The sequence below is a fragment of the Desmodus rotundus genome, chromosome 9 (genome assembly GCF_022682495.2).
Source record: "Desmodus rotundus isolate HL8 chromosome 9, HLdesRot8A.1, whole genome shotgun sequence".
NCBI lineage: Eukaryota > Metazoa > Chordata > Mammalia > Chiroptera > Phyllostomidae > Desmodus > Desmodus rotundus.
This window is the reverse complement of record NC_071395.1, coordinates 101535062-101596470: the sequence shown is the minus strand read 5'-3', so window position 1 is coordinate 101596470 and position 61409 is coordinate 101535062. Positions and strand designations below refer to the sequence as shown.

At 49.3% G+C, this 61409-nt stretch overlaps 2 protein-coding genes across 4 annotated transcripts; both read right to left on the bottom strand.

Annotated features, from left to right (window-relative positions):
* Positions 1 to 5467: 5467 nt before the first annotated feature.
* On the bottom strand, positions 5468 to 14621 carry SLC35B1 (solute carrier family 35 member B1). Of its 2 annotated transcripts, none has more exons than XM_045182504.2 (9): positions 14433 to 14621; positions 13350 to 13453; positions 12610 to 12740; positions 12286 to 12316; positions 11556 to 11713; positions 10458 to 10584; positions 9400 to 9506; positions 9107 to 9260; positions 5468 to 5706 (listed from the first exon to the last, which is right to left on the bottom strand). In XM_045182504.2, exons 1-9 carry the CDS (start codon positions 14549 to 14551, stop codon positions 5654 to 5656), a joined length of 984 nt encoding a protein of 327 aa, XP_045038439.2. In that variant the 5' UTR covers positions 14552 to 14621; the 3' UTR covers positions 5468 to 5653. The 2 variants fall into 2 exon arrangements, with proteins under 2 accessions (XP_045038439.2, XP_024429022.2); XM_024573254.4 differs by lacking the exon at positions 14433 to 14621 and adding an exon at positions 14098 to 14328.
* Positions 14622 to 16579: 1958 nt separating this feature from the next.
* On the bottom strand, positions 16580 to 57927 carry FAM117A (family with sequence similarity 117 member A). Of its 2 annotated transcripts, none has more exons than XM_053910921.1 (8): positions 57686 to 57927; positions 33439 to 33608; positions 25459 to 25554; positions 23814 to 23924; positions 23221 to 23355; positions 21983 to 22184; positions 20632 to 20782; positions 16580 to 17842 (listed from the first exon to the last, which is right to left on the bottom strand). In XM_053910921.1, the coding sequence occupies exons 1-8, from the start codon at positions 57879 to 57881 to the stop codon at positions 17542 to 17544; spliced, it is 1362 nt and encodes a 453-aa protein (XP_053766896.1). In that variant the 5' UTR covers positions 57882 to 57927; the 3' UTR covers positions 16580 to 17541. The 2 variants fall into 2 exon arrangements, with proteins under 2 accessions (XP_053766896.1, XP_053766897.1); XM_053910922.2 differs by lacking the exon at positions 57686 to 57927 and adding an exon at positions 39783 to 39868.
* Between the last annotated feature and the right edge of the window lie 3482 nt (positions 57928 to 61409).

Below are 61409 nucleotides of genomic sequence, written 5' to 3'. Positions count from 1 at the left end.
CATGGTGCCATGCATAAGGGCTGTAGTCTGCCACCTTCTCCACAGGAGGTCCAGCCTGGGACACGGTTGGTCTCAATACACACTCGTGAGATGTGTTGAACGAATGGAGCCACTAGGAGCACCAGGTGGGAAAGGGAATTTCAAGCAGAGGGAACTGTGGGCACAAAGCCATGACAGTACAGAGCGTGCAGGGAAACTGCAGACAGTTCGTGATGAATGGGGGTGTCGGGAAGTATGAGGTGAGTGGGATCACATAGGGCGGAAGCGGCAGCCGTGGACCAGGGAAAATAAACTCCACTGCGACCCTGAAGCGCTTTTGATGCCACATTAAGTTACCCCAGGAACCTTGGATGTGACTTAAGGAGTGAAGTAGTGCCAGGGTCAGATTCTGGTTTCACGGAGGTCACTCTGGCACAGTGGTGGAGGGGAAAAGTGAGCACCAGAGAGACAGAAGCAGCAAATACAATTCAATTCAATGCTCCCTGTTACCTTTCAGATGCCCCTGAGACTCCACAGGGATCTAGTTAAAGAAAATGGTGCCCCCTGCTGACTAAGTCTGGGCTTGCGCCTCCCCTGGGCCCTGAAGAAAAATCCCTGGAAGCCCTGTGCACAGAATTGCAAATGATGATGTATCCCAGAGTGCCTTCCTTGTCCTAGGAATGTGTGTGGTAATGACTAATGCCACAAACAGTCCTGTCAGATAAATACAGAAAGCTGGCTACATTTGAATTTCAGATAAACAACCCATAATTGTTTGGTATATCTCAAGTAATGCAGGAATAATTTTTAGATTAAGTATGTCTACAATTATGAGTTGTTTATCTGAAATTCACATTTAGCTGGGCATTATTTTTATTCACTAAATCTGACAGTCCCAGACCAAGTGCGTGGAGGAGCTGGGAGACGGGCAGGAGACACTGGGTGGGCCACTGTCCTCCGGTGCCTCTGCCATCCCGGCGCCACCGCGCGGCCCAGGCAGAGCCGGAGACGAGGAGTTCTCGCGCTCTGCAGCGGTGCCCAGTTACACGACTCGGTTTGGGGAATCACTTTTAATGCAATGAGTCCCACCAGTGCAAGCCCCTGCACAGTGTGTGTGGTCCCCTTTGAGAATCTGAAGAGAGCTATGGCTTCCCTTTGACAGAAAAATGACACGTGTGAGCACTTATGGTATCACACACACACCTTTACATAAAATTTCAGGGAGTTCCCAGCCTTCCTGTAAGAGTGACACCTTCCTTCTAGGGATGGGGTCTGACCGTGGCAGTTCTGGATTCTGAGGAGGAGGAAATGGTGCTTAGTCAGAACCTAAGCTGACACACGGTGCTTCTAGCAGCTCTGGCCACCCACGCACTGTGACAAAACACAGAAGTGGGAAAGAAGAAAGAGTCCGTTTCTCCCCGGGGAAATGCCTCAAACCTTTTCCCTCTTCCACCTCTCCCAGAAGGAACAAGGAGTCAGGTGTATTCGGACAAAGCCCAGCAGACCTCGTGGACTTGCTCAGCCAAGGGGGAGGCGCTGAGTGAGATCAGCCCTCATTACAAGACCCTCTTGGTTCCCTTTCCCATCCTTCTTGCCATGGCAGGCACAGCCCCTAGTTCCCAGTCTGAAGGCTGTGTCTGTCAGAAATCAGCTTTCACCAGCAGGTGGAAGCTTCCAGAATAAGTTCCGGACACTCTGAGCTGGGTGGGCAAAGCCATGGCCTGGACATTCTGGGAGATCTTGGAGTAGGGGAGCGCGGTCCTAACTGGGAAGCCCCTTGGCGTCCAGGGTCTGCTCCCAGCCCTGTAGAGGGAAGGTAGGAATGGCCCAGGTCAGAGGGTGTGGTTTTCACTTTCAGAATGTTCTAGATGATGAAAAACCTCATTGCAGGTTGCTTTCATCTTTGTCAGCATGCTTATGTGACATCCCAGCTCTTGAGGACTGCACTGTGGAATACGCCCCCAAACTGACCTAGCTGTCTCAAATGGGCAATCATGATGAAATACCCAACTGTAGGATGTTTTATGTTGAACGTTTTCTGCAATTAAAAAAATTAACTAACCTCATTTTTCTGGATGGTGGTATGATTTTCGACTTTAATTTCTTTAGAAGGGTCCTTTATTCCAAAATGGATAGCTTTCCCTAAAACTCTTAGAGTTAAAATGTCCTTTTATAAGTCATTAATGGTGATATTAGATTCTTTTTAATGTCCTCACCTGAAAAAAAAAAGCCAGCACACCTCTGTCAGCCCCCCACATTATCTGGATTTCTCCTAGAACAGGAGATGCAAACAGCTGGGCGCACACACCTCGCTGACCTGACCTGCGGGAAGCGGAGACTGGCTTTGGGGCCCTGCTCTCCCGAAGTCAAGCGACCTTCAGCAGGGGCACTTCAGGCTCCCTGTTCCAAACACGGGAGACTTGTTTCTGGCCCAGCTCCCCCCAGGAGTGCTGTAAAGACAAAATGTCATGGACCGAAAAGCTATGGGAAAGGAGGAGCTCAACGAATACATTAGATTGCTGCTCCTAAAGACAGCTGGTGTGTTCTCGGAGGGCAGGGCCAAATGATCCCGCAGAGACTGGGGACAATTTCTTTGCCAGGGCATCTGGGGAAAGTGACCAGCGCCAGTCATGAAATGTGCAAACTGTCCCACTGACAGGTGGAGCTGGGCTGCAGAGAGAGTGGCCCCCTGGGGAGATTTGCCCCCCTCCCTCAAAATGGCCCAGGTCCCAGACACAACTACAGCTCCGGGAACTCTGAGTTCTAGCTAATCTCAGGGCCATACCCAGGGACTGCCTGCAGGTCATTCAACCTTCCCTAACTTGTTTTTTCATTTCTGGGAGGTGCAGATGCTTGCTCAGTCTTCACGAGGGCGTCGCAGGGCTGTGGGGAAACACATCGTGCATTCCTAAACATCTCCCTTCCAGATTAGCCGCAGTGTTTAATTCCTGCCTCATTAAGTCCTTTGAAAAATAGTGTATCATTTTCCTGTCTTCTCATGTTTAATTCCAGAACAGCTTTCTCCACGGTTTTACTCCAAATCACATTTGTGGGCACTCCCCTTGCCCTAGGCCAAGGGGTGTACTGAGCATGGAAAAGCCACTTCACCTGGAGCCTGGGCACAGACAGCTGGGGAGGTGGGCCTGATGGTTTGACCAAAGCAGACTTAAGGACAGTCCACCCCAAACCAAGAACAGTGTTTGGAAAAGCCCATGCTGGTTCCCTCCCTTTTACACATAGCTGAGAATTAACTTCACGTGAAAGTCCTTTGATCTTTAGAAACCGGAGGCATCAGGCCGCCCAGGGTTAGGGATCAACAATACTTTGGTTTGAACTTGCCTGGAATTTCACATTTACCAGCCCTATTATAACCTAACAGAGTGCCACCCAACTGAGCCTCACCTAGTGCGCTCAGTTCCGGTGACCCTGTGAGGGAGCACGCCATCCCAGACGCACTGGCAGCTCACACGACACTTTCAAATATCTTCCAATCGAGCTGGAAGATGTCTCACTGCAGAGCCACTCTTCTGCCCAAGCTCTCACTTGGAAGGCCTGGAGGCAGCAGCTCGGGGAGGAGCCAGGCAGTTTAAAACCCCATTCCCCACTTGGCGGCGGAGCCAAAGCTCACTTCCTCCTTTCATCTTCCCACTCTCTCCAGCTCAAGCCTCACCTTGCCCAGGCGCCTTCCTTGTTACCCCTGAACATCTGAGATTCGATGCTTTATTTACCTATCTCCCTACTAGACTATGAACCCCCTGAAGGCTAAGTACTGGTGCGACTCAACTTTGAACTCCCAGCATACTCACAGAGGTGGCGCACAGAACGGACAGGGGACTAAATGAACATACCAGAACCGGACTTCTTGCCCATTGTTGGTAGGACGTGCTTGCTTTAGTATCAGGTTGAGGGCCTTGCTGAGTTGTTGGAAATTCTGCCTTGCTCTCGGTGACTAGGGTTAGACATATCTGAGACAGCCAGTTGGCAACGGCACGGGGCAGAGGGACAGGACTGGTCTGGTATCTGGGAAAATGTCTCTTGTTAAGACAACAGGCCCAGATGTGGATTGCTTGTAGGCCCCTGGCCCTGGTAACATGCTACCTAACCAGCCCACAGGAGATCAATCCAATAGAGAAGGAGCTAATTGATGCAACTTTCAGGATGAAAAACACACAGCAGGGAAAGGGATGAAGGAAGGAAGCTCAGCCAGATGTACGGAAAACCTCTTTTCTCAAGGAGTTCAAAATGAGGGGGGCCTGGAGGGCCAGAGCTGTGGTGACATCTGGGCCCCTGGAGAGGGAGATGAGTGCAAATGAGGTAGGGCTTGAAAGGCTGGGCGGGGGGTGGCAAGGCCGGGCTCAGGAAGAAGGCTGGGCTCCCATCTGGAGAGCCCAGGGGCCGGAGCTGCTAAACAGATGGAGTGAAAGTTGCAGCTGGTGGAAATGCACTTTCATGTGTAAAGTGCGGTCCCTGGAGGATTGCGATTTCCAACTCTGAAGGCAGCAGTGGGCAGGTGGCTGTGTGCCATGCTCCGCCTCCTCTCCCTGTGGCCACCCAGAACACTCGACAGCAGCTCTGTGCCAGGACTCAGCCACCCTGCCTTCCGCCAGCATCCCTTTTCAACAGAAGCTGGCATGGTGACACCCTGCCACAGCCAGGATGGCAGAGGACTGCAATGCTTTGGCAGCTGAAGGGGGCAGGGAGATAGGAAGGATTAATCCAGCCTCCCCAGGAGGAGACCAGGTGGACCGAGAACAGACAGAGATGGAGAGGGAATGCAACGTCCCAAAGCTGTCCATGACATACATATCGGGTCTCCGCTTTTGGGTGAGCTTTGGGGGAAGAGGAGGCAGTGGAAAAATGTGGGCACACAGCAGACTCTGAGGCTCTGGGCTCAGTTTACCCCAACCTCAAGAGCAGTTTCTTGACTTGGCTGGTGGCTCGGTTAGTTGGAGCATCGTCCCATATGCCAAAAGGTTCTAAGTTCAAGCCCTGAGGTCGGTACCGGTCTGGGAGCATATAGGAGGCAAATGATTGACGTTTCTCTCACCAACCGCGCCCCCCCTCCCGCCCCCTTCCTCTCTCTCTCTAAAATCAGTAAATATATCCTTGGGTGAGGATATAAAAACGTTTTTTTAAAGAGAAGTTTCTTGAGGGGAGAATATATATAATTTTTTAAGAGAAATATTTGCCCACCAGAGCTCTAAGAGAGAAAGTGATTTTTTACATTCGATGGCTCGAACACAGCCACCTGTCCTGGCATATTTAGACCCTTACCTGGGGGAATGGAGGACACAAGCACGACTATACAATTTGTTCAAGTCCCTCCCTGTAAGAGTCAGGCTCTTGAAGGAACTAGCCACCCAGCCAGGCCAACCACACCGAGAGGCAGCAGCTTGGGCAGTGAGCGTCCAGCTATGCCGAGTCCCCCTCTCTCTATATTTGCGTTAGGCTGCGCTCCAGGTCATCGAGAACAGAAAACTGCCAACTCTGTCTTGTTAAAATTCAAGTACTTTTTTTTTTAGAATATGTGATTTTTTTTTTTTTCCTTTAAAAGCAGAAACAAAAACAGACTGGAGCCCAGTCCTTTATCCCCGTTGTGTCCATTTTTCCAAGAGATATCACTATTTGAGATAATAACTTAAATATTCCTGCAGTGGAGGTAGTCTCTCTCTTCCTAGTGGGATGTCTTCTTGGCTCCTTTCCCAAATTTGGCATCAAGACCAAGACCTACAGAAAAGAAGAAAATGGGCTGAGCATTATGAGGAAAAATAAAACCTAATAATGATTTGGGGGGAAAAGAAAAGGTCAGCCAAGGTTCTCCAAAACTGGGGCTTTAAGTAAAACTAGTTTCCAAACATGGGTTTTATAAAGCTCCCTCAGAGAAAGAGAGTGGCATCAAATCAATCACCAAGATACCAGTAACTATATACACATATAAATACAGCAAGACTAAAAGAAACATAAGAGTCAAAATTTCTAAGCTTGTCCTCTCAGCTCGTCCATAGCATAAGCAGGGAGTAAGTATAATGGTTTTACCCTGTTCGGTGTCTGGGGAAACCCGAGTCACTGGAAGGAAATCACTAAAATGAAATGCTCATTAAGAAGGTTGGATCAAGGGAGAACCAAGATGGCAACGTAGGTAGACACACTGCGCCTCCTCGCACAACCAGAACTGACAGAGAATCTAACGGCAAGGAAGTCCGACACCAAGGAAATAAAAAATAAACATTCATCCAGACCGGTAGGAGGGGCAGAGACGGGCACGGGGGTGGAGAGGACTCGCATTGCCATGGCGGGCCCGAGACTGGCGGAGTGTGGGACGAACGGGGCAGGCAGTCTGACCACTAGCAGACCCTGCGGCCCCACATTCGCGCGGATAAACCAGACAAACAGCGGGGAGAGAAGCAGACCATGCTACCCAGGGCTCCAGCGCGGGGAAATAAAGCCTCAAACCTCTGATTGAAAACGCCCGTGGGGGTTGGGGCGGCAGCAGGAGAGACTCCCAGCCTCACAGGAGAGGTTGTTGGAGAGACCCACAGGGGCCTAGAGTGTGCGCAGGCCCACCCACTCAGGAACCAGCACCAGAGGGGCCCAGTTTGATTGTGGGTATCGGAGTGAAAGATTGAAATTCGGGGGAGAGTGAAGCGGGCGCCATTGCTCCCTCTCGGCCCCTCCCCCACATACAGCGTCACAGCGCAGCCACCAGCGTTACCCCGCCCCGGTGAACACCTAAGCCTCTGCCCCTTTAAGTAACAGAAGCACCAAGACAAAAAAAAAAAAAAAGGCCCAAACGACAGAACACTTCAAAGTTCCAGAAAAAATACAACTAAGTAAGGAAGAGATAGCCAACCTATCGGATGCACAGTTCAAAACACTGGTTATCAAGACGCTCACAGAATTGGCTGAATTTGTTCGAAAACCAGATGAAAAAATGAAGCCTACGCTAAGAGAAACAAAGGAAAATGTACAGGGAACCAATAGTGATGCGAAGGAAACTGGGACTCAAATCAATGGTGTGGACCAGAAGGAAGAAAGAAACATCCAACCAGAAAAGAAGGAAGAAACAAGAATTCGGAAAAATGAGGAGAGGCTTAGGAACCTCCAGGACATCTTGAAACGTTCCAACATCCAAATTATAGGGGTGCCAGAAGGAGAATAGGAAGAACAAAAAATTGAAAACTTATCTGAACAAATAATGAAGGAGAACTCCCCTCATCTGGCAAAGGAAATAGACTTCCAGGAAGTCCAGGAAGCTCAGAGAGTCCCAAAGAAGCTGGATCCAAGGAGGAACACACCAAGGCACATCATCATTACATTAGCCAAGATGAAACAGAAGGAGAGAATCTTAGAAGCAGCGAGAGAAAAGGAGACAGTTACCTACAAAGGAGTTCCCATAAGACTGTCAGCTGATTTCTCAAAAGAGATCTTACAGGCAAGAAGGGACTGGAAAGAAGCATTCCAAGTCATGAAAGGCAAGGGCCTACATTCAAGATTACTGTTATCCAGCAAAGCTATCATTTAGAATGGAAGGGAAGATAAAGTGCTTCTCAGATAAGGTCAAGTTAAAGAAGTTCATCATCACCAAGCCCTTATTATATGAAATGTTAAAGGGAGTTACCTAAGAAAAAGAAGATCAAAAATAGGAACAGTAAAAATGACAGCAAACTCACAGTTATTAACGACCACACCTAAAACAAAAACGAGAGCAAACTAGGCAAACAACTAGAACAGGAACAGAACCATAGAGATGGAGATCACATGGAGGGTTATCAACAGGGGAGTGGGAGGGAGAGAGGGGGAGAAAGGTACAGAGAATAAGTAGCATAGATGATAGGTGGAAAATAGACAGGGGGAGGGTAAGAATAGTGTAGGAAATGTAGAAGCCAAAGAACTTATAAGTATGACCCATGGACATGAACTATAGGGGGGGGAATGTGGGAGGGAGGGGGTGGGCAGGATGGAGTGGGGTGGGGGGGGAATGGGACAACTGTAATAGCATAATCAATAAATATATTAAAAAAAAAAAAGAAGGTTGGATCAGACGTAATGCTTCCTTTTCTCTTTTAAAGCAAGTGTCCTCATGACACAGGAATTCTACTTCTGGGTATTCTCCAAAGAAAATGAGAACACTAATTCAAAAAACTGTGTTACTGCAAGATTATTTACAGTAACCAAAAACATGGAAGCAACCAAGTGTCTGTCCATCGGTAGATGAATCGATAAAGTAGATGTGGTATGTATACACACACATACACACATTTACATATGTAATACAATAGACTATCACTTAGTAATAAAAAAGAATGAAATCAAATCTTGCCATTTGCAACAACACGGATGGACCGAGACGGTGTTATACTAAGTGAAATAAGTCAGAGAAAGACAAATACGCCCTGGCTGGTGTGGCTCAGTGGACTGAGTGCTGGCCTGGGAACCAAAGGGTTGCCAGTTCGATTTCCAGTCAGGGCACACGCCCGGGATGCCGGCCACGTCCCCAATAGGGGGTGTGTGAGAGGCAACCACACACTGATGTTTCTCTCCCTCTCTTTCTCCTTCCCTTCCCCTCTAAAAATAAGTAAAATCCTAAAAAAAAAAAAAAAAAGACAAATACTGTAGGATTTCACTTATACTTGAAATCTTAAAAAACCAAAACAAACATAACAAAACAAAAATAGACTCATAGAACCAAAGAATAAATAGAGGGTTGTCAAAGGGGAAGGGGGATGGGGAGATGGGTGAAAAAGGTGAAGAGGAATAAAAGGTACCATCTCCCAATGATAAAACAGACAAGCCACAGAGGTGTAGTGAACAGCATAGGAAATATAGACAGTGACACTGAAATAACTTGGCACGGTGACAGATGGTTACTACACTTAGTGTTGCGATCACTGTGGTGATCACATTATCAGGCATAAAAATGTCACATCACTACGCTGTCTACCTGAAATGAATATACTATTATATGCCAACTATACTGTCATTAAAAAATTTTGCTTTAAGTTTTCCCTAAAATAACTAAATAAACTTCATACACGTACAAGTAAATTCTAGGGGAGGAAAGAATAAAGCCCTGCCACTGTCTCTCTGTGTGGCCCAGAGACGCCTGTGCGCAGCGGATGGAACTCACCCAAGAACACGAGCACAGTGCCCACCCACTGCATGGGGCTGATCGGGTTGGCAAAGAGGATCACGGAGGCCAGAATGGTGAAGAACTTTCGAGTCGTGGTGATGATAGAGCAGGTCAGCGGACCGAAATACACAACTGTCATGAAGATGAAGCTCTAGAGGGAGACAGGGAAAGGTGGGGTCAGGCGGGGTCTTGCGTAATTGCCGCAAGGTCTCAAGTCTGTAACAGGACATCGGGGCTAATCCTGCCACCCCTCTTCTCCCAGCCAAGCCGCCCCCTCTCAAGGCACTCACCTGACCCAGGGCACTGGCTAGGCCGAAGAGCAGGATGTTATACATGATGGCAGGGTACCTTTCAGCAAAGCTCAAGAACTCCCAGACCTCCCCAGTGAACAGGATTCCTAGGAAGAAATGTCCCAAGAGGAACGGTGCATCCTGGGAGTCTACACCCTTGCAGACACCCAGACAGCCTGCTAAAGTAACCTGAAAGAGGGTGAGACGTGGGGAATGTAGGGAGTGAGCTTTTATTATCCCATCTGGAGTCCTTTTCCTATTTTTCTCATTAGAGAAATTAAAGTCTCTCCCAAGAAAGGTTTGAACGTTAATTAGTTACTTCTGCCAACAGTGCCTGAAAGTAGACATCCTCGGATGTTGTGGAGACGCTGCTCCACACCACCCCAGCTCAAGGCAGCCAAGCACCGCTCACCTCCAGCCATCAGCAGCCTCCTCCGTTGATTCTAGTGAGCTATATGAAAAATACTTCCTACATGTGCCCAGGTTTAGAAAAGGTTATGAGGTACTGATCTAAAAGCAAATGCATTCACTTTTTAAAATATTTTATTTATTTATTTTCAGAGAAAGGGAGGAAGAGAAACATCAATGTGTGGTTGCTTCTCTGATGCCCCAGCTGGGGACCTGGCCCACAACCCAGGCATGTGTACTGACTGGGAATTGAATGGGAGACCCTCTGACTCCCAGCCCGGTGCTCAATCCACTGAGCCACACCAGCCAGGGCCAAATGCATTCACTTTTGAGCTATATTCAATATATACCACATACCAGTGTCTCACCTCCCCTAGAGGAGGGTGAGTTCCCAAGGTACCCCTTTGTTCTACTGCCATGTGTCCTCCCACGTTGCCCCAGACCGTGCCAGGAACAAGTAGCTAGCACAGCCTGCCAATGAAGGTTTCTCCAGGACAATTCTCGGGAGCTTGGACATAAGGGCATCTTAGAGTCAGGCAGGACTTTGGTCCGGGCCAAGTTAGCAACTGGCATCTGAGCCAGAGATTAACTGGACGAGGGCAGTCTGCCCTCTGGTGACACATGGAAAGAACAGCAGCAGTGCTTCTTACCAGCTCCGAGCAGCAGCGTCGACCAGAGGTTAATGTTCAGCATCATGTGGTTGGAGCCTGTCTGGTAAAGCGCCCGCATGTGGTCCTGGGAAACACCTGTCAGTCCGTCCAGGGTCAGAGATAACAACTGGGGAAAAAAAGGGTGCGACTTGCAGTGAGAAGGCCAACAGCGCTCCTCCCCAGCCCAGGACCCGGGGCGCTCATCTTCCTGAGGCTCCTCAGAACGCTGCTGCCTTAGGACAGAGCCATCAGAACAAGATGTCGCCGTATGGCCATGGGCGGGGGATGGGGAGAAACCATGCAGGCTCCCTGGTCCCCCAGGCACTAGGATGACAGGCTATCTGGGCCACATGGTTGTAACATCATCAGAACGGGGCAGGAAGCCTACCGCTTTCCAACACAATGCCATGGAGCCTGGTGTGCAGGGCCCTACAGCAGGCTGGGGGAGCCACATACATTCTTCCGTTAAAGCTAGAGAGAGAAAACCTATTCCCAGCAGTTTGGCCTCCTGGCATGGAGGAGAGACTGGATTCTGTGACCACACTGCCTGGACTGGAATCCTGCGCAGTGTTAACCACTGACTGCCACTTAACAGTCAGGGGCAAGTGACATAACCTCTGTGTTCAGTTTCTTCATCTATAAAACGCAGATAGCACTATCTATGTTATACGGTTATTGTTATAAAAATTAATCAGTATGTAAAGCACTTGGAACAGTGCCTAAATACGTAGTTAGCAAGAGCTACTATATTATTATTTATCTCCAACTCTGGCTTCCAGGTTTCTCAGAAAGCCACAGTGGGAGACACACTACTCCTTCACTCTGTTCTCAGACTTCTGGGGTGTTACACCAGCATTCAGACACAAGCCTCAGGGTTGTCCCTTCAACAGGAGAGCTGAGCTGCAACGCAACATTTCAAGCTTCCCACTATGGTCTTAGCAGAGCCAGGGACCATGTAGCAAGAGACAAAGACCAGAAATGGGGGCAAGGAAAAACACAGCCTCCCTCAAGACGTGTAACTAGCCTTTTCCTGCCACGGCGGGTTGTTCCTTGGTGAAGATTACTGGAAAAGGCTGCCTCCCCACCAGGAGCTCGTACCAGGAGCAGCTCTCCATAGCCAATTGTGTGTTCTTCCATCCCAACTACTTTCTTGGGTTTGTACATGAAAAGGGCCACTCCGGCCACAATAAGCAACACACACAGGTACTTGGCCATTGGGTACTTCTTCTTCAAGAGGGTCACTCCAAGGAGCATGACTACAGGGAAGAAAGAGAGTGAAAAATTCAGGTACCCACAGGCATTGCTAAACCCTCTACCTAGGAGCCAAGAAAAGGTTCACGGGAGAAAAGAATGTCTGAGAAGGAAGGCCTACGGAGGGTAACAGGAGGGGGAGGCTGGCACCTAGACAGAGAGAGAGGGTTGAGCAACAGGGTTGAACAGAGAGTGTAAGGCAGGGGAAAGGTAGAGAACCAAGATGAAAGGTCCAGGAAGGAACAGGGCAAAGGTGGATAGAGTGAGGAAGAATGAAAGGTTGAGAGAAAGTCACTCATGATCAAAATGGGGTTCAGGGTGTCCACCAGCCATGGAAGCACACGGGACACAAAATGCCTGACCACACAAAGCCTCTGGCTCCCAGCTTATGCACACCCCACACCAAAGGAAGTGACAGGTGACAGGATGGCAGGGAGGAGGGACGGAGGGAAGTCCTGCAGATAGCTATGATGGGGGTGATGTAGCCTGAAGGGACACAGAGCTCCAGCAGAGAAGGTGAGAGCTCATTACAGGACACATGAGGTTGGAAGACGGGCGACCGTCTTCTTCTGCTTACCTGGAATCGGCTTGCAGGATTTACCAAGGACCTGAAATTAAATTCAGCAAATCATTTCCGAGCATCTGTTGTGTGCCAGGTGCTACGCTAGGTGCTACGTTAGGATGAGTCAGTGGGGGCCTGCACTGACCGCAGAGAGCACGGCCTCAGAAAGCAGCCCTATCGTGGCAACCCACCCCCACTAAACCTCAGATCCATGGTTCTTCACACTCTAAAGCTCTCAAACACACTCTCCTTTTATTTAAGTCACAGACCTGTGGGAAGAGTCCTTAGTTCTTTTCAAATAACATCTGAGCCAACCCTCATCCCATCCTGAGGTTTCACCTGAGTCGGGTAGTTGACAAACTGTAGTGCTGAGTTGCTGGAGACCATGGCACCCAGATAGGAAACAGAACAGGCAGCATAGAGCCAGCTCCGGGTACGGTCCACCCTGGCAGTGTCAAAAAACTGGATCACTGGGAGAAGGAAAAAAAAAAAAAAAAAAAAAAAAACAGACAAGAAAAAGCTGATGGGAAAAACCTAGAATGGACATCTGAGCCAAAGTCAAAGCCACATGAAAGGAACTTGCCAGTCAAATAAGATAAGAAGCACAAGTTATTTTTGTCCTCTTGCACTGGGACATCTCTGTAGATTATTCAACTTTCCAATCCCACCTGATCTTACCATGAGACCACATGCAGGGCAGGAGTGGGGCACTCACTGGGTTCAAGGGACTAGTCAGCCTGCTGCCAGCCCCCAGGGGACAGAGAGAAAATCGCAAACCATGTTTGAAGCTGACACATAAAGGAAAATCAAAGAGGCAAAGAAAAAATTAAGTAGTCTCCACAGGGATCTAAAGTACAGAAGACCCATTTTCTGCACGTGTCTGACTCAGGAGGTCTAATTTAAGGAAATGGGGTTTTACCCCGAACCAAAGCCATGAGTTTTATAGACTGAACAGAGAGGCTGTGTGAAGTGTAAAAGGGAGTGGGGATCTTGAAAGTTAGACCTTCCGGTTGGATCACTGCCTCGTGCCCAGAATACAAAGAGGAGGCCACGTAGCAGATTACTATCGCGGTACTCACGGATCTTGGCGAACAGGGCATTGATCACACACTGGATGAAGACCAAAGTTAAGACAAAAGTGAACTTCTCCTGCTTGGCTCCCTCCCCATACTTTCCTCTTGTTCTAAGAATAAAATGCATGAGAAATAAAGGGGAGAAATTAGTGTATTTCCCTCAGTGTCATCTACTAGGTCCAGAGCCTTTGAAATTATCTTGCCTCTCTGGATGTAGGGAAAGTCTGATAAGGCTCCCTGGGCTCATTTACAAAAGGAGTCGATTTTACTGGATTTAGAAACTAGACATTCCAGTCTGCTAATCCCGTGGCCCAGGACAAGAACATCCATAAAGGATGGAGTTAGAAGAAACGTAGAAAATTAGATGGTGACTCGAGGCGCTGCAGGCAGCAGAAGAGATTTGGGCTACAGCAACGAGGCCGAGGGCGAAAGCGTCTGCTGTCTGCAAGCATCTAGGAGTTCCAAAGTGGAACCGGCACAGGTCACGGAAATCTGTTTGGCGGCATAAGTCCAGCCTGTAAAACCCCAGCCATGAGAACTAACGGGGGGAAGAGACAATTAAGGGAAGATAAATTCCCAACTGTAAAGATCAGTTTTAGCGTTTTGGAAATCTGGGGAGGCTGAGCCGCGTTGCAAAGGTGCAAGAGGAAACACGGTGGGCAGGGGCGTGAAGACGGCGAGCCCGGCCACAGGCTAGGGGGAGGGGGCGGGGTAGCGGGGAATGTCCGCTTTGCAACCCCTGGGACACGCTCACATCTTTTCCTGCAGGATCCCGTAGTAGAAATAGCAGACAAAGACGCCGAGGAAGCAGAGCGGCAGGCGCAGCCGGTCGGGCACCAGGGAGCTGCTTGCGGCCATGAGACGCCCGGACGACCCGACCGGAGACCCACTCACAGCCGGCAGCGGCGGCGGCAGCGGCGGCGACAGCTCCAGTCGGACATCGCCGACCGGCGACAGGGGCCTCATAGGAGCAGCATGCGACCGCCGCTCAGCAGGGCCCAACAGCCACCGCCAGAACTGCCAGCTCAGGGCCGCCGGGGGGGAAACTGCTCAGAACCCAGAAACCGCGTCCAAGGAAAGGAAACCCACCCTGAGAGGTTGCCTTCGTCCCTAGTGGCCGGGAAAGCTAGCTCCCTGGAGGTTAAAATCTCGCCCTCCAGATTCTTCCGATCAGGCAATTCCGAGGACAACTGCAACCCGGAGCCCATGGGGCGACCTACGAGGAACGCGGGCGTGATGATGTATGAGGATGTGTAGGCCGCCGATTGGCTGCGCTGTGTGAAGACGGACCGCTGGGCAGAGAGGTGGTGTGGGAGGCTGGGCAAATCGAATAGTCTTCTGCCCGGTCGGCCGTCAAGCTTCTGCTGGGTCCTAACGCCGTGAAATTCTTAGTGGAGCCTTAGCGCCCCCTAGCCGCTGCCTAGCGTCATCGACTGTACCCTCTCTACCAAAAGAACGTTCAAGGCCCCGCGTTTGAGAGCAATCCTCCTACTAAGGCAATTTCATTCACTAGGCTTCCAGGGGCGGCAGGGCTTTCGTCACAGTTCCTTCACGTCAAGGCAGGGCAACCTACGCACGACACCTAAATTCCGAGCCACAGTTTTCTATCTGTAAGCTAGGGATAGATAATCAGTAATAGCCACCTTGTCACCTCTTGACTGTTCCAATGAGCTGAGATTTGTGAAAGTATTCTATACATTGTAAAGTGTGCTGTGCACGTTTAAAGTATTATGTTTCATTATTCTTTCTCAACCCTAATCTTACTTCCTCACATCCTGGAGATGGAAATGGAAGCTTACCTAAGTGAATTTTCTTTAGGATCTCACAACTTAACCAACTATGGAGCAAACCCTCCCCCTCCCCTCTGGATTCTTTCCTATTGATTGAGCTCCTTGGTGGACCTGTCCCTTATCCAAACGTTGGACTTTCACCTGCCAACACAAGAACTAGGGCAAGACTGACCCCAGGTCTTTCCACTACCCACCCTGAACCCTCACTTATTTGAACTCGGGCGCGGCTATCTGGGTACAGGCTCTTTCTCCCCTTCTAGCAGCCTGCTCCTTTGGCACAGCCTCCGGCAAAGGAAGGAAACTCAGGGCAGCACCACACCCATCACTCTGGGCCTGACTCACTAAGACTTTGGGGACAAGGCCAACTATCTTTCTGGGGGAGGGACGAGAGAGAGAAGATGGGGTCTGTACTCAACCCCTTCTCTTTGTGATAGTGGGGGTGGAGGGAGCCCCATACATTAGCTCTTGCCCAGTGGCTTATGTGCTGAATGTCAGTGGTTCCAGGGCACCAAGCAGCAGCTGGGTGAGAGAACTGGGTTCCAGTTCCTAACTCTACTTCTTCAACAGCTGGGATTTCAGTTGAACTCTGAGTCTAGTCTCCTCACCTGAAATTAATGGGAATATAACAAGTGGGGGTGCTGCCGTGAGAAGCATGGGCACTGGATTCAAACGATTCGGTTCCCAACCCCAGCATTGTGTCTTTGTCTCTGGGGTAGTTATTCCATCTTTCTGTCCTTCTCTCCTGTGTTCAGTGGGACTTACCACATTTCTCTCATTGGGTTGTTTTAATATTTCAATAACATTTTAGGCAAGCACTTAATAGGGTTATCTGATGTTTAACAAGCCAATGAATTGTAGTAGGGATAGCGGCCTTAGGAGTTTGTCTTGAGGTCTTTCAGATAGCTACAATTGTAGTTATTACGACCGCCCTTGGGGTAGTCAACTTTTCTTTCATTCGTACAAAGGGGATTAATGTCTTTTGTGAAAATGCTTTGTAAATTGCTAAACACCCCTTAGAATGGGGGGATGGTTATTCGCACTTCCTCCAAAAGCCTAAGAGCTCTTACAGGCGTGGCACTGTAATAGGTGAGACGCAGCCAAAGGACAAGAACAGTTTCTTCTAGTCAAGAAGCACCCACAATGTCAACTTGTCTTCCATTGGTCACCCTCCTTTTGTCTCTGAGATCCATTCTCCCTAGGGAGCTTTTCCAGGCTCACTCAAGGAAGAATGACTTCTTCACCGCACCCCCAACGCACTCTTTGCCCTGAACAGCGTATGTCCATGCACAGAATCCAAGCCGAGTCCATTGAGGACAGGGACTCTGTTCATCTACATTGATATGTGTTAAGTAAAGGCTCCTCTTAGAGACAAGGTTGAAGTGATCAAAATAATACCCTCAATCTCCATCCCACTCCCCACCCCAAATATTGAACAGAACCACAGGCTGCTGGGAATACTTATTTATTTGGTCTATTAACAACAAGATCTGCAAAACAAAAAAACCCCAAAACAAAAACAAAAAAACCAACAACAACTTCTAAACACAGGATAAGAAAACTTGAACATTAACATTCTTCAATTCTGTGAAGCTCTGCAGTACGGAAAATATACAAACTTCAAACAGCTGCAAAAATAGTGTCTTTGGGAGAAAATAGAGTTTCTACATTGATACAAGAAAAATAGGCATTTTTCTAATCCAACCCAATCCTGGGGCAGGTGGAGGGTATGGAGTCACCACTCGCCACCTAGAAGAACGCCAGCTCTCTCTCCCCTCCACCCACCTGGGGCTGGGCAGGCTGGGCTGCTGCTTAAGACAATCTTAGTCAGGATGAAAGCGAGATGAAAATGCCACTTGGGAAAATGTTAGGCTCCCCCTCTGCCAGCAGCTGGATTGGTCAAGTGTTAGGCCCCTTAGGGCTGCTTTGGTCAGCTCCTCCAATGAGAGGGAAGCATGGGAATGGAGGCTGGGAGGATGGGGGTGTCAGTATTCGGGTCTCCTCTTCTGTGTCCGTGGAGGAGAGGGAAAGAAATCTGTGGTGTCCTCTCTCCACTGATCATGGCCAGCTTGTTCCATGACCAGGACAAGGGCCCCATATACAGTCCTTTGGACTCACACCCGGGGTGGGGGACCCAAGACCTTCTGGGTGAGTTTTCCATCAAGTAAGAGAGGTGGCAAGAACACAGGTGTGACTTGTGAGCTGCCCAGCTGCTAGTGGAGAAGGCAGGTCCCTTCCCATTTGGAGGGGACAGTGTCCATCAGAAAGAGGACCCAGGGCTTTGACACAATAAATGAAAGTGCTCGAAGGCTGAGAGGGAAGGGCTCCTTTATCGCCCACCTCAGGGGAGCCAGGGACGGGCCTGCCACCAAGGCACTGGTCTCCATGGAAAGGGGGTGGGGGTGGGGCCCTCAGACCACCAGGGAGCTCTGGAAAAGCACGGGCTCTTCTGAGGGCGGGCTGTGCTGCCATGGCTCGAACGGCAGCGAGGAGGCCTTGGAAGCCTCTGGATCCTTCCGAGGCGGCGGCCTGGGGCTGGCAGGAGGAAGGGGGGACCCCGGGCTGGAGGGGCAGTTACGGAAGATGAAGCCCATGCTGGGGAAGAGGGGCTTCATCAAGCTGACGGGGCAGAAGGCCGAGCCGGTCGGGTTGAAGTGGACTTTGTTCTTGTCAGGACAGGAAGTCAGGAAGGCCAGGTCAGGACCTGGAGACCTGGAGGGTGGGGAAAGAAACACAGACATACATGTGTGCACACAAGCACACAGACACAACCAGTGAGAAGAGACTAGAGACATCCCAGTGTCTGGGGAGTGAGTAGAGGAGCTGGGTCTCTGCTCAAACTGCATGGGAACTTGGCCGAAACACGGTAAGCTACTGAGCAACAACCAGGCTTTTGGCTCCTCAGGTCTTCATGTTTTAGAAATAGGGCTAAACAACAGGAAATCTACTGTAGCTAGAAAAAGGAGGGATTGAAGCTAGACAGGAAGAACTTTCTGACCATGTGATGTTAGCAGAGACTAAGGGCTCTCTTAACTTGGGAGATTTCATCAGTGAACAGTGTTTGGGGGGCAGACCCCTTGCCCGAAAGCAGACATCCAGGCAAGCGGCTTTGTAAGACTTTATTGCAGTCTGAGGCAGGGCTTCTGAGCCTCAGCAACTTTGGGCTGGATAATCTCTGGTTTTGGGGGCCTGTCCTGAGCATGCCAGGGTGTTTAACCGCATCCCTGGCCCCTACCCATTAGGTGCCAGTAGCAGCTGACCACCCCCTCCCCCAAGCTGTGACAACAAAAAATGTCTCCTGATATTGCCAAATGTCCCCTAAGGGTACAAGTTGTCCCCCATTGAAGTGTACCGTCCTAAAGAATCTCCTCCTTGAGCACGTTGGAAAGGTGTGAATTTCAGAGCCTTTGCTGGGAGGGAAGGGTAGCAACCGTGTGAGATGGGCGGCCAGACCTTATTAGATCTAGGTTCTAACTTGCCATGTGGTCTTGGTGCTGGACTTGGCTTGAACTGTGTCACATTTAATGTGAAAAGAATCATCCCTACCCTTCTGATCATGTAGGGAAATGAAAGGATGAAAGGTAAGGTCAGAGAGTTCAGGAATAACAGATCCATATGATAAAAAAGAAGAGGTGTATAACTGCGCATCAAGGGTGAAAGAGCTCGGCAACCCGCTGGTTGTGAGGATTCTGGGTGAGAAGACAAATGTGCAGGAAGATGGGGACAGCTCTATCGCCAATGGCTCCCATCGACTACCTTTTTCTTTAAGTATAATGTGCGCACAGAAAAATGTACTCAGTGTATAGCTTAATAAGTTGGTAACCGTTTCCATTGTAGATTCTAAGAATGCCAAACTCAGAAAGAAGAGTGAGGCATGAGGAAGAGGGCAGAGGTTGGCACAGAAAAGAGGTGGAATGAAGTGAAGGCCTGGGGTCCAGAGGACTCCCCAGTGGCAAAGTGTCCCCTGACCAAGAGGATTCAAAAGGATCTTATTTTATAGAGGGGTCGGGAACGGGCAGGAGAGGGAATGCTCTTGGTGTGTGCAGGCACACGCAAGGAAGGTGACCCAGACCCAAGTGATGTTTGAGATGACCCTGAACAGCCTGAGCGCCCCCTGGGAATTCCAGGCCATCTCTCAGCATCAGCAGCCGGGAAGAGGGAACTGTGGCAAAAGAACCACTCAACACAAGAACTTCCCAACAGTGAGGCTGACACAATGAAGAGACCCCAGTGAGCTGAGAATGTCCATCCCGATGTCTTAGCAAGTATGTGATAGATCAGCTCCTGTCTTAAAGGGCGGACACCAGGGCGGAAATCTGGACGAGATGACTTTCAGACCTCTTCCGACATTGAGTCTACAGAAGAATCAACCTAATTTCCTAGCAACCACCTAATTTCCACAAGCATTCCAGGTTGTAACCACTCAGCTATAACGTGGACTGGGGGACGGCACAAGAGTCCAGAGTCTGCTACACACTCTGGCCTCTTCCCCCCACGACCCCCAGAGGACCCAGGTTCTAGAAGACACTAGGCAACAGTGATGATGTGAGGAACATCCCGGTGGCTCTGGTTTTCTCCTTAACTCCTACTCTGGGTATGTATGTACCTCCTGCTAATAACACAGATTGTCGTCTCCCTTACCTTAGATACAAACGGAGCCCACAGGGCCACAAACCCTGTCCCAGCTAAATGTCCACTCGTACACCATGACTAAACTTCCTGACTACCGTGGAAACCACGCCTTCCACGGCGGATCTGCCTTAATGAAGCCTAAACGGGGTGGGGGGCGGGGGGAGAGAGAAATGAGCTCTTCAGGGTGCCGATCGGAGGGGCTGGCAGTGTGGGCCTGTGGGAAGGCCGGCTCTCATTTCTCTCTGTGATGGGAGAGAATTGTAGTGATCAGCATGAGAACGGCTTCTGAATTGTCCAGTTGGGTTCAGGAATATTCCATAGTCCTCTTACTTGTAGGGGCTGGAAACTTCCGTCTGGACACTTATGATCCCCGAACCACCGCCGCTGCAGGGCACAGATGTGACTCTCAAGCAATTAGCAAGTTGTTTGCGTTCCTCTGCCCCTCCGGGGGGACGAGGCATTTCTCATCTCTGCCCGAAAGGAACTACTAATATATTCTCTCTCTCTCTCTCTGATTATAGTCTAGCAAATTCTCACACCTTCCCCAGGGATGGAAAAAAATAGAAGAAACAAAGGGTTTAGGTTTCAGAGCTCTTTCCATTCCAGCTCCTGCTGCGCTTGTGGCTGGCATGTGGGCAGAGAGCAGGTTTCTATGGAGATAATGATAAGCAAAGATTTAAGTGCTCAGAGTAGGTAATGTCAACAAGTTTGATCATGGAAAATCTGCTATACCAATAACCTAGAGTTGACAGCACCTCTAGGACGAGAGAGAGTCAAAACTGAAGCAGGGCCTGTCGGGTGGGACAGCACAGGGCCTACTCCCCATCCCCGGCCCTCCGTCCCTCCGTCCCTCCCTCTGAGGTACTCACGTGGCCTCTTCAAACACACGCACTCTCTCACAGCCTTCCGGGGGCTCCCGTTTGAAGACGTAGCTGTGATTGGGCCGAGGGGAGGAGGCAAAAGCAAGGACTGGAGATGGGCTGCCATCTTCAAGGAAGGCTGGGTGGCCTGGAGAGGAGGCTGCAAACAGAGCAAGGCTGAGCCCAGTGGAGCTGAAGGAAAGAGCACCGTCCTCAGCTCAGGCCCAGGTGTGAAGGGAAGAGGCTGGCAGACATGATGAGGTCGGGGGCAGGTTGTTTGTCTATACGCTACCTTAAAGGATCTTGGAGGCAGCTTACAAAAATACATATCCTGTTACACAGGCCAATCCCCCTCCCCGCCAAAAACAAAACAAAACAAAAAAACCCCCAATACAGTTGAACTGATGGAAAAATCAGGACTAATACCAATTTATATTCCCAGGAGATAAACAGCAATCGCAACGCCAAGTCTCAGACTTAAAGGAGCCCTAACTTCTATGTCTCTCTACCTTCTTCCAAGGCCGCACCGCCCTGCCTGCCAACATACCACAGCTTCTTCCTTTCCACAGCCGTGAAAGTCTAGCCCTTCTTCCAGGAAGAGCTCTTGCACTAACTCAGAGAAGCAATCTTTACTCAACCCCACTCATGGGATAAAATTCCTCTTGCTTTTCACACAGCGAATGCACTTTGCCTAGGTTGCAAATATTGACTTTATCTGTATTTATCCCACATTTATTCCTTATTATCTATGCTCTGTTTACCTTTGTGTATGGTTAGAGCATGCCCTTGGCCAGCCTACTGCATGGGGTTGCCTTGAGAATCACGTGGGGCGACACAGGCCACAGCGCTCTACAAGGTGAGGACCACGACTACGGGGGGCAGGGCTCACAGCAGGTCCTGCGCACGGTGCAGCAGGGCACAGCCGAAAGGAGGGATTCAGAGTCAGAGAGCTCGGGTTGCCTCCTGGGTCGAACCAGGTGACCATGGGCACATTCTCTTGTTTTATGTCGTTTACAACCACCTTGAGAACTACTGCTTGTAGTGGGTACCACGGACACCTGAATAGACTCGAGGGCTTTCCAGCCAAAAATGGGGATGGGAGGGAGTGCTTCTTTGGATCACAGCGAGGATTAAATGAAAGTATAGGTGCAGGGACTTTAGGTAAATTATAAATCTGAATCAATATCAAGGACCGTTATTATTACTGGTGTAATGTACAAAATGGAGATGACTCACAAAGATATTCTAGTTGGCTGGTAAATAAAAATGCCAGGCCTGAAGTTGATCAGAGACAGAAAAGGGAGGGGGGACGCCGCTGCACCCCCGAGCAGGTCCTGCTGCCTCGGTCTCCTCAGCTTACCTTTGTCGCCGGGGATGGGTGCCAGCTCCTCAACGGCACCCCGATGTTCTTCACGGCTGGTCTGGCCCGAAGGCTGGGGAGATGCCAGGGGCATGGAGGGAGAGCTGGAGAGGTTGCCAGGCTCCAGGAGGAGGAGGGGGTGATCACAGCTGCCACTCTGGGGGGGAGCTGGGGCGCGGTGCCCATCAGGGATATCAAGGATCTGCCGGGGAAAGGGTGGGTGATGACTCTCAGGCCGGTCTCTTCAGGCCTGCAGAGCTGCGGGGAAGGTCGGGCTCCTCCCTTTGCCCTTGTTGTCACCCTCTGATCATAACACACAGCGACAACAGGACGCCATTTCCTCAAGTCACTCCCGATCCCTCCAACCCTAGCCAATCTAAGGGAAAGCCCCTCCCATTGCTCCCCTAGCTCTTCATCCTTTTCTCTCGCAGTACTTGCAGACCATTATAATTATATATTTATTTGGATGACTTCTCAATGGGGCACCCCCACCAGGCCATAAGCCTCACAAGAGCAGGGACCTTCTTGTGGCAGCCACCAGGACACCGTAACAGCTGCAGGCTACGGCAGGACAAACCCACAGACCATCGTTGTATATGAAATACCCCTCCCTTCCCTTCACAGTTGATGGTACTTGTACCCATGGCTCCCCAAATTGTCTGCATGTTTGGATGGGTATAAAATCCTATATACACACAAATTTAAAATCAACCAGCAAGTAAATCATAAACTAAGGGGTGTGTGCATAAGAATTACATTAATACTCCCAACTGGCGTTCCCTGGCTGTACTGTGTCAGTACAGAAATGTGCCTGATACTGCAGAACAGGTAGTAAATGGTTCTGTCTGGGAGCGGAGCAGGGAACAAGGCTGCACGGGGGCCCTGGGCATGAAGGATGATGAATGTGTGCCGCCAGGTAGGGGTGCAGGGACGGGGTAACACAGGCAATGGGGTGGGTTCAACTGAGCACGGGGGTGACAGTACCAGGGCCAAATACGTGGAACAGTGGGCTGGTGCTTTGGCTGAAGAATGATGTCTTGCTCATTCCTCCTTTTTGGGACCCTCCTCTCTGCCAACCAGCTCCTTCTCTGTCAACTCACCATCACAAAGCACTCCCCAGGTACAGCCACCCGGCTCTGCTGTAGCCATGGCCTGTGAGTCCCAGAGGGCAAGAGTCGCACCCCTCACCCTCCAGACCCCACATGGCCTGCCTGCCAGCGCCCCCGGGCCCCACTCACCCGCAGCAGCTCCTCTTCACCCTGCTCCTTCACAAACACCTCCTCCAGCTCTTGGTTGAGTCCCTCTAAGCTTCTGTGCAGGCAGGGGCTGAGTCGAAGGACAGGGGACCCTGAAGGGAAGCTGGGAGGCGATGCCTGAGGAGGAAGCAAATGAAGCATTCACCAAAACCCACCAAGCCCTGACCATGTCAGTTCTGCCTGGGGGTAACGGTCGCGTGTACACAGCAACAGCAAGTGAGTAAAGGAGGGCTGGGGACAGTTACTGACTGCAATAGGCCCACTCAGTGGGGTTTTCTCCGGAAGTTAGAGCTTTGAGAGGTCTGATGATTTTAAAGGTTGCAGGGGCATCACAGCCTCATTGTACAGGAGATTAGGGTAGAGGAGAGAGAAACCCAGAAAAGTAGGAAGCTTTTCCAATGTCATTCACCAAGTCCAAGTTTGCACTAAAGCTTCACCTGGGCACCCCTGTGGCCATGGGGCACGCGGTGTGGTAGGGCTCTGCTGCTCAACCGGAGAGGTTCTGCCCACATGGTGGGTGGGTGAGGGCTGTGGAGGGTGACAATGGGGCGAGGGTGGGGGCAGGGGGAACGTACCCTCAGTGTTCCCCGCACTGCATGGTCCCCTTGGAGTGGGGAGCCCCGCTCCTTCTCTTTCCCACTGCGGCTCAACTTCGTCCTCTGCAGTTGTTGCTTCAACTTGGTAATCTGGTGGCCCAGAGAAAGGGAGAGGGGAGGCAGGTGAAGCAAAGCAAAAGTGCACTGGGTCCCTCCTCCCAGGTGTGGCTCCGCCAGAGGCCCGTGAAGATGCACAGAAGGGAGACAGCAGTTAACCTTCCATGGCACCAAACCTCGGCGGTGCGCGAAGCTGTGACGACAGGCCCATTGGGCAAGCTGGGCACCTTATTAACTCGACTGTTTGAGCTTTCAAACGACCACGTGTTCCACAGGTGAACCAGTTCCCCCAGACTTTAAAACACACAAAACTGAATCCCCTTTTTGTCTTTCACCAATTCCACAGGCATGGAATACTACTCTCTATTAATAGAAATGACATTTTTGAATTTACTCCCCAAGTACACTCACAACTATCTCAAAGGCCGTGAGACCAGGAAGGATGGAAGGGTTTCTCCCCATGTTAAAACAGACTGCACTTAGCAAGGAGCCAGCTCTACAGAAGGAATATCAGATTTGGTCCCAACTCCCACTTCCTGCAACACCAACAATTTTGCATGTTATCCCCGTCACATTTGGAATTCTGGACCTGCTTGCCTCAGCTGGCAAATGCTCAGGAGATGCAGAGCTATTTAAGTGTGGGCGTAGGAGGGGCTGGGTGGAGGGGGGTGAAGGAGAAAGAATTGGGACAACTGCATAGCATAAACAATAAAATATTTAAATTTTAAAATAAAGTAATTCAATAAATATGGGCCCAAATTAAATGGAATTCAGAGGGTAGATCTGCTGCCCACAGCCATGAAATATAGAACTACTGCCAAAGAGAAAGTAAGTGCTTTTAGATCCGCTATCGGGGACCGTTCAACCATGACTCCACGCTCAGTGCAAATAACTTGCTTACTCTGATAATTACGAACTTTGAATACTTTGTGTTTTCCACTAGCTTGAAACACTTCGTGTTTTTTCTCTGTTCTTGCAACCGAGAGGGCAGAAGTGACTCTCCCTTAAAAGGCATCGACAGGCGCTGCCCCACAGCATGGCAGATGGAACTGGTTTGGGAGCCCTGGAATTCCTGTCTACGGCTTTCTCTATTCAACCCCAATGCCTGGAACCCTCCTGAAAGAAAAGGGGCGCCAAAAAGTGCTTGGGAGCAATAACTATCTTCTCCTTCTTGTAAAGCTGAGGTGGGATGAATGGTTAAGTGTAACAGTACGTGAGGCTGCAGCTTTTCAGTTCCCAGGAACTCACTCTGTATCTTTCTCCAGTCTCTGAGCTACTTATCTGGATCCAACCTCAAAGTAAAGTGAGAACAATGGGGGCCCCCACCCTGTGCTTGGCTGCTGAAGGGTACCAGCAGTCACTGGCCAAGCCACTGCTGGCAGGAGGGTCTTGGCTCCAAAGGCCTGGCCACCAGGTGGCTGGGAAGCAGCTGGGAAGGAGCCATCTCATTAGGAAAAGGCTAGGTGGAGACTGGAAGCATGAGTCTGCTTTGGAGCAGGTGCACCCGCAGCGCTGGGGGTAGACAAGAGGCAATGACTCTGGCCAGGAAGTCAAATGGGGCCGTTACCTCTTTGCGGTGGTCTGTGCTGCCCCAGGACGCCGAGCGCTTGTGCGTACAGGAGCTGGCCCGCTCACCGTCAAGCTCTTGCCAGGACAGGGGGGTCTGCAGGGAGAGGAACTCAATGAGACAGAGCAGCTTCTCAAGCAGGCTCAGGGGTGGTAGACACACCCTTTCCTGGACAGAGGCAGCGGCTCTTTGAAGTCTTCTCTGTCACTGGCTCCTCAACCTCCTCCTCGAGGTCAGCCTCTGTGATTCTTTCAGGCTTCTCCACCTGCACTTCCTCTTCCCAATCACCCTCCTCCAGGAAACCTTCCCTGACAGCCAGTAAGGCCAAGCTGCTCTTGACTCTCTTGTGACTTTTGCACATGGGTGACAGGCCCAGCTCTCCCTGGTGCTCCCCGACAGTGAGCACAAGCACTGCCCTCCCTGTCCCCACCAGCTCCAGAGGAGCACAGGCTCTGGGACCCACAGGCATCCTCGATTCTCATAGCCTCCGTGTGCCCGGCACTGGCCCAGGTTCCTGGGAGCCCAATGAAAAAAGTTACTAGACAGTACTCTATTAAGGAATCATTAATTGGTAAAGCAGAAAAAAAGGTCCACAGAGATCCCCCTCCCTCCCTGACCGAAGCAGGAGCCGTGGGTGCACGGCAGTGCCTCAGGCTATTCCATGACCTCCCCCAGTGCACGGAGCCCTCCTGCATGTGCAGGGGAGGCGCCATCCTCAGCGTGGAGGGAGCCAGAATTCTGAACTCAGCCCTGACTCCTGACCCCTCTTGGCTTTATCACACAGCTCCTTCTCCTGGGCCCTGCTCTGCCTCTCGTGAGAACAGGGTGTCAGTCTGCCGGCCTCCCTCCCCTGCTGCACAGAAGACAGAGTTGGCCCAAGATGGAGGCAGGGGGAGTTTGCAGACCCACTTCCTGAGCCCCCACCCAAGGGAGGAAGCTGCCGGCTCTAAGCATGAAGATCCCTCCCCACCACCGACATCCCTATTTCCATTCCCAGGGAGAGGCCCAAGGGGGAATGCGCGCCAGTGGAACCAGTTCCTCTCTAGCTTCTTTGCACAGGCTGCCAAAAGCATGAGGGCCTGGGAACTGTCTCCTCCAACAGATCTGCTGACCTCCCCTGAGAGGTTGCTGCAAACAAAAAGGGGGAGGAAAAGAGAGAAAAACCCAACAACTCAACACCCAACAGCTGCTAAGAAGAGCTCGGCAGGGGCGGTCTGAGTGGGACTGTGGGAGCAGTGTGCCCTGTGTGACAGCTGCTGGAGAGGGGCCGCTGAGGGCTCAGGCTCCTTGGCTGTTCCTTCTCTCAGCTGCCCACCGACCAGACCGACCTCCGAGGGGCCATGCGACACAGCCGGGGCGAGACAATGGCCCTACTTTCCTTCGCTGGGGCTAGCACCACAGGGAGACGGTCAGAGATCTATCCCCCATGATGCCCTCCTTCAGGAGAAGAGCAGGCCACGCACCCTCCAGGCCCACACCCCAGAGCCCTTGAGGTGAAGCTGACCCTGACAGCCTGTGGAAACCAAGCAGCTGTCTCCTTCCAAATGCCTCCATCTCTCCACACGGGAGTTGGCAGACCGAAGGTCGGAAAGGGCTGCTGCATAGACTGAAGAGCGAGGAGCAAGCCCACCTCTCCCACAGGCCCCTCAGCCAGCGGACGCATGGATGCTCCTCCTTCCAGGGCTCCAAAGCCAACCCCTAGATGACTACCTCTGCTGATCAAAGTGCTGGGTCCCACACTGGCCTATGGCCCCTGGAAAGACGACAGAAACTACGGAGAAGAGACAACAAAGGCCAGGGTGCTGAGCCCATTTCCCTTCCTCCAGGAAGACACTGTGCTCGCAGGTGGGTGGTGAGGGGCAAACCAGCCACAGACAGGCCGCCACCGGTGCTACCAACATCTCCGGCAAACTCTTCAACTAGTTGCCTTCCTTCTTGTGAGGAATGTGAGGGGGTGGGAGGAGAAGTGTAGGCTCGAGCTGGAGTTTAGAAAGGGTGTGGAAATTCATGGCAGCAGGGACCACCCCCCCCCAATCCATTTTACCCTCCGCTCGCAACATCTTCCAGCAACCGCCGCCTACTCTAAACTGTGCTACCAAGACCATCGCCTTGCCTTGACACCCCACCGTGGCCGTAGATGTCACCATCTCGCCCTCCCTCCCAGGGGCTCTCCTCTCCACACGGGGCTCTCTGTCCCACCCAGGCAAACCAGCTCCTTTCCCTTACTCGTGCACTCAGTAAATGGCTACTGAATGCCAACTGTGTGGCAGGTACTGTTCCGGGCGCTGGGGACACCACAATGCACAGAACAACAAAACTCCCATCCCCTTTGAATTGACATTCTAGTTGGGGACACGGTTTCAATGTGATAAGTACTAAAGAGAAAAATACATCAAAGAAAGGGGCTGGGGATGGTGGGGTGGGGGAGGGGGAGGAGGCACTGACATGATTTTAAATGTCCAGTGAACAGCTAATGTCTGAAGAAAAACATGAAGGAGACGGGGGAGTGAGCCACGTGCCATCCGAGGGAAGAGCGATCCAGATGAAGGAGACAACAGGTGCCAAGGCCCTGAGGCAGGAGCGAGCCGGATGTGTTTGAGAATGATGAGGAGCACGGTGTGGCTGGAGCAGAGTGAGCCAGGGGCGCATAGGCAGAAGATGAGGTCATCAGGTGTGACAGATTGAAAAATGGTCCCCCATAGTATCATGTCCTAATAATCCTTGGAACCTGTAAATGTTACCTTAGGAGGGAAAATTTTCACAGAAATGATTAAGGTGGAAAGATTAACTTGGGTTATCTGCGTGGCCTTAAGTGCCATTACAAGTGTCCTTATGAGAGAGAGACAGCAGGAGATTAGACACACACAGAAGGAAAGGCAATGTGGCCATGGAGGCAGAGACCGAAGGGACGTGGCCATAAGCCAAAGAATGCTGGCAGCCACCAGAAGCTGGAAGACGCGAGGAATGGATCTCCCAGAGAGCCTCTGGAGAAAGGGCAGCCCTTGCCAGCACCTTGATCTTGGCCCAGTGAAATGGAATTTGGATGTCTGGCCTCCAGAACTGTGAGAGAATAAATTTTTGTTGTTTTGAGTCACTAAGTTTGAGGTAATTTGTTATAGCAGCTTTGGTACCTAATACACTAGGTTACGCTGTGTTTGAGGTTGTTTACATTTGGGCCTTGAGTATTCTTAAGGCGGGCACATGCACGAGTGTGGTCTTTGGCCCATCCGACTGAACTGGGTGCGCCAAGAGTGGGGGCCGTGCCCTCCCCCTTATTTTCAGTGCCCCTGGGTGCACAGTCTCCTCTTCCTTTGGGTCTCATCACAGAGGTCTGAGCCAAGGTCTCCTTGGAGCACAGAGAAGTCACAGCTATTGAAGGCTACCCTTCAAAGAGTGCTCCTGTATGGTGCAATAGGGGCCAAGCCTCACTAGGCGACAGCACTGTAAGTAGTGGTTCCAGATGATCCTTTGGAAGCAGGGTAGAGCTGGAGCTGAGCAGGCCACAGTCATGTTTGTCAAAGGGACTTAAGCACTGGAACAGATTTGCTTGAACACCCTGGCCCAGAGGGAGCAGCTGAAGTTCGCAGGGCCATTTACTAGCTGTGGGTGGTGCCGGCCAACTGTGCAGATGATGCTCAGATCACGCAAAACTGAATGTGGGTTAGACCAAGGAAGCCTTGCCAGGATGCCGGGGTCCCTCAGCAACGCATGGAAGGCCAACGCATGGGCATGGGGATGGAGGAGAGGTTTCCAAAGAGCAGCCTGATGGAACAAGAAGGCAGGGGCCAGATGGAGCTGAAAACCCCTCCCTACCACAGTCTGTTTCTCTGCCCTCAACCCGATCAAGTCTCTCCCTGAACTCTGAGACAGGAAGAGCCCTGGTCGTGTTGTCTCCAGTGACGTTGGCAGAGCCCAGCCGGGCCCTGGGAACACCACCCAGTACACCTGTGCACAGCGCGAGGCAGTGTGGCGCCCGGCCTAGTACAGAGGGTCAGTGACTTCGTGCTGAAATGAAATCCAGCAGAAAATCAGCCCCCCGGGACTCTGGCCAGACAGAGGCAGGAAAGACTCTGAGGGGGGTCTGCTGGCCAGCCCTGAGAACTCTGGCTGCAGGTGGCCAAGGCCACCATCTCTGGCCCTACAGTGACTGTGCAACGCTCACATTTTCCATCATGAACCCATCTTCAAACATTCTACGCTGCCGTCGCACCACATGCGAACGACTGGTGCCGCTCACCAGTTTGGAGAGCAGGCGCTGTGCCCAGGCCCCCACACCCACGAGGGCAGGCCCACGATGAGCGGCTGAGCTGTGTGTCATAGCTAAATGCTGTGGCCCTGGCTTGGGAGAGGAGGATGACACTCCACAGTGAGGTCAAGCCCCAGAAAGGGAAGTCTTCCCAAACAAAGCGTGCCACCTCTGCTCCCGGCCTTCAGGACATTCCACGAGGCTTGTCAAGGCCTTATGCTATTTTTTTTCCCCCCAAAGGGTAAGTGAGGCCTAAAGAAAAAAGTCTGTCATAGAGGCTTCCCCACCTCACCTGGAGCATGCAGAGGAAGTAGAAGACGGGGTGGGGGTGGGGGTGGAGGCAGAGCAGGTACCCAGGGTCCCATCTGTCTGCAGGATGAGAACACCAGCAGGGGAACTTTGCTCAAACAGTCATTCCAGCTGTGGTGAGACCACTTCCTCCCTCCAGAAGAGCGTAAGAAGACTCAAATGCTTTGCAGAGCAACAAGGGAGAGGGGTGACCGCAACCGGCATGTGATGCCATCACCGCCCTGGCCAGGCTCAGCCACTAGGAGAGGCCAGCCCAAAGCACTTGGCGGCCGGCTCTGGTTTACCAGCTGACCTGGGGGAAGGGTGGTCCACAGAGGAGAAAACACATTCAGATTGATCTGGAAAATCCTGACAAAGTTATCCAGATGATGGTGACTCTCCACCGAGGCCCTCTTCATCCTCCCTGGCTGACCACGCTGTGTCCAATTCCCGCTGCACCCGAGCTCTTCCTTGTACCCACCAGCTGGTCTCTGGGAGACCTGGCCATCCCTCTCCCATTGCTCATCCTGCCTCAGAATATGCAGCGACTCCAAATACTCCTTCCCCAGTTACCACATTCACACCTCCTCTCCCTCCTAGAACAACCAACTTCCCAGTAAGATCCACCCACCTCTCTCCCTCCACTGCCCCAAATACCTCGGTAACCCCAGCTCTCCCTGACACACTGTAAATTGTCTGGGGACTACCCGTGCTATACTCTGTGCCTGCCTAGAGCTTAAATCACAGCTAAGCCAGGGAGGGGATCTTGGGGCTGTTGGCAACCTGACATATTCGAGGATGGAGAGTTTTTCATTCCACCTCTGCCTTGTGAGGAAGCCTCACAAATGCTTCCTGAATGGCAGGTGTTTTGTGCTTGCTGCCCAGGTCTGAAACTTGCTTGGCATGGACAGGGCCCTTGCTTGCTCTAGAGGGGTTCGGGGAATGTAGTTGAACAATGGCTCCCTGCCTTCACTGCAAAGCAGGCCCCCAGGAGTACCAAGGCTGGTGTGATCTCCAAACACACACTCTGCCTGCTGGCTCTGGAGTTGGGGGGGAGGGGAGCAAGTGAGAGGTGTAGGGGGAAGAGTCAAAGCGCAGAGTGAGGGCCAGCCAGATACAATGGGCATACTATACCAGTGTGGCTGGAGGAGAGAAAGGGTAGAAGGTGGGGTAGGGGTGGGAAGAGGCCCCCTCAGATCAAAAGAATTAAGGCATCAATCTATTTTGAACAATTTGAAAGCTTTTAAGGACTTCGGTAGATCCCATCTCCCTACCATTCCTCTTCCCTTCCCACCCTCCCTTGTATCTCCCTGATAAAAACTCCCCCTCATCTCCAGTCTGCTCTAGGTGATATACCCGTGTTCAGCAGGGAGATGCCAGAGAGCCTCAGGTCGAGCTGTGCCAGGCCAGGGACTCAAGTAGGAATTTGAATGGATCCCAAAGCCTAGAAGCAGAAAACTCCCAGAAGGCCAGGAATGCAAGATGGGCAGAGTGCATATTTTGTAGGCATATTGGATGCCCACGCTGATCAGCACTCTCCCACCTCCTGGCTGCAGTCACAATATTGACAGGTTGCTAAGAGTTCCTCGAGGGCTGGAGCCCATCCCGGGGAAAGAGGAAAGCAGCACAGCCCGGCCTTGCCAGACCCATGGAGGCGCATCGCTGACCTCTGTCTTGCGTGGCAAGAAGCCCAGACTCGTTATATAAAAGATCTGGCCTGCAGCTGGAACCCGAGCAGCAACACGGAGCCTAGAGCCCACGCCTGTACATCCACAGCCAGGGAACATCTGCGGCCAACCCTGCCTTGGGATGATGACAAAGCGCATGCTACCTGTGGGGTGGGACTGAGGCCTCCTAGAAGGCTGGCAGCGGGAGTGACAGAGACAGGCGACATGGAAGCCTGCCATCAGGCAAAAAGCGATGCGATCGTGAGCTTACACATGCGAAGCAACCTCAAGTCCTGCTCATCCACAGAGCCCTCCTTGACTACATACACTATTTGGGCTAAACACTCCTCCCAAAAGAGAAAGGGGTGTGTGCTCCAGGCATGTGAGGGGAACGCATAACCCATCCTACTTGCCCTTCTCAAAGGGTACAGGGAACAACAGTGCCCAGGGCTCCTAGGAAGTAGACCTGCTCTGTCTGCACCTGCAATGTGCTTTCCCTTCACGTTCTATTCTTAGATGTGAAGAGGGCCATCCATTTCAACTGTAGTAAATCCTTGTGGGTTCAAGGCAGGGTATTCCCAGGAGAATTCCCCTCCTCTGAAATGTGCCAGACGTTTGGCCCGTCTCACGCCTTGGTGCTCTGTTCACTGGCCTTCATGGAACTAGCATCCAGACTCAGAGGCCAAATCTTGTTCTCATTTCCTTATTCTTCACTTCAATATGCCAAGAACAGTACTGGGCATTCAGACTTTCACTAACAACATTTGAAAATGGATCTCAATAAAAAAATAAGTGAAAGAAAGGGACTGACGTGATGTGCTCAGAAGGGGAGGTAGGGCAAAGCGAGTGTACAAAACACTTTCACATTTGGCCATCACCCCACCTATGGGCAGGCCGTGTGGGCACATGCCCTCCCTCCCTGCACCGCCCCCCACCCCGCCCGCTGTAAAGGAAGAACTGGCTTGACCAATGTCCCCCAGGACGCTGCTTTGCCTGAGCCATATCCTCCTTCCTGAGGACAACTCATTTTTTCTGAAGTTGAACAGGAATGGGTTTAAACTGCATCAAAAGGGGGAAGATTTGACTCTTAACAACCAAACAAACAGCTAAGACTGTTGAAGTCCTGAATCAGATGTAAAAATATCTTCGTATAATTTCACAGTTAAGATGACTTCTTGCTCAGGCTAACACGATCTTATTCAAAAACTGACAAATGGATTGGATGATCTGTGGAGATTGCTCCCAAGTTTACGATTCTCAGTGAAAAGACTATTGTGAAGAAAAGAGGACCCAGGCTCCACGGAGCTCCAGTGGGTCCCCTGGAAGCCCAGACGGGGATGCTGGCTGGGGGTCAGCGCTCTGTTATCTGAGAGCCTGCCACTCCCACTGCTCCGGTGAGATCTGTCCTGGCTCAGCCCTTTTTGGCCACCTCTTCCAGTTGTCTGGGGAATGCAAAAGCAACTGCATGTTGGCCTCGGTTTAATTTTAGCAAGGTAGATCTCATTTTTTAAAATCGAGAATAAATTCCAAAATCAACTCTTGCTTACCCACGCATGAATACTCAAGCCAAACTGAAAAACCCAGACTGGCTTCTCTCTCCCACCTGCCAGGTGGAATGCAAGCTCATCTTCAGGCAAGTTTACAAAGAAAACCAAGCTGGTAAACATTAGGTGATGAAAATAATTTCAAGGACTGAGAGTTGGTAAGTAGACCAAAATCCTCCTCAGCCAGCCCCTTCCCCCCATCTGTATCCCTTATCCAGTTAGAAGAGAGCATTACCTGGGTGGCCTTGTCATTGGTACAGCAGGTGAAGGCCCCATCAGCATCTCGTGGCCACTGGCCCAGGAGGTACGAGCTGAGGATGGTGTCCAGGGAGAATGTACGTCGGACCTGGGGTGGCTGAGGCCTACACATTGGCTTTTCTGGGGCCACCGAACATGGGACGCTGGCTGGAAAAGAGCACAGCATGCCCCTTGACATCAGCACGGTGGAAAGAGACATGGAAACCAACCTTCTCTCTTCCAGGAAGCCTCACCTCAGCGCCACCCCTTCCCTTGCATGCACCCCTCCTGAAGGAATTTGAAGCTGCCCATAAAAGCACGTACAGTCTGTGGAGAGCTCTCCTGTCTTAACCAGCTGGCTTAATCACTGGAAACAATTTACACCATTTCACTCTGGACTGGGGTAACTTTATATACGTGTCCTCCATCTTTTTCCTGTTCCTAATGGACTATAAACTGTGAAGCCTGAGATCTTCATTCTGAGTTTCCTGAGAGCAGGGCTGTTTCCCATCCTGAGGGAGGGAACTAGAAGTGGGTAAAAACCAAGTTTTCTTCTATCTCTTATCTCCTGCCCTTCTCCCTCTGTCTAGCACTCCTCCCAGGGCTGGGAAGTACTGCACAAATCCAATTAACTAACAGAGGGAGTCTTCCTACTTCCTGCAGGGATGGTTAGCCCCAGGGAACCCAGGTGCCTGAGACAATGATGTAGTACGACTTTCGTTATCCGGTACTGAGGCATTAGTTTAGGGGAATAACCAGGCCTTCTGGTTCTCTCCTCTATCTCAGACCTCCGGCTAAAAGGGACAAAAATAAAGCAATTATAAATGCATTCCTTTTACTTTTTACCTTGGCTAAAGCTTTCTGGCAGAAGGTAAAAGTGGAGACCAGCGATAACATGTAAGGGTTCTGGAACCATCTGTAAGTAAGTTTCAATCATCCGGGTGGGCCGTGGTTTCCACAACCACATTCAAAACGCTCTCCTGACTTAAGATCTGTAAGACTCTTCCCTTTACACGGAGCGAAATGCGTTCACATCTGTACTAATCCCTTGAAAAGTCACGTGTGCATTAAGCACAGCAAAAGGAACTGGGGGCTGTAGATCTAAATAAACTTGAAGAGCTTTACACCTAAAAAGACACTAACAGGCTGGCAGTTCCTCAGAAAATTAAAACATAGACTTGTCATATGGCCCAGCAGCCCCGCGTCTCGGTACATATACAGAGAACTGAAAACGGGGTCTCCAAGAAACACTTGTACGTTGACGTGCGTAGCGCCATTATTCACAATAGACAGAAGGTGGAAACGCCCAAGTGTCCACCGGCAGACAGATGGATAAACAAAACGTGGTGTATACATGCAATGCGATGTTAGTTTCCAAAAGGAATGGAATCTCCATACATGCTACATGGTGGATGAAACTTCCAACCCACACTGAATGAAGTGAAATAAAAGACACCGAAGGACCAATGTTGTATGACTGCACTTCGGCAAATTCATAGGGACAGAGAGTACAATAGAGGCTACCAGGGACTGAGGGGAGAAGCGTTGGGGGTTATTGGTTCACGGGCACTGGGTTTCTGCTTGGGGTGACAAACACATTCCGGAAATGGAGTGTGGTGACGGCAGCACAACACTGTGAGTGTGTGTAATGCCCGAGGTGAAAAGATAAAAAATGCTGAAAAGGTAAATTTCATGTTAGGTATATTTTACCCCAGTAAAAATAAAAATAATAATAATAATAATAATAATAATAATAATACAATCTATGTTCCCCAAATCCATTTAACTATTTACATACTCCTGCATTTTGACAGGTGTCATCAATAGGAAATGTACATTATGTTCTACTTTGCTCTATCCATTTCATATACCCATTTCTAAGTATCAACAGTCTACATTTCATTTTTAATGACTACATCTCCATACAGTGGTATGGTTAGCCATTCCCATATTATTGGGCATTTGCACGGGCGTGGGGGGGCGGGGCGGGCGGGTCTCTTCCCTTCCCATTTTGGATATCATAAATAATACTGCATGGACAACTTTTAGTCTCAGTTTCTATCCAATTCCTGGCATATTTTAAGTCATCTCCCTCAGCCATCATGTACTAGTGCTAATCTAAAACAAATTTAAAATGATTTATAACTACAAAAGTAGTATGTGTAAGTTGTAGAAAAGTCAAGACATACAAAAATATAAACAAACAAAACAAAAAACCCCTCAACTCTCAACACCCAGAAGTGCTCATTGATAATACTATGAGGACAATATACTACCCTTCTAGGTCTTGCCTTCTGCATGTCTGTGTGTATGCTTTAAAAAAAAAATGAAATCATACTGTACATAATCATTTTGCAATGCGTTTTTGCCTTACATCATAAACACCTTTCTAAATCAATATATACTGACCCATAACACACCCTTTTAAATGATCTTAACATTTCTGTTAAAGCTCTTTAAAGGCCCTCTTCCAAAGATGGCGGGCAAAGTCCTCAGTTCTGGTCCCACCTACCCATCCCTTACGCTTCACTCCTCTTCAGAGTCTCCACGTCCTGGACAAACCACACTACACACTGTTTCCCACCCGGGTCCCTGGCGTCCCCTCCTCGGAGGTTTGCACATGTGCCCAGGGTTGAAATCCCATCTGTCCACACAGACCAGCCTAACCACCTGCCACAGAGCCTTCTGGATCCCCTGGGAGAAATGTCTCAGGACTTTCTGATTTCCTCCAGCACTTTGTATCCTTCTGGTACTTATCACCCTCTCCTGGATCATGGGTTATTATATTTGTAACTCCTGGATAATAAACAACCTGCAGCCAAGGACTATCTCTAATTTATCTTTGTCCTCCTCCCAGTGCCTAGAGCATAGGGCTAGGGATTGGCAGGCGCCTAAGTATGTGCATAAAATCAAAAAACTCCTACTGCAAGGTACACCTGTTCTAATTATGTCATGGATTCTAAGTTTGTCTGCGTATCCAAGCTCAGCCCACTCCCCAGGAATAAGGACTCCTGAGCCGCCTGCCTCTTTTCCTCTCTGTGAGGCTCCGAATGGCCCAACCTCTTTCTTCCCTATGCTGTGCTTTGTCGCCCAGTAAGTCCATGACTGTACACTGGGTTCGGGTCCCAACTTCCTGTCCTCCACTAGCTTTTCAACCACTCATCTTCCCATTCTGTGCTTAAGATCAAAAAGCCGCGATCACATATTTCTGGGAGCTTCTATGTCGGCAGCCTATGTCGGCAGCCAAGGCAGACACCAGAATGCTGTCCCTTGTGGCCCTCCTACACTGTCTTTAAGAGCCCAGTGGGGAGGCAGGGGCTCTGGAAAAGCAAGTTTACAAGATTACATGACAGAGAAGCAAAGAAGCGGGTGGGAAGCAGAGGAGCAGAGACTGGTATAAAGGCCAGGATGCCATGATTCCTAATGGCGGCGTCACAGTTGCGCGAAGGCAGAGAGGGCTGTCACTCCAGGGCTGAGAAAGCAGCAATGGGGGAAGACTTCTTGGAGATGCCTCTCCCGGCCCCCTCAGCAGAAGTTGCTGCCTGTGCTCTCCTGTGTTTCTATAGTCCTCATGCTTTGCCCCATCCCCACAGAGTTTTTCGTGTGTGTGTAATCGTCTATTCTCCCATCAGCTCTCACGGGTGCTGGGGAAAGATTGGGAAGGAAACCAAAGGCACAGAGAACCCCCGTCTTGGACTGGACTCCAGTTTCCCAGCAAGTCCTAAATCTAAAGCCAAGCCTCCTCCCTGCTACGTCGGTTCCTGGGGCTCAGGGCCCTCTAGCATGAGGAGCACCCTCTGAGGCTGCGGGGACCCCTGCCAGGTCACCTGCCTGAACACCTGGAAGGAGGACTGCCTCTTTAGCTCCTTTTCAGGGAAGGAGATGCTAGGCCTGACCTGGCGGTCTGCAATAACCTTTTTTGCTTTTTGGTTCTTTTTTTTTTTTTTTTTTTAGAAGTCTTGAAACCTGGGGTAAAGCATTCTGCTATTTCCTGAGGACAATTTAAACCACACCTATTTTATATCAGTTTCCATTACCCTTCGTATCCCATCCATTCCTGAGCTATAGTAGGACCCCGATCTCAATCAGCGATCAGATGTGGTACTTTACTGCCAGTACTTACTCAGCTAAGGAGGACCCAGAATCTTGGAATTTGATGTGAGACTCCAACCACCCACTTTGGCCATTTCTATGTGCTTTCTGACCACCTCTGACCAAAGTTATTCACAAAAATTCTCAGGGCTTCATGGGTCCTGACTTATCCCTTCATAACCAGAAAAAACAACAACAACAACAAAAAAACCACCCACCAACCAAACCAAACCAAACCAAAAAAAGAGAAATACCAAAAAAAAAAGGGGGTGGGGGGAGGAGGAAGGGGTTAAGAGACAGAGATAGTAGAGGGCATGGGGAAAAACCAAGCACCCTAATCCAGACCCAGTGGCTACATCTGCAAGGGTCTCACCACAGCTAAGTTGAACTAGAGGACTTGCCTCAGTTTCTTTTCCTTAAATGAGACAGCTGGGCCTCAGCCCTATTTCTACAGTGACCACATCCTAGTGCAGGGTGTTGGCACAGCTCCTAGCCAGCCACAAGATGACAGAGTTACCTTCTGTCCCAGAGTCCTCAGCAAGGACCTCTCCCCTCTCAAACTCCCAAATTCTTGGCATGTCCCAGCCCCTGGGAGGAGATGACAAAATGCTATGTTTCTTTTATAACCAGAAAATAAGGAAGAGGGGCACTTAAAAAATTAAATTTTCATAGGAAAAAAAAATCTACCACTTATTTCAAAAACCTCATCCGAAATGGTTTGGGGAGCACCTGCTAATTTGGGCACCAGAAATGGCTAAGGACTAGACCAAGGTGTCAAGTTCCTTCTAAGTGCAATACCAGCTGAAGCCAAAATCAGACACTGACACGTTTTGTTCCATCCTCGAAGGGGCTACAGGCTGAAGCAGTGTGGCCCCCCAATATCTGGGTGCTCAGATGGGAGAGATCTCGTTCTGACTGCAGCTCTGCCCTCACTGTGGCGTGACCGCAGCCAACACCACGCAACCTCTCTGGCCCTGTTCTCCCATCAGGCAAGCAGGAGCACAACCAGGCCTAAATTCCCTCAAAGGGATGCTGCAAAAAACAGAAGATGAGATGCAAATACGCTTTAGTCTTCATCAGCTAGATTAGGTCAAACCAACTGTCGCCGAACTGCTCCCCCCATCACAATCCTTCAGGATTGAAGGTGGGGGGGAGGGAGCCTAGAAAGAGGGGGCTGCCCGGAAAAGAGGGCAGAGTGAGTTCTAGCCACCACTGTCCCCCGGGAAGGTGCACATCTGCACAAAGCCCTTTCCTTTACTAGGGACAGTCTAACCCAGCATGGACACCACCTTGAACAAACGGGGCCGGGGTGGGAATAAAACTGCCTGTACACGTGGGCAGCAGCTGCTGTGGGTCAGCACTGGAGTTGTGCTACCCACTGCGACCTACCTCAGTTAGAAACATCCCCTGAGAAATCTCACAAGTGAGCGTAGTGGAAATAGGAACTCACCAGCTTATCCCTCATGGGCATACCGGAAAGGTCTGGGTAGTGGAATGTGCTCTGCAACTGTGTGATTATGGTTATAGGAGAAGCAGCATTGAAAAGTCACAACGGTTGCTTGTGGTTGGAAGATGAACTGGTTTCATTTCTGGAAAGTACCCCTCTCAGATTTGGGAAATGGGGAGGGAAATAAGACAATCGGCTCTCCTATCTGAGAAGAGACGCCCATATCATGACAGGCCGTGACAAAGCAGCAGGCTGCCGGGGCACTGGCTGGGTGGCTGCGGGAGGGTGGAGTGTCCTGTTTACAGCACTGTGGGGTATTATCGGCCCATCGCATGCAGCAGCCTCCGCGGCTCAACCACCTGGTGAAGTACCTTGGCACGGGGCCAGGCCATTTCACCGTGTAGCTGATCGGTGGCGGATGCTTTGGTTCTTGGGCAACAGCAAATGGAAAAAACAAAACAAAACAGCACACACCGGAGATAAGAAGCCTTAGGTGCTATCTTCCAGAGCCACTTGGCCCTGTCTCCCAACTGCTGCATTTTTATGGCTTTGGGGAGAGGGGACCCTGAGCGCAGAGGACCATCAGTCAAGTGTCTGTGCCCTGGGGAGCAGAGCACACAGACCACAGATAAGACACACAACCACGACTGGCCAGGGTGCCTGGCACACCACAGTGGACCGACTGATTCCTCCAGTAAGCAGATTTTGAGCACCCACCACAAGCCAGCTCTGCGATAAGCACCGGTGACACAGGAGGGGTAGGGTAAGAAGCTGCTGACAAGGTTGACACCATCCCTAAGCACCTGAAGTTACCCCAGCCAACACCTCTCCAGAAGGATCACCACGTTGCCTCTGCTGTTCTCTCGTATCCCTGGCTGGAAATCTGCTCAGGCCCGGCCACACCAGCAACCCCCCACTCCCAGTACCCGAAGGAGAACGATGACAGCTCTTAGAAGAAGGGCAAGAAGGGGTGAGGGGAAGGAGGAAGGCAGCAGATGACACAGGAAGTGAGGTGTTTGTGGCTGGCTGCCCTTCTGACCTTGGCAGAGATGGACTGTAGGGTGGAGATCAGGTCCTGACCAAAGGGTCCTGGCTGAGCATGTAAGGGGCTACTTCATTTATTTTACCCTCATGTAGGAGAAGCCTGGGAAATAAGACAAGCCTGTGCTCCACCCATCCTCCATTAGCATGAGGCGTAGTGATCCTAAAATACCCACGGACTACAGAAGGAAGAGAAAGACAGCCAATGAGACCTCACACATGGCAAGAGCTCAACAACCAGCAGGTCCAACAAACAAGTTATGAGTCACTTTCTCATGTCGTTGGGCTTTGAAGCATTGGCACTAGTCTTCTCGCCTCCCCCTTAAAGAGAAAAAAAACCCCTTATGTATAACAGAAACTATACATATGTTGGAGGAAGTAAGAAAATGCAGATGAACAAAAACTGAAAAACAAAAACCATGCATGCCCCCACTCAGGGATCACCCCTGTGCACATCTTTCCTGGTCTCTCTTCACACACATATGCATGCATACACATTTTTAATAAAATGAGATCACATTATACACATTTTTCTATGATCTGCTTTTTTCAGTCACTGATCTTCACTTAGGAAGGACAAGCAGGCTGGGCAGGAGGGCCCCGGAGGATGAGGCAGGGCACATGGTCTGCACATGGAAGGAACAGGCCCTGCCCTGCCCCATCCCTTAGCTGTGATGCGGCGGCTTGGAAGGGGAGGGGGGAGGTATCTGGAGAAGAGCAAAGTAAGACAGGGATTCAGAATTTCTAAACATTTCCCCAATAACAGAGTTGCAGTAAGTAGGGGAAGTCCCTCCTCGCAGCTTCGCAGGGATTATTTTTCCATTTCTGTGCATTTGTGGGGATTAAACCGTGCAGTCTTCTGAGCTCCCGTGCTCCGGCACTGCTTAAGTGCCTAACTGAGGGACATGTGGGTTTTGGAGGGAAGTTGCGGTCAAACCGAAATCCCCAATATGACTGTATAAGAGTTAGAAGCCCTCCTTGGAAAGCCCAAGGAGACCCCATCCATCCCAGCTGGGAAAATTAAACTTGGGCCTTGGAACACTTCTTTCAACACCAAGCCAGAGCTCATTTCAACCATAATAGGGAGAAGAAACCAAAGAAACTAGATTAAAAAGGAAGAAGAAATAAACAGTAACATCACGTTTCCCTTACCAGAAGCCTTACCCAATGAGAAAAAAGTGATGAGATTTGTATATGCATGAAAAACTTCTCAGGCAGACCCTCAATTAATTACTGACTCCATATTTAAGTGTGTAGCTCAAATGAAAGCATTTCGGGCTATGTGTCTGACTCCCCAGGGTGCAGACCACATCTGTAGACAGCTGGAGAGGACAGTCAGGACCGCCCACCTGGAGATGTCATTGTGGGCAAAGAATAAGGAATATACTAGCTCTTTACCATCAGGAAAGAGGAGAGGGAGGTCGATCCCTGTGTGCGTGGGTGAGCAGGACGAGTAGATGGCAGCTACTTAAACTTCGTGTTCAATTCTCAAGTAGCTGCAGTTTGAAGAAAAGGAAGTGGGGTGAACTTTTCACCTTTTATCTGAATCCTCTGAAGAGTTCTGTAGGATTCTGACATTCTTAAAACAAAATACTAGCAATTACTGATTGGAACAGGCTTTCCTTTGGAATCGGTTTGGCCTTTGCAAAAATAATATAAATAGTACATAGCCTATCTCCCTAAAAAATATAATAAAATAAAAAACTAAATAATCCTCCTCCTCCTCATTCTGCAGTTTTCGGGAGCGATGAATTTCTGGGTGGCTTATAAACTCAGAGGACAGGCATAAACCGTTCAGTATCTTCATTTCTCACAATGATCCGATGCCTGCCTGTCAAGTAGAGAAGAAATCACAACACCCAGTCAGCTCTTAGGTAGTCTTTTAAGGAAGAACCAGAGATTGAGGAGATTCATCTGCAACACCTACCGGGAGAGGACAATTGTGGTTGAAAGTGCACCCCGATTTCTGTTCTGAATGCGTACACCCCATACCATCTCATCAATTCTCCTCTGCAAAAGGGGGCAGAGCTTCCGACTGTTACAGGTTGGGGGGCCACGGTACACCCTCATGTAGACAGGTGAGCTGGCTTCTCCAATGCCACAGAGCAAATTGAGACGCAGGCCTTTTCCCGACAGAAGACTTTTGAAACTGCATTTCCCACCCTTGCGTTTTATTGGCAGACTCAAGCGTCAAACGACTGCCTGACGGCCTAGTTCCGGGAACCACTCCGCAGGTCAGAAGGGTTCTCTTCCTTCTGGCTAGGAACCAGGCTGACCACACATACCTGGGTCTTGGGAACAGTGTTTAACCCACTGGCGTGGGGGGGGGGGGGGAGCGGGGGACAATTAAGATACAAGGGATCCCTTTTCTAGTGAAGAAAGTGGAAAGTGAGTGCAAAGGAGGAAACAGAATTACAGATAACTTCCAAATAGTCAAAATAATTTTCCTTTGAACCATGACTTATCTTTAGCTCCACCCAACCTGCTTTCTCCCTGACCTCAAACTTCCAGACAAAAATGAATGTGTGAGCCACCAATACTCAATTTAACGGTGGCCCATGTCACACACAACACTTCCACTTTGACAGAATGTGATAGCCCCATTTTGTTGCTTTCCCCTCAGTGATTCCAACCCTCCCCCCCAATTTTTTTTATTCTTTTGAATTACTCATGTCAGTACTTACATCCATTAGTGTTAACTCAGAACTGGCTTCACACAATTCCCAACAATGTCCCAACCAGGAAGCCATCGATGGGTGTCAGAACTACCGGGAGAAAGGTTGGGGGGACAGAGTGTTTGCTTAACGCCAGAGTATCACCCCGTTCACCGATTATTAAGAGAATTTTTTAGTATTATTTTAAATACATGTTTACAATGGGAAATTTGATGATCACTACCTCCAGTCGTCACACTTGGCTAGTAATGGACATTCTGTGCTTCACCCATGAAATGCTCTCGCCAACATGTTTCATTTGAATCCAATCAGGTCCTACACCTAACTTCTCGCTTGCATGAAATACAGGGATAGAGGAACAAGTTAGGTGTCACCATGAGGAAAAGAGAAAAATCACCTAGAAGACAACTGGACCACTTTTCAAGTCACTAAATCAAATATATGGTGACGGAAGACGATTTGACTTTGGGCGGTGGGCATGCAATGTGATATACAGATTATGCATCACAGAAATGTACTCTGGAAACCTATGTGACACTATGAACCAATGTCACCCCAATAAACTCAATAAAAAAGAAAATAATTTAAAAAACCCCAAACGATCAAACAAAAAACAGGGATGGGAATGGAGTTCTAGACAGACTTTTTAAAAAAGATATAACCAAACAAGAACCTTGACACTGGATCCTGGATCAAAAACCAAAACCAAAACAAACAAACAAAAAAGCCATCAAAGGGGAAACTGAACATGGACTGGCTCTGAGATAAGACGAGATGGACTTAAAAATTGTTTCTCTAGTGTGATAATGAAATTGTGATGATGTGGAAGAATGCCCTTATTCTCAGGAGATGCTGCTGAAGAAAAGGGCAAAGCGTCATGATATTTGCAACTTATTTTCCTGGTTCACCAAAAAAGAGCATATGGATGCACGTATGTATGTATGTCTAGACACACATATACATGCTAAGCGAGATTAGGCAGTATGGCTACAGTGTCAAACTCATTTTCACTGGGGGTCACATCAGCCTCACGGTTGCCTTCAGAGGGCCGGAAGTAATTTTAGGACTGTATAAATGTAACCACTCCTTAACTAGGGGCAAGGGACTCAGAGCTGCCACCGGGTAGAAACACGGTGCTGGGCCGGATTGGTGCCGGGCCGGACTGGGCCCGTGGGCCTTGTGTTTGCCGCCTGTGGTCTACAAGCTATCAGTGAGTCTAGGTGATGAATAAGTGCTTGCAACTTTTCTGTAGGTTTGAAATCTTTCCAAAATACAGTTGTGAGAAATTAAAAAAAAAAAAAAAACTGGCTTAATTTGGGAAGATAAAAATTCAGTTCGCTCCTCAGCAAGGATCTAAACCCTTTGGCATTTCAATCTTGGCAAATCGTAGTCAAGTTCACTTGGGTCACTGCTCTGGATTTCTAATTCGGGGAAAGAGAAGATGGGCAAGAAGAAATGAAACAGTGAATGAGGCTTAATCTGAGGCAAGGAATTGAAAGATGTAAATCAGTACAAGGTGAGAATAGAGATACTAAGTGAAGGAGACTTTAAACCTTAAAGAGAAGTGTCACGTCATCCCAGGAACGAGAGCAAGACTGGGGGCAGAATTAAGGGGGTTCCTATAGGCCCAGAAACACAGCTGAAGCTGGATATAACCTCATATATGTCCAGCCAAGTCACCCCTGAGCATCCATTTGCCGTCACTGTTCTTCGAAAGGAATGCAGAAACCAGATAAATCCTAGGGAAGAAGGACAAGGATGGCTAAAGGAAAAGCAGGTGGACCCCAGGAGAAAGGCAAAATGAATTAGAATTTATCAGTCAGTCTTCTGAGTGGGTGCGAAAATGAAGGGCGTTAAAAAGACTAGTTAGGAGAGTCTAGCTGGGTAAAATGAAGAACTTGCTCCTCAGAAGTGAATGAGGAAAACTGTAGAATCTACCAAAGAACAACTCCAGGAAGAGATGTCTCAGTGTTCACCCCCAGAAGGCAGGATGTTACATTGCAACAGCCTGAGCCTCCGCTAGTTCTAGAATTCCCCAACCATTGAAGGGTAAATAAGAGATGGTTCCTGACCAATTCAGCTACAATGAAAGCTGGGAGTCCATGCTATTACCTGGGGCAACATAAGGGGCGGGGGGGGGGGGGGGGGCCCAAAGTCAAGGGGAGACTTGCTGATTAAACAGCTGTGTTGTGGGCACCCGGATGATCTCTGCCACCTCCTCCCCCAAGCAGGGGAGTATAAATAGTGCTGAATTTACCTGTGGCAAGCCACAAGCAGGTCTGATCACATGATGGGGCCAGCCTGCAGTAAACACCTGGGAGACATCAGCGCTCAGAGGGCAGGTTTGCTCACTTGCTACACCTCACTAGTTTGGAATCTGTCAGGACCTCTGCTTTTATCTCTGATTCTGATTCATTTTGTCCTGGACTGAGAGTGGCGAGCAGGGCCATAGGGAGCAGTTGTCAGTTATGTTTCTCGGGGAAGGTACAGTCACAGAATTTGCTTTACCTTCAGGGTCTAGAATCCTATTAGGGTCACTCCGCTCAACCCTCACAGCCTTGAAAAGCTATGTGGACCATTTAGTCCCCCTGCAGAAGTCCTCTCTCGTCATCTCCATCTCCTTATTCAGGTCTACCCCGTGTCCCTAGCTTCAAAGAGGAGATACCCAAGAGACCACTACACCCCATCAAGCGGTTCCCCACCTAGCCCCTGACGTTCTGGAACCAATCCAGCCTGACCTCAGCTCAGGGGCAAACTCCCAGGCTGGGTCCTACAGGTGGAAAAAGCCCACAGTGCGCTGGGCAACCTTCCAGGCCAGCCTCTGCTCTTGCCAGTTGTTCAGATCTCCTGGGGGAGGCTCAAAGGTTGTATAGTGCCTCAACCTTAGATGGCCCCTCCACAAAGAGCGCTGCAAGGTCCGACACTGGGAACATCTGTCCCACTGTTAGCATGTGCCCGAGCACTGACGACTTCATAGCAGGATGCTTGTCAGCTCACCTCACCACACGTGCTTCCAGTCACTGACGGGAGTCACACCATCTTCCCCTGTGTGAGATGGGCTTTGTGTCTGCTTTTAAATCAAGGGCTGCTTAACGGTAATGTCACCTTCTTTTCTAAGTCAGGTAAAGAAAAGGCTTATCCCCCTGAAGCAAAGGGAAACAGTTTGGAATATTAGTTACCAAGACGTCCTATCCATGCCTCTAAGAACTGAAGGAAAAGGCCAGTTGTCACTGTCCCCTCTAAGCAGACCGCTTTGGCCATTTTTGCAGCTGCTCCAATGCAGACCTGCAAGCTGCAGACAACCCCGCGGATCACCACCCTCTGCATCATGACCCGATTCTGGATGCCCATCCACCCAGCACTTATTCTGGGGTACGACAGAGCCAAGAAGAATCAGAGAAGAGTGGGGACAGCAGATATAACTTGGTAACTGACGAAGGACAATCTAAATACGTAAGGTGGGTAATAATATATAGTAAACACTCATGGGTACATTTTACGTAACTGGCTGGAGCCCATGAAAAAAATTCCTTGATGCCAACTTAACCACAGTCTTACAGCTCTAGGGTAGCTGCAGGGAGGCAATTCAGGTAAAGAACACACACTAATGCGGAAAGCTTTTTAACACCTTTTTCTACGTTAAGAAATATAGTAGAGCCCTGGCTGGTATGGCTCAGTGAATTGAGCACTGGCCTATGAACCAAGAGGTCACTGGTTCAATTCCCAGTCTGGGCACATGCCTGGGTTGTGGGCCAGGTCCCCAGTTGAGAGAGGCAACTGATCGATGTTTCTCTCCCTTTCTTTCTCCCTGCCTACCCCTCTCTCTATAAATGAATGAATGAATGAATGAATGAATTAGAAGCACAGTACGACTCATTTACCTACCCTAATCTGGAAATAAGAGGAAATACCAGTAAGCAAAAATGTCAGGAATAATTCAAGTGCCTTAATGGAGCACAGATGGATGTATAAAATGTGGTTTGGTGCGAGAAGAGAGGAGCCGGGAAATAAAGATCAGTGCCTGAACCTCTAACTCCGTCCGCTTAGCAGTGATGACCGGATCCACCCCTCCCTAGGCCCTGTGGTAGGAGGAAGGTTTCATTGACTAAGAATGAGGCATGCCTTTGTATTTAAGTTGGAACTCCTGTCCACTTGGTAAGACACGCCGCAGTAAACCATACAGGCTCCTGTGCGTTACAAGGCAGTGAGTACGACGAATCAACTGAGAAAACTGTCTGGCCCAGGCCCACAACCTGGCATCGTTTTCTAAACCAAATTCAACTCCTTCCCCTCCCCTCAGATCTCTACTGTAAAAATGCATAGTAGTATTACTCCTTTTGGTTTCATGTATTATAAGAAAGGAAGGGAGTAGAGTGAAGAGCACCGGAAGCGTTTTTCTTAGAATAAGGATGCAGTTTTCCCCAAAAAGGCACCTGGATCCCTGCATATGCCTGGTCGAGTTAGTGGACTGCCGCAGCCCTACCGACCCCTCCTCTGGGTTGGTGTGGGGAATGGACTGGGCTCGGACACACAATGGTAGGCACCCCGTCATTCTCAGAATCTGATGCCCACCTTGTTCAGCTTGACTTAGTAATGACAAGATGGAGTGTCCTGAGAGGTGGCTTACTATAGCGGTCAGTCCCTGGGCCCAAATCCTGCCTCTGCCCCAATGTTCTACATGAACTCAGATGAATCACTGACTTCTTGGGGCTTCAGCTGATCCGTCTGTTAAATGGGAAGAATGGGAGATGTTATAAGGATGGCAGAAGAAAACTTCTACCATGGTACAGTCAAATCAGTTTAGCATATGTTCATTTTCTCAACTTTTTACTTGGAAATGACTTCAAACTTATAGATGCAAGAACACGAACAGTGCATAGAACACCCATATAACTTTGACCCAGATCCACCTGTTGTTAAATATTTGCCCCACTTGCTTTATCACTTGCTTTCATTCGTGTGCACTTTTTCTCACACACATATACATTCTCCCACATGCACACCTGAGACATACACATTCAGATACACACACACCATCCTTTGTTGGGTGTCCGTGTGATGTTCTATTTGAAAACAACAAGGGAGTATCAGAGGGTGGGAGGTTCAGGATGAAGAGAAAGCGAAACAGGCCTTGCTGCTTGGTGATGATTCCACAGCCCTGCTCCCTTCTCCCTGCCCCCAGTGCCAACAGCAAGCGCTCGAGTGTTCTGGTTTAGAGATGAACTATTACGTGGATGGGGACCAGAAAAAGTACTTGTTACACAAGATCCTTGGTTATTCTTGTCTTTTTCATTAAACAACAAAAACCACAAAAAACAACAACAAAGCATTTATATGAACCATGGAAATTGCTTTATTATACAGAGTAATTTTTATATTTGTTACAATGGGATTTTATTTTATGAAGTTGGAAAGTAACTGGGAAAAAAAGGTTCTACATAAGCATATGTGTAGTAGAATGTTAAGAATTCTACACAGAATCTGGTTTGGTAAGAAAGGTAAGGAGGTAAGGCTGCCTGCCCATAACCCCTGCTGAGAGGGTTAGGTAACCTCTATGAAGCAGGCCAGGCGATTCTCCATGACAGCAAGTCCCTAAATGGACAAGTCCCTAGATTGTCCTGAATTCAAGTCCCCTGCTGTCCCCCTTACTGGGCACAGGCTTGTCTTAGAAAGGCACTATCTCCAACCACTCCAGGCCCAGTTAACCTAAAGCTAGGAGCCGGAAACATGCTCAGGTGGTGGAGGGAGGGTCATGCTAGGGGAGTCAGGGGAAGGTCTGCACCAGGAATTCCCTACATGGAGGACTAAGTTGTCATCGAGATGGAATGCCACCTGCACCTACCCCTCAACATAGGAATGCACCACCCACATTGATTCCCAGTTGCTTTTGGGGGGTTCCATGTCATCACACATAAGACAGACACCCTTTCCTACTTGCTCCATCTTAAGAGAATCTCCACATGACCCCAAACTCAGGAAAAATGACCATGACCCCCAGAGGCAGGAAAACCCTGCCCGCCTCCTGGGCCCCATCTGTCCCTGGTTAGCTTTTCATTCCACATGGAAATTGCTTATCTCCGACCAGTTGGAAACACTCAAAAGCCACCACCACATTACACATATAATGTAATAACCACCACCTTCCAATTAGCCACACCAAGTGGATAGTCACTTATCGGGTGCTAAAGGAACAAACAGACTTCTATGAAGCCCGTTTTCCTTTCCAATTCTCTAATTCGGTCAACGGAACACATGATTTTTTGCTCCGGGAATACAGGTGGACAGCAGATGGGAAACCAAGGCCGGGCACGTGCTGGGCAGGCAGCAGAGGACGCCAGCTGGGGAGGACGTGCACAACGGGCCGTCCAGACTACATGGGAAGAGCTCTGGGGTCGGGGGCAAAAGGGCTTTCTTAGTCACACAGTTTTGGGCAAGTCACTTCCTTTCTTGGCCTCAGTTTCCTTATCTGCAATAACCACCAAATGCCACCTGCACCTGCAAGACTGACGTGCAGATGAATGAGAAACATTCGAGCACTGACGATGAGCAACAAAAAGCTAAACAATGGTACACACTGTCAAGAGCAAAGATCGATACGCTCTACTTCCCCGGAAGGTGCCGATGGATTTGGGGATCTACCAGAACTGGGATTCACAAACTCTCCCTTCCCACAGGGCACCTGTCACAGCTGCCTCCTGCGAGCACAGAACTACCCGGGATTCTAATAAGGACAAGTCCAGGTGCCGCTCGCAGCGCGAAACTGCGCACAGAGCCCATGGGTGTGACTCGCGTTGCCCTTCTCTCCCCAGGCTCTGAATCCAAACTCCGTAATACTGTGAAAGCTCTCTGGTTGCATCCCCTCTGTCATGCCAAGTGCTATCCACCTCCGCCCTCCACCCCAGTGTGTGTCATATCTGATGGGCATGAGTTACAAAGACAATCCCAGACAGGGGCCATGCGGCAGGTTTTGAGCCAGCCTGCAGGTGTGGGGCAGGGAGCGCACGTGTTATCAACGGTGGTTCTCTCACAGCCCTGTGGGCGATCAAACATCCACAGAGCACAGAAAACCCTTAAAGGGAAGGCAGTGTGCGGGGCAGGGAAGAGAAGAGAAGGGAGAAGGAGATGAGAAGCTGCCTTTCTTCTCTCCCAATCACATTTTTACACTTTTCAAAGTTCCCCCTGGCCGAGGGTTTGTAAACCAGTTTTACTAAACCACGGGGCCTGTGGTTGACAACTGCAAAGGCAGGGAACACAGACTCCATGGACGACAGGGTTGGCGTCCAAGGGCTGAGGAATGGTCATGAGCTTCTCTTCCCGGGATTTTCCCACGTGGTGGAGGGAGAGGAAGAGAAAAGGCAGTGCCTTGTACCACAGGATGGCACCTGGCCTGGGAGAGGGGCTTCCAGGCTGATCATACTTCTGAAGCCACTGAAGGGGCCAACAGACAACTCTGCTCCCTGGCCTAGAAAAGTCACCAGTTCAGGCTTCATCTTCCTGCCTTCTTTTGCTATACATATGCTTTAGCACTACTAGGAATTTGGTGCCAATCTATCTGCAGTGAAAGGACATCCAGTATTCATCTCCATCTCCTTGGCCTCTCACCCATATCCACATTTAAGCCTAAAGCCAGGTAGTGTGGCTCTTTTACAAAATCTTTATAAAACCGTAAACACTGGCTGTTTCCATGGATCAACCTGGTAACTAACTACCCAAATCACCCTCTGGCTTTATGTGTGTGGGGAAGAGAGTCTACCAGCCTAGCAATGACATCCATGGAAATGCCACGTCATTGCCACCAGCTGGGCTTCAAGCCCAATGACCAGGATGAATAGTGATTTAGAGAGAGAGAGAGAAGACTAACACTGGGGGTGGGGGGTGCTTATGAGTAGCTGAAGAGAGGTGTTATAAAGGGGGCACAGTGTATGGGGACCCAGAGTGGGAAAAACCACTTCAAGTGAGCCTGGGGGAAGTGTGCTCCCTCTCCCCACCCCTGCCGTCTTTCCAGCAACTCAATCCAACAAGTATTTATTGAGCACGACACTCCCCATCTGCCCTGGCCCTCCCTCTGCAAAAACACTCAAATCTGTTCAAGCTGCAGGGTGAGTTCCATTGCACTTAAACTTGAAACATGAGGTGCCTACCTTTTAAAAAGGCAGGCACACAATTTCCAGCATGAGGCAGAAGGGACTAAAGAGATCTGAGACAGTTAAGGAATACAGCTGACCAGACAAGGCCACACCAATGCCACTTCGGAAAGGGAAAGGAGAGGAGAGAGTAAAAACTTAACCTTAGGGAGAATAATATGATGTCCAATTAAAAAAAAAAAAAAGCCTACTCCAACCCAGTAATTCTCTAATTAACTCCACCTAACACTGCAGTATTCCTTCACCCTATGCTGCCTCCAGCTTGAACTTGTGTCTGATTCACTCTAGACATGTTAGTTACTTGCTTTCAGAGTTGTACATTTAATCCTACCTTTGCCTCTCAAGGAGGTTAGCCTCAGTGCTCTCCTGCATGTTTTCATTTAGGATCAGATGATAAGGGATTCAGGTGAGATAGCTGGTGGTAATGTGCACTAGGCTTGTTAACAGAGCCCCCCACCCCCCAAAAAGCCACCTGCCATTCACAAAGTAGGAAGCATGGGATCAAAGAAGAGGCCTCCCAAACTTACAATTCTGTACTGCCAAACACTGCACATTCCCTAATAAGTCATCTTCAGTCATCTCTGAGAGACACCGCCCCCCCCCCCCCCCCGCCCCGCCATCCCCTAATCATGGGCTTGCTACTTCAGATCAACCAAAACCCTTCAGGAAGACACCCTGGGGGAGTCTTCCCAGGCCTCCCCCAACCTCCACCCCTTTTATTAGGGAGCTGGAAGCAGAACTGTTAATGTGCAGGCAGGGCTGAGCCCAAGGCGCTCCATCCACCCCCGGTGTCAGCTGTCTGTGGCTCGTGAGAAGGGCAGGGTAAGTGTCTGTACACAGCCCGGACTGCAGTTCCAGGTTCCCCAGGGGCTGGAGTTAGAAGTTTTCCGATTATGAAATACTTTGATAGCATTCTTTTAAGTCTGCTAAAGCTACCTTTGATTAGCTATGGTGCTCCCACACAGCAAAAGTCAACTGACGCTTACTGGAGCCTGAGGATAAACATTCAAATGGCTCCAAGCTGGGCAGTCAGCTCTGTACTGACCCTGAGGAGAAGTGTGCAAGAGAAAGCAAAGTGCCAGGATGAGTTTTCAAAGCCAGGAGGTTTGATGGGGACCAGGAGCTGGAGGCCCGAGTGTGAGCAGCCAGCTGTGTAGAACCTCCCACCATGCAGCTGTTCCCAGCAATGGCCCCTTCCCAAGCTCCCCATGACTGGAGAGGAAATGGAGCACAGATAATTTATCACTTCAAATACAGTCCCAAACTCTTTTTTCTCTGAGATCAGGATTTGTTTTTGACCTAACAATGTGAATAGAATTGGCTAATGTTTGGTTAATTCATAACCCTGCAAACCAGATAATGGGAGCTCTCTGTGAAGATTCAATTCAGGAAAAGGTAGAAAGTTGACCAGCTTTCCCACTCATCTTTCCTCTGTTTCTACCTTTCCCCGCTACTTCTTCTATTCATCTCAGAGGGGAGTAAAACTCATTAACCCATGGAGAGATTGTCCCATCTCACTAAACTAAATTCCTGGTGGGCACCCATCTTGGCTCTGAACTGGGAAGGAAGCACAAAGGTTTTCCCTTCCAGCCCCTTCAGAGGGCTCCTGTGGAGTGCGAGTAAGCCCAAGGAAGTCTAATAAAGCATACGTATGCGCTAGTGTCAAATAGCATTTGATATATAGCGTCCATACGAGCTCAGAACCAGCCCTGGCCCCGGAACATGCCACACCCTAAAGTCTGAAGCCTCCGGCACAGAGGCTCTCCCTGGGAATCCAGATGAGGAAGCACAATTTCTAACAGTTCCATTAAGATCAAGGAATAGCATATGTAGCCTTAGTGCCCCGTTCAGGATAACCTGGCAGAAGATGCAAGGACCGTGTCCTGTGGCTGTGAAAGCCCACCGACCACTTGGGTAACGCTCATTATTTTATAATCCTCCTTCAAATTTTCTGGAGACAAATCTGTATCTAGAACCAGAGAGAATGATGCTGTCTTACCACCACACCCCACTGCTGTTTTCACCCCTCCTCCACAGACCTCAAATGGTTGAAAATATCCTAGCTCTATGTTACATAAGTGGAGAACATCCCATATGTACATAAATAATCTTTTACTATCCAAAATACAGAAGAACACATAGACCCACACTCCTCTGGGTACCAAGGAATACAGCAGTTAGGCAGCGTGGCCCCCAATTTCAAGGATGCCATTGCTGATGATAACACTGAAGACTCGGATACTTCAGCAGTGCATTTTGCTGACCGTGTGCCTGGTACTAGCAAAGCCGTCAAAAGCACGTTAGCAGTGCCAGGCTGGGAAGTGCCTGGTGGTTAATGTTTCCCACACAGAAGCTGCCTCACTCACAGGGTTCTGAAGGACAACTGTAGCTCCTAATGGATTTTAACTGCACCCCCAAGCTTCACGATATCAAGATGGCTCTTTGGCATAGAAAAGTTACCCTCTAAAAACTTAAATAAATGGTGCATATATCTGTATTTGTATAAAACATTCGTGGATAGAAGGACTCAGTATATTAAAAATGATGTCATTTCCCCCCAAACTGGTCTACAAATTAAACGCAATTCCACTTACATTTGGGGAGGCGGGGAATAGCGGCAGTCTATTCTAATCTCCAGACTGTTTCTGGCACCAGGGTCCAAAAGGAACATGGTTTGCTGAGGGCTTCCTCTCGGCGTCTCCTATAGGCAACCTCCTTCTATGTGGTTCCACACCTATCTAAACCCCCAGCATCCCCCAAGAACTCAGTTTTCAAAGCAATGCATGGAAAGGAATTTAATAACTACCAATAGCATTGCTAATAACAATGCTGCCTTATGTTCACAGAAACGACCATCCGGGAGAACATAATCAACATTTAAAATAAACCCTTTCCACGTCCCTGTGGGGAAGCCAGCGTTTTAGAGCAGCCACGAGTACTGCCAGCTCACAGTGATCTGTTCAGAAAAATAAACGATAACAACAAAAATCCAAAACAGGAGACGAGCCGAAGGTAATTTCCATCTGGTTTTAAAATGTGTTCACTGCAGTTATGAGTTAAGTTTGCAAGGTGAGTAGGTGGGAAGGGTGGATAAATTTGCCTCACGGTTACGCTTTTACGTAAATCCAAATGAGTTTATGTCTACTGAACATATGTCACCTGAAAGCGGAGGGGACAGGCAGCCTGGATTCACATGTGTCGATCTTCCACAAAGACCGAGAACTGGCTGGAAGCTGATAACCCCTTTTATGTACCCCTAAAACATGCATGGGGACACAAGCCTGTTAGTTCTCTTTACGACCTTAGGATTTAAACAATGTTTCTGCCCATGATTCCTATATAAAGATCAATCTCATACATACAGGAATCACGGTCAGGAACATGGTTTAAGACAAGAATAGGCCAGCTTCTTCTGTTAAGTGCCATTTATTTTTGTCTTTGCAGGCCAAGTGGTCTCTGTCACAACTACTCTACTCTGTCATCGTCATGCAAAAGCAGACAGTGACAATACCTCAGTGAAGGAGCAAAGCTGTGTTCCATTAAAACTTTATTTACAAAAACAGGCAGAAGCCTGGATTTGGCCTACAGGCCCTAAATGTCACGCCCTGGTGTAAGACGGTTCTGGTGGTCAAAGGAGGTACAGAGGCAGGATTTGGCTCCCCCAGCACCCAGCCGGTTCCAGTGGAGGAGAAGCTGCAAAGCTGGCTTACATATTAGCTTCATTCTAGGGATATGGAGACAGAGACACTTAACAGGCTAGGAAGACTGGAACCCCAAACAATTTTTACCTCCTAGTCGCACTTCCCATCGTCAGTAGTCCTGGAAGAACATAAACATTAACAGCCTCCAAGAGACATAAGACACAAACGAGAATTTAATTAAAGGAGCAACTGCAGTAAGACATTTATTCTGGGCTTCTATTACCCACTAGTGGCTCTTAGCTTTCTTAGAGTTGACCTTTATTTTTCTCTCTATTCCGTCTTCCACACCCCTGGCCCGGGCTCATAAAGTGAAGCCATTCCTCACTTTATGAAGACATCCCTTATGGACGGATGGCCACAGAAGGTAAATCCTGCTCTTTACGACAGAACCCTTTTTTACAAGGTCTAATGTATCTTGTCAAGAACATGACAGGGTGTGTGGTGGAGAGAGAACTGCACAGCACGGAGCACTACATCCCTGTACGATGGGAAACAGAAACGATGACGACACCTAATTGTTCCTGAAACTCAGTCCCAGCTCACCTGCCTTTTTAAACAGTTGGGTTTCAGAGCTCTGTTTTAAAAAAGCTCATTTTGAAAGATGAGGGAATAAAAGTGCAAAAGGAGGCCCTGAAATTCTGAAACCTGCAGTACTGGTTTCAGACCAATACGGGTTTGCTCTTTGAAGCCTGAAAAGGCAATGCGCTCCCGCCAGCAGTGCTCTCGCCTTGGCTAGGTGGCGAGAAGGACAACGTCAGCAGCAGCGAACACTTTTATAGCACCTTCTATGGGCCAAATACTGTTCTAAGCACTTTATATCTACTACCTCATTTGATTCTTATCGTGTTCATATTATTCACATTTTACAGACGAGGAAACTGAGGCACAACAGTTAAGTAACTCCCTCCAAACCACATAGCTAGTAAATGGCGGAACCTGGATTTGAAACCCAGGCATTCTGGCACCCAAAGCCATTCCCTTAAAGGTTTATGACTGCAAAAACATTTCCTTCTATCACATATGGCCTAGAATGGAAACGTTCTGAACACACGTAAAGGTTAAAGTTAACAAGCAGAAGACCTGATGTGCTTCCAAACCAAACCCAAAACCAGGTACATTCCCTTAACATCTGGCCACAAAGGAGTCACCAGGCTCAGGCTACTCTTTCCTTCTATCTTTCCTCTCCCCTGCTGCACTGAAAATCTATAGATAATCTTACCACACACAAGGTAAGTGCCTTATTAATGCCTCTAGGATAGTAATAAGTGAAGAAATAATCCATCAGCCCAATCCCTAAGCAAGAGACCACTGACCTTGCCCTAAATCATTTGACAGGTAACGCAGAACTCTAGTTTCCTATGTTTTCACCGGTGTCTTAGGGACCCCGGCCCTACAAAAGAACAGGCCAAGTAAAGAACCAGTCATCCAAACCTACACTCATCTCCTTTCCACAGCATCTGCCAGTGTTTGTCTTTTTAATACAAGGACTACGGTAGGCACAGTATAACTGCTCTAAAATATTACTGCTAATGGATTTCCAGCTACTACACAGGCAGGCTTCCTGTTGATTTCTACTAAAAGTGACTAAGGTTCTGGTGCTTGCTGTTATACTAAGTTCCCTGGACTCCAAGGAAGCCCAAACAAAACCAACAGGTTTGTAGTTCCGTGGTTTACTTTACAGCTCATGAGAGGTATGAGTTTGGGCATTACTTTGCTATATACCGCCAGTTCTAGGCATATTTTTACTAGTTGGTCACCATCGTGCTACCAGATTTGCCCAAGTTTCTGCATTCCAAGATGCAATGCTAACATTTACAATAAGGTCCAGACAAACTTGGACTTTCTATTTCAGAGACTCTCTTAATCCCATTCTTACCTAGAAGGCACTGTAACAGATATACTTTCCGGAGGGGGATGTGCAGCAGCTAAGCCTAGTAATCACAAAAAGCTCAAGGAACTCTGGTTTGCAGAATGTCACTGTAACTGTTAGATGGCAGGGACCATGACTTTTGTACATTTGGTAGACTTGGAGGCTTTGGAAGTGTGCAACGATCTTTTCACATATGGTGTGAATCAAATGCAAGTCTCACTTTCAACTTACTGCCAACCTCTTCATGCAAGTAGGTTAAGCTCCTTTTCCTACTCCTAACTGCCTGTATTGGGGGGGGGGGGGCATCATAGCTATGAGTGTGAAAGTCAGGTAAGCTTACTCCTCTGTAGTTTCCCCACATCCACATCAAGCTGCTATTAAGACACCATTTCAGTGCTGTTCAGAAAGTGGGGGTATCTGCCATAGTGTACTTGATTGTAGCCCTCACCCCACTGCCACGTTGGCTGGCAATACCCAGGACAAAACGACCGTGGTAGGGAGAGGAGGAAAAGCAGGGTGCCAACTGCCCAGGTCCCTCTCTCTCACACTCACACACACGATGGTTGGAATGAGACAGCCATATTAAGGTCAGTGATGTGGGAACATACAACTTCTGGGACACAACAAGAAGAATGTAGGGAATGGGAGCGGAGCGTTTGTACCTATTCAAAGCCGTTAAACTAACTTATTCCAACGACTCAGATGAAATCAGCTCCAGGAGGTAGCATAGAGGGAAGAGCACGAAAAGTGCCGGGGAAAGGAACTCCAGAGCTATAGAGCGGGATGCTGGGGCCAAACTCAAGTACGAGAAGTAACACATGGCTCCGCTGGACTCTCCTCTATGCCCTTCCCCCTCCCCATGCAGACGCCCAGCGCCCACCGGCTCCTGGCTCCAGCGCCATCCCTGCACAAGGCGCCCCCATCAGACGCCACTTACTTCTTCCTCACACCTCGCCGCTACCCCTGCATCTTCCACTCACCCCCACACGACACCTCTGCCACTTTTCGGTTACGCCCCCAAAGCCAGCCTCCATCTGCCAGGTCCCTCCCCTCGGCTCCCAGCTCCAACACCCAGGACACAGACTCGGCGGTGCACCCCGAGTTCATGGCTCCTCGCTCTCGCTCCCTCCGCCCTCTCAGACTTTGTGCGACCCTCTTTCTCTTTCCTCGCCCCCCGTCCACTTTCCCCTCACACTTCCCAATGCCCCTCCCCCCACCACGCGGCCCCCTCCCCCAACGGCTCCTCCCCCGGCACCCGCTCCAGGCCCAGCTCACCTGCGCGGCCACCCCCGTCCCGGCGCTGGTGCGGCTGCTGCAGCTGGAAGGGGACTGTGGCCCTGAGCGGCTGCAGCCCAGCCCGGGGGGAGCCGGCGGGGGCTGGAGGAGAGCAGCCCCGCCGGAGCCCCCCTGCCCCTCCACGCCCCGGGCCCCAGGCACCTCCGCCTCTACCGCCCGCTGCGGCCCCCGCCATTGCCCGCCCGACCGCCTGCCTGCCTCGGCCCCACAGCGAGCCCCGCACAGCCCCCAACCCCCGTTGCGGCTGCTTATCAGCCCTACGAGGTGGAGACCGGCCCCCTTAACCCGGAGCTCTTATTGGCCTACGGATTCCCAGACCTCTCCTCCCAACCAATCCTCGGCTTGATCGTCCCTTCCCAGAGGATAATTGGTCAATATGCTTAGAGATCCAACCCCAAACCCCACCCCCAGCACACCCCTGCCCGCTTTCGCACGTCCGAGGGGCTGCTGATTGGTCTGCCCAGAAGAGGGCTAGTTCTCCGGCGCCCCCAATGAAAAGACGCAGAAAAGGGGAGCGTCACACCCAGTCCCAGGTAGTATGCAAATATGTCACGTGACGTCAGACTGAGCGGGGGCGGGACCAGGCGTAAGATGGAATCAGGCATTGAAATCATCATGGGGGGTAGGGAGGAGTGTCAAACTTTCAGAAGTTGAGTCCTCGCAAGCACCAAGAAAGCGATAATTTCAAAAATCATTACTTTTGGTTTAATCTAAACACAGGTTTGAACTCTCAGGATCTCAGGGCTGCTTGCAAGCTCCAAAGAGTCTACAAAGTAATGCAAAGTTTGCACATATTTGCATGTGATTTGCATTATATGGCTACCGAACCTCATGTGACACCACATTTGTCTTTCTCCACGTTTCCAAGTTCGTACTTGGTGTTGGTCCAACCTAAAAAGAAAAAAAGAAAAAAAAAAAAAAGCTGCTAGCCCGGAAATTAAATTACGACTGTAAAAGAGCAGGAATTTCTCTTCAGAGTCGTCCATTTCCAGTCTAGCTCAGCAGAGTGGTAGGAATAAAGTGACTGAAAAACTTACTCAAATTTGCAAGGTGACTCCATGCTAAATCCTGGTCTTCTCAGTTCAATACTCTCTGACCTACAAGTCAAAATGAGATTGGATAGTCCCCAAAGAGAATGCATGCAGTTGTGAAAATCACATACTAGAATATATAAGAAGATATTTGGGAAAGAAAACAGCATTTAAGTTACTATTAAAAAGTATTATTCTTCAAAAGAAAAAATATTACCCTTGGTATTTATTAATCATTTTGCTCTATAAATGGACAAAGCAAAAGGCAATCAACCCTGGATTGTCTGCGGTAAGGGACCATCCAAATAATTGGACAATTCCCTCCAGATTTATATTTAGCTGTGAATTCTAATTTTGATCTTGCTACAAATTTATCTTTCTATTTCTGTTTTTGCCCAGTTTAATGTTAAAATGAAGATATTCCCTGAAGCCATACTAACTAATCAGAGACAAGCAAGTAATCTGGGAGCATGCTGCAAGGCAAGAAGAGGTTATTCTGGGATTAAATATTGAAAGCAGATAATACCCAAAGTGGATATTCAAGAGTTGGGTGAATATTAAAATCGGCCTACATACACAGAACAAATTGAGGCAATGGAATATCCTGAAGAAAGGTTTTCTTTGCAGAGTGTACTCTTGCAGGTTTGAAGAATTTACTTCAAGATCTGACATTTGAAATCATTTTTATTGACTAGGAAATGCTGTACTCCTTTTCCCATGAAGAGGACAACCTTACCAAAGGCCGGTAGGAATGAACAAAAACTGATGGACTGAAAAAACTCAATCTTCATAAATTTAACTGTTTGTTTTAAAAAAACCTTGCAGTTTATAAGATTACTTAATCCTTCCAATTAGTTCAAAATTCATATATATATATGTAAATCCGCATGACAATCTGGAAGAAGAAAAGCATAGATTCTTATTATGGTGCCAGTAAGGAAACTGGGGCCCCCAAAAGGTAAGTTCTTTTGATTCCTAGCTCAGATCTCTATGAGATCTTATTGGACCACCCTGTCTCACATCTTCATTAATAACAGTGATGGTGGCAGCTACCATTCATTGAGTTCCTTTTTCCAAGCCAGGTACATGTTAAGCACTGTGCTTACCTTATCTCATTTAATGTTCACAACCATGCCTATGAAATGAGTATCATTTCCCCTTCTTTGAGGTTTCAGAAAGAAGTAACATGCCCAAGGTTACTTGTGGGTCCTGAATCCAGAGCTGAACTCCTAATTTCTATTCTTGTAATACTTTCTCATGAACACAGAAGGCTTAGTATTTATGTTTTACATAAAGAATCTCCAAAGGTGCACATTTGGCAGAGATGTTAAAATTAACAGTTGTCTAGTCTTTTATAGCTTTCACATATATTATCTCATTACATTTTCACAATAGGCATGTAAGGTAGAAGATGCAGATACTGTCTCTACTTTACAGAAGGCTAAGTCACAGAGGCTAAATGACTCACCCAGGATCATCCACTTAGTAAAGAGCAGATCCTAGGTCTTTTGACTCCAGATTCAAGTCCTTTCGCAACCAATACTCAACTCCTAGACCCCGGGTCTGCCTGCAGGCCAAAGGGTGGGTGGTTGGTCTCTTGAAATCTGTTCTTGCCTCACACTTATTCCATCTTAGGACTCCTCAACATGTAGATTCTCAGTCATAGGAGAAGGTGAGTGACTTTTTAATTTTTCATTGTTTGAGCCATACAGTGTGTGTTAGAGGTAAAATTCCTGGAATTAATAGTCATGAAATACTTTGGGCAAGTGGTGCTCTTGCTTTATGACAGAATTACCTCTGTTGCATCAACTTCACAGAGTTAAAATGGCATATTATTGCACAGACACATTCTTCCCCTGGAGAGAAGGGTTATGTGGGTAGTATCAAAGATATGGGATTTCAATTTTGTTCCAAAGCCAAGTTACCGGGAATTGAGGGCCTGGACAGTGGAAGAAGAGCCTGTGGAGGCAGCACAGCTGAAGAATTGGATCTTCTGAGTCCAGAGAGTCCTGGTCCTTCCTGATAAGTTGCTGGCAAAAGACACTAAAGTTGACCTAGCTGGAGGAGTGAGAAGGCAGGCAGGCATAGCAGATCCCTGTCTTCTCCTTATCCAGGTATCATGCCTAACCAGCTGTCTCTTATTGCCTTCTCTATCACTGATAGCTTCTCCTGGCATGGACATGATGGGAGGATAAAGACTTCATTCTGAAGGTCAACGCCTGTCTGTTTCCTCCAATAAAAGAAGCCATGGCTTTGGGGAGGATGGGTGCTGCTAAGGGGAGATGCCTTGCCTTACAAAGCATCTTGTAGTTTACAAGAAACCTTTGTCACAGTCCCCTGTCATCCTTATCAACACTACTGGCATTAATTAATTCACTCATCAAAAATATATTGAAATGACCAGTATGTGCCAGACACTGAAGTAGGTGCTAGACAACAATGTTCAGAGGCATGCTCTCAACACTGGCATTCACAGCCCAGCAAGCCTTGAAGCCTGTTTGCAGAAGTGGTGTGGGGCTAGCAGCTATCCCAATTGAGTCATGACCTAGTTCCTGCTTTCAGGGACTTCTGGTCAGAGGCAGGCACTCATAAACATCAGAAGTGGGGAATTGCGTATATCGGTGTACCAATAAATTATTTTTCATCTGTAGGGAGAATCATTTGCCTCAGAG

Bases quoted from the DNA above. Each gene is read 5' to 3' on its own strand.
- SLC35B1 (XM_024573254.4), bottom strand. From the start codon at position 14,309: ATGAGGCCCCTGTCGCCGGTCGGCGATGTCCGACTGGAGCTGTCGCCG. The intron at 13,454-14,097 runs GTGAGCGTGTCC...TTTTATTCTTAG, and splicing joins GGGATCCTGCAGGAAAAGAT to AACAAGAGGAAAGTATGGGG. The intron at 12,741-13,349 runs GTGAGTACCGCG...TCCTTCTCCCAG, and splicing joins TGCCCTGTTCGCCAAGATCC to TGATCCAGTTTTTTGACACT.
- FAM117A (XM_053910921.1), bottom strand. From the start codon at position 57,881: ATGGCGGGGGCCGCAGCGGGCGGTAGAGGCGGAGGTGCCTGGGGCCCG. The intron at 25,555-33,438 runs GTAATGCTCTCT...CTCTCCCTGCAG, and splicing joins CCAATGACAAGGCCACCCAG to ACCCCCCTGTCCTGGCAAGA. The intron at 17,843-20,631 runs GTGAGTACCTCA...CCCACCCTCCAG, and splicing joins CGTGTGTTTGAAGAGGCCAC to GTCTCCAGGTCCTGACCTGG.